At 42.1% G+C, this 59,125-nt stretch overlaps 1 protein-coding gene across 34 annotated transcripts; it reads right to left on the bottom strand.

Moving 5' to 3' along the window:
* Positions 1-20,694: 20,694 nt before the first annotated feature.
* ZNF331 (zinc finger protein 331) lies at positions 20,695-54,059 on the bottom strand. Of its 34 annotated transcripts, none has more exons than XR_014060669.1 (9): positions 53,358-54,059; positions 51,948-52,019; positions 48,614-48,698; positions 46,597-46,732; positions 42,681-44,152; positions 40,691-40,782; positions 35,964-36,029; positions 34,768-34,843; positions 34,116-34,434 (listed from the first exon to the last, which is right to left on the bottom strand). XR_014060669.1 is itself a non-coding variant. In XM_081514538.1 (7 exons), the coding sequence occupies exons 1-7, from the start codon at positions 53,416-53,418 to the stop codon at positions 26,808-26,810; spliced, it is 1,857 nt and encodes a 618-aa protein (XP_081370664.1). In that variant the 5' UTR covers positions 53,419-54,059; the 3' UTR covers positions 20,695-26,807. The 34 variants fall into 34 exon arrangements, 18 of the variants coding, with proteins under 18 accessions (XP_081370664.1, XP_081370668.1, XP_081370679.1 ...); XR_014060683.1 differs by lacking the exon at positions 34,768-34,843 and adding an exon at positions 49,240-49,560 and having other exon boundaries at positions 42,609-44,152; positions 48,526-48,698; positions 53,376-54,059; XR_014060668.1 differs by lacking the exon at positions 34,768-34,843 and having other exon boundaries at positions 42,609-44,152.
* Positions 54,060-59,125: the final 5,066 nt, after the last annotated feature.

Below are 59,125 nucleotides of genomic sequence, written 5' to 3'. Positions count from 1 at the left end.
CATTGTCGTTTATAACGTAACCACAGAAATGGCATACCGTTACTCCTGCCAGAATCTGTTGATACACGGATTGCCTCTGTTAATTGTTGCTGCTGCTGCTGCTGCTGAAGCGACTAATTGCCCTGCTTCTTCCAGGACGGAACAAGTTTCCAAGAAGCAGGACTTTTTGTGCTAAAACTGGGCACGAAACTAGGCAAATGGGGAGCGTGGATCACACCGACTGCTCTGCACTGAGCTTCCCAAACACCCTCCCCCACTGTTGGCTTTCTTTCCTAACCTCCTCCTCTTCACCCAGTCCTTGAAAGGATAATCTGGAGAAGAGCTAACACAAGACAGGAAAAACAGTGAGGGGCCCACAGACAATTGTATCCCAAGAGAGTACACCTTTCTCTTTAAATGTGACATTAGCAACCTCCCTGGTAGTCCAGTGGTTAAGACGCTGTGCTTCCACTGCAGGTTATGTGGGTTCAATCCCTGGTCGGGGAGCTAAGATCTCAGAGTTGAAGATTTAATCATTTCTTACACAGAAAGCATTAATCATTACAATATAAAGGAAAATGTATGTCAAGTTAATAAATTACTTATTAAAGAAAATGTGTTTAGGAGCTTCCCCAGCAGTCCAATGGTTAAGACCCCACCTTTCGATGAAGAATTGCGGTTCCTTCCCTAGCTGGGGCACTAAGATCCCTCATGCTTTGGGGTGTGAACAAAAATGAAAAGAAAATATGTTTCTTAAGTATCTGTGAGTGGGGACAAATTCTGAGTAGAGGATATTGATACTGATTTTCATGATAAAAGTATCAATGGGTCAAGTCTCACAGTTACCTGCTGGAACCTCTGGTTCTGAATATGACTTTGGTCACTAAGAACTAGGAGAATATTCTCTAGGGAGTTGGCACTAACGTGTACCTACTGTTGCAGACTACAGTGGAAATTATGTGGGAATTTCTATCAGACATTGAACCCTAACTGTATAAACAGGGGGTATTTGCCTCAAGATACTTTTTGAGAAGTTCTATGACATTTCAGAGAATGAGGTATGAAAATTTAACCTTTGTAAAATGACAGATGGAGAAATTCTTGAAAATCCCTCTCAGGTGCTTTGGCTCCATTTCTTTACTCATAATCTAAATGGAGGCACAGTTCAGTGGTCTCAAGAATAGGAAATAACTCGTTTTTGGTAGAAACACTTCTCATGGATACAAACTATACAAGCAGACACATGAAATTTCCTTCCCTTGTTAGACCTCAGTATTTACTACTGCTTCCCTGTGTGTCCCTGTCTGTACCCAGGGACCAAAGGGAATAGAACCTTCCTCAAGCATTTCAATAGTCCCTTTGGAGATGATCAGTACAAACTTTTAATTGTTGTTTTATCATTAGCAACTGAGCAATAAAGGTTTTCCCAAACAATCTCAGTTCCCCAAGCCTGTCACACATCACAGCTACAGGTGTAAAGATAATTGCAGTTCTGAGGGGACATGAGGTACAGAATCACAAACCCATATCTAGGGGTCTGGCTGCCTCCCTCCCTGTCACAGAAGCAGCTTGCCGTGACCAGCACCCTGAACCCAGTATCCGGGCAATGCGAGGACATCAAGTGAGTATTTTCTGTTTCAGCCTGTGGGCAAGAATCTGCAAGAAACAGGTGCTTCGGGGAGTCTGGGTTGGTGACTATACAGGATAAAGAGTCTTCTGGGTCAAAGTAATCCACAGCCAAAGCAACACAGGAAGGAGGAATAATTCAAAAATTAAATGGAGCTATTGAAGAGAGATCAGGTGCTACCAGACGTCAGTTCCCAATGCCTCCTAATGTATCTTAATGTAATTCTTTTTGGAAAATATTTATTTATTTGGTTGTACTGGATCTTACTTGTGGCATATGGGATCTAGTTCCTTGACCAGGGATCAAACCTAGGCATCTCCCCCCAACCCCGACCCCCACCCCACCCTTGCCCTCACTACAGCTAGCATTGAGAGCGAGGTGTCTTAGTCACTGGACCACCAAGGAAATCACAGTGTACTTTTTGTGACAGTGATTGTTATTGTAGAATCCAAGTGATATGAAACCTGATGTTTAATGTAACCAATGACTGAAATTGCAGAGATATATGTGAAATCATGGAGTACCTTACAGAAATCATACATTTTTAGGGTTACTATATGTGTGCCAATAGCACCTCCATGATTAATAAAAATAAATCTATAGGAATGATCTTTTAAAGAAACAGTGTATACAGTTGACAATTGTGTGCTTAGTCCATCAGTCGTGTCTGACTCTTTGCAACGGACTGTAGCCAGCCCGGCTCATCTATCCATGGAAGTCTCCAGGCAAGAATAGCGGAGTGGGTAGCCATTTCCTTCTCCAAGGGATCTTTCCGACCAAGGGATCAAACCCTGGTCTTCTGCATTGTAGGCAGGTTCTCTACCATCTGAGCTACCAGGAAGCAGTAGAAATACTTTCTCTAACTCTGGGATTTACAAAGTGCTTAACAAAGACATTGTTTCCTACTGAAAACATCCATAGTTGGTTGATTTGGGTCAGACCATTTTCCAAAAGTAACTTCAGAAATGGGTTTCAGGTGGCAGCTATCAGGCATAAAAGCATAGTGTGTCATATTCTCTGATTTGAAAATATTCTCAAAATTTATAATTGTATAACTTCATTTTACAAAATAAAAATCACTTTTTAAATGTTATTTTCTTTAAATGTGATATATTGATGTTTCAGAAATCTTGACTTCCACTTAATACTTTTAATGTCACATTAATTAACAGATCAGTTTATGATTTGGAATTAGTCGTGTTTCTTTTGTATGTCACACCAGTTTATCACACATTGTTGTTTCTAAGTATCATAGTTTAGGTTATAGTCTTCCATGACTGGTAGATGTTTATTCAATTCCTGTCAAAAAACCAATTAGTATTTCTGTCACCAAGCAAGTAAAGAACTTAGAGTGCATTTGAAAAACAAAATTTGTCAAAAAGTTTTTAAAATATTTTACAATTTTATTTTTTAATTGAAGGATAATTGATTTACAGAATTTTATTCTCTGTCAAACACAACATGAATCAGCCATAGGTATACATATATCCCCTCCCTCTTGAACATTCCTCCCATCTCCCTCCCCCATTGCACCCCTGTAAGTTGATATAGAGCCCCTATTTGAGTTTCCTGAGACATTCAGCAAATTCCCACTAGCTACCTATTTTACATGTGGTAATGTAAATTTCCATGTTACTCTCTCCATACACCTCACCCTCTCCTCCCCTCTCCTCATGTCCATAAGTCTATTCTCTATGTCTGTTTCTCCACTGCTGCCCTGCAAATAAATTCTTTCCTACCATCTTCCCAGATTCATGAATAGGGGTCAGGTATAATGTGAGCGATTTAGAGAGTAGGGAGAATCGATCATAAGAAACATCTAATTAGAACGATGCTTCCCAGTACGGTGAGATAACAGACAGCTAACCCCAGCTTCTGACCCAAATCCCAGTCCTGGGGTGCAACTGAAGCTAGTCCTGTATCGAGGAGCACAGCAATAATACCAATCAGGGATAGAGGCCAGGGTTGACAATAAAAATCCATTGATATGTTGATAGCCAGATCATCAAGCTTCCACCGTGCATTGAGCAGCCAGCTGCCAGAGTGTGGCTGGAGCAAGGCTGAGGAATCCTCAAGCTTCTGCTGTAAGTGGACTAATCAGCTTCCGGAGCGACTAGAGCGGGGATCAGCGTCTTTTGTGGGTGAGGGCCGTTGTTTTTGGAACCAGAATTTGATGAGATTTACGGAGTCCCTAACTGTGTCCTCATTACAGGAAGCCGCTGCCTTCCTGACTCTAGTGTGGTGGATCCAAGGCATGACGCCTGTAACTTTAAGAGCAGTAGGTTTTGCCAGGACAACTGTGTGAGGGCCTGTCCCAACTGGCTGACGTGGTTCTTTTTTCCAATCTTCAACCCATACCTCATCTCCTGGCTGATTGCCATGAACCCAATTGCCCAAAGGAATGGGTGTCCTTTCTAAGGTTTCTCAGGTGATATGGTGGAAGACTTTTCCCATGATCTGGAGGTGTCGGGACATCTCCAGGTCAGCTAGTTGTTGGGGGTTTCCCTTGAGTTTTCCTATTACTGGGGATATTCTCTCATTTAATATCTCAAAGGGAGAATAGCCTGAGGACTCAGGGTGCATTAGGCTCAGAGTAAGGCTGGGGGGTAACATGTTGACACAAGATAACTGGTCTCCTGACAGAGTTTAGCTAATGTCGTCCTGAGGGTACAATTCATGCGTTCAACTTTCCCTGAGCTCTGTGGCCTATAAGCGGTGTGAAGCTTCCATTTGATTCCCAGTGTCCAGGATAAAGTTTGGATTATCTGAGACACAACAGCTGGCCCATGGTCAGACCCTATGGAGAGAGGCAGCCCTTATCTCTGGATCATGTCTCTTCACAGGGCCTTGTTTACTTCTCGTGCCCGTTCAGTGCACGTGGGGTAGGCTTCAGCCCATCCCGAGTAGGTGCAGACTACCACAAGGAAATACTTAAAGCCCCTATAGGGCTTGACTTCAGTAAAGTCCACTTCTAGACCTTCAAAGGGCAGTGTCCCAACTGTCAGCACCCCTGGGTTGGGTCTCGGTCCTTGGCTGGCGTTGTTTTGCACACAAGTCACACAGCTAGCCCTCATCTGCGCGCACAGGGCTGGGAGCTTAAAAACGAAATAGTACCGGCTCAGTAAGCTCTCCAGCAGAGCTTTTCCTAAAGTTTTCTCATGATGTTGTTTTACCACCTGGATTTCTATATTGCTGGAGACAAAGAGTCTTTGGTCTGGGAACTTCCAGCAGCCCTCCTTTTCTTTTATTCCTCCCTCATTTAGAGTCCATTGATCTTCTTCCTTGGTATACCTTGGGGACGAAGGCAATTCTGGTGCCAAGAGGACCTTAAAGATTGACTCGGGGCCCACTGTGGGGCTCGGTGTGGAAACAGTGACAGACTTAATTTTGGGGGGCTCCAAAATCACAGCAGATGGTGACTGCAGCCATGAAATTAAAAGAGACTTGCTCCTTGGAGGAAAAGTTATGACAAACCTAGACAGCTTGTTAGAAAGCACAGATACCACTTTGCCAACAAGGATCCATCTAGTCAAAGCTATGGTTTCTCAAGTACTCATGTATGGATGTGAGAGTTGAACTATAAAGAAACCTGACTGCTGAAGAATTGATGCTTTTGAAATGTGGTGTTGGAGAAGACTCTTGAGAGTCTCTTGGACAGCAAGGAGATCCAACCAGTCCATTCTAAAGGAAATCAGTCCTGAATATTCATTGGAAGTAATGATGCTGAAGCTGAAGCTACAATACTTTGGCCACCTGATGCGAAGAACTAACTCATCGGAAAAGACCCTGATGCTGAGAAAGATTGAAGGCAGGAGGAGAAGGGGAGAACAGAGGATGATATGATTGGATGGCATCACCCACTCAATGGACATGACTGTGAGTAAACTCTGGGAGTTGGTAATGGACAGGGAGGCCTGGCGTGCTGCAGTCCATGGGGTCACAAAGAGTCAGACATGACTGAATGACTGAACTGAACTCTGTTCTAAAGATTTGAATTGCACCCAAATATTAAGTCATCACTGCATTTCCCAACTTCCCTAAAATCCCAACACGAAACTACATGCAATGAGAGTTAGGATAGGAATGATTCCCCTTGTTGGCTCTCACAAAGAGAATATTTTCAACAGTACAAAGTCACTAATTCATGGTGAGAATTCATCATACTCCATAGAAAGTCAGGGTGCAGACAATGGAGAAAAGGCTCTGGGACACAAGAAGTAGTCTAAAGGGCAGGTCTTCACTAGTATAAGAAGAAAAGGAATAAAATAAGATGATAACAAACACCCCAGGCAGAAAAATTACGAGCAGAGAGCTAAAGGCTTGCAGATTCTCATTCTAGGCATTTCAGGAGGAAAAGCAGACACAGCCCCCGACCGAGGACAGGACATTTACCTGAGAAGCTGCCATTTCCTCCTCTTCTTCCTCCTGCTCTACATCATGTCTGGGGATGTTACACTGCAAATGCACATCTGAGTTTTGAGAAAATACCTTTGAGGGCATCAACAAGCTCTTTAACCTGCAACCATTGCACCTACAGACAGAAAGACCTTAAAAAGCTGAGAAGAAAAGCTGTCCTCTGTCTCAGGAGAGATTCAGAAACAATCACATCGTACTGGGAGACCAACCTGTGAACTTACTTCTTGATTGTTCTCTTCTCAGAGAGAGCTCCTAACCCTCTACTCACACAGATGACGTGAGCTGACTGACTTCCCTGGTCCAAATCCAGCTAGACCAATGCTGCGGCCTCTCCTTGGACTGAAGCTGGGCCTCAGCTCTCACAAATGGACCAGGAGCCATGTCCTTAACCTGGGCTTCCCCTTAGAATCTCCTGGAGCACTTCCTACAAAGCACACTGATGCTCCCACACGACCAAGAGAGAACTCTGTGGGGAGGGACCGGTGAGGTCATTGCTTACCACCGGTCACGTGATCCTGGTGGACAGCACTTGGCTAAAGATTCTTTCTGAACCATTTCAGTGAATAGAAACCCCTGGAGTTCAGGTCCTCACTCTAAGAGGATATGAATCTGCAGGTCTACAGTGGGGCCATGAAATGACTCTTTAGCAAGTTCCCTGTTTTTTCTGATGTTTCTTCCCCCAAACCCACATTCAGGAGCCCTGAGGTCGAGTCTGCACACACCTACACCTGAGACCTCTCTGTAGGGGAAGATTTAGGGGGGAATTTCTGAGAGAGGTCAAAGCTAGAGTCAGGCAGAGATAGTACTTGGGGTTCAGCCTTTATACGTGACCCTGGGTGAAGTGCTTTGGGCTCCCCAGGCTGAGTGTGGATTTCTCCATTCAAACCAAGACAAGCAGGATTCTGGTGAGCTCTGTGCGGGTGTCATTGAAGGGGGCCTGTGAAGCTGAACCTGGGGTTCAGTAAGACTGATGATCTCAAGGAAGGTGGCCTTCTAGTACAGGTGCTCACAGGACTGGCTGGTGTGAGTTCAAGGACCTACAGGCTGGCTGCTCCCCAGACAGATGCTGAGGCAGCAGCATCAAGGAGCAGCTCAGGGAAACTTTCTGCAATACTCTGTATTGTATACAACAATACTCTGCATAATCTTTCCTTTTAGAATCATCACAGTGTCCGAGTAGTTACAAAATGGGAGAGGAGATATGACATAGAAATGATGGAAAATATATGAAGATATGAAAGGTTTAAAGCTAGCAAGTAAACTAATTTCCACATATGCCATCTCTCTGTGCTACCAAATACTTTTTTATGGTCTCTTCACTACAACCTTAAATAAGGTGGGAGAGGTTCATGTTGGTGGTAGGTTAAATACTTCATTCATTACAATCAACTGAAATACTAAAAACCATTCAATTTTATTAATAACCATGTATTAACTTCACACATAGTTGAAACAAAACCTTTTACAAATTACATACAGGTAAGAAGTACAAAGAAAGATATTTATTTTTCTCATATAATGATGTGAAGATTGTGATTTTCATTGCTTACAAAACAAAGCCTAGGAAACACTTAGTAAACATGATATACACTAATTACATGCCTTTTCCAGGAAGGGTTTCTAATACATTTCTTGGTTATCATGGAAGCTGTCTTTATTTCAACATTGTCAAGTAATATTCATGACTTGTGTTGATATTATAAAGATACGTCAATATTGCAGTGAACTGTCATTGTGTTCTTCTTACAAAGCAAGTTATATAACTATTGAAAATTTAGAACCAACTTCTGTCTTACTTTAATACATGGAAAGATTCCATGATCACTTACATCATGGTGACCTCCAGCGATATTTCACATCAACGACAAACACCCCCATTTAGATGTTCATTGCGCATTTTATACTACAGTATCCTTCGTCTTCTAATGGAAAATAGATAGAAATGGTTTCAACACAATATAAAAAGGCTAATCTTTGAAGCACAAGCCATCGAAAACTTATGTTTTCATTCACACTAGAAATGAAAAACATTATGCATTATTTGAGTACTGAATTACATTCATTTTGGTTTTCAAATAATCTCAAATCATGTGATTATAAACAAGGATACATTGCTAAAAATTGTAACTTTTGAATCCTCAACCTTCATCTCATGATGCATGCTAATATATCCATTTTCTATGTGTTTTAACTATGGATTACTCTCTACAGTCATTCTCCTTCAGAGAAACTTCAGAAAAGAGAATTGATGAAATGCTTTCTAGTATGCAGTCTCTGATATTTATTTTGATTTAACTTTTGATTAAATACCTTTCTACATATTTGTTACATCATTTCCATAGGTTTCCTGTATAAACTCTTGTGTTTCCTGATGCACGTTTAGGGCAAACCTCTTCCATCACTTGTTCCATTACTAGGGTTTCTCTCCGGTGTGTGTTCTCAGCTGTTTAGTGAGATGACCACTATGACTAAAGGCTTTGCCACATTCTGTACATTTATACAGTCTCTCCCCAGTATGGATTCGCTGATGTTTAGTAAGAGTAGAACTGTTAATAAAGGCCTTGCCACATTCTGTACATTTATAAAGTCTCTCTCCAGCATGAATTCGCTGATGTTGAATAAGATGTGAGCATTGGATAAAGGCTTTGCCACATTCTGTACATTATAAGGTTTCTCTCCAGTATGGATTTGCTGATGTTTAGTAAGATGTGAACTTGTAATCAAGGTTTTGTGACATTTTTTACATTTGTATGGTTTCTCCCCAGTATGGATTCGATGATGTTCAGTTAAATTTGAGCTCTGAATAAAGGTTTGGCCACATTCTGTACAATGATAAGCTCTCTCCCCAGTATGAATATGCTGATGTTGAGTAAGATCTGAGCGACGGATAAACGCTTTGCTACATTCTGTACATTTGAAAGGTTTCCTTCCTGTATGAATTTTCCTATGTTTACTTAGATTGGATGACTTACTAAAGACTTTCCCTCATTTATTACACTTTTTTTCTTTCTGTGGATTCTGAATAGTCTGCTGTTGAATAAGTTCTGCAGACTGATTAGAATTTTTACCATATTCACTACAGTTATAAGTCTTCATTCCAGTATGAGTACTCTTACATAGAGGAAGACCTGATATCTCATAAAAGGTATTTCTTCATTTATTACTATTAGAATCCTTCTGTGAAGATTCAGGTCCCTGATGTTTCATAAGGTTTGAGTCTCATTCAACCATATACCCAGTTTCATTGCCTGAATACCCTCTCACTCCACCATAAATACTCTTGTAATTATTGGGGCTGGGGCACTCACTTAAGGCCTGACTCATTTTATTACACATGGAAAGTTGTTCTGTATTAACCATATCATGGTACGTATTGAACAATGATGGTTGGATTATATCTCTTCCATTATTATCAACATTATACATCTTGGAATGGAGAGAAAATATCTGTTGGGGGAAGAATAATGACCCCCTGCTCACGGATCCCTCAAATTGATTATATTGTGAGTTTCCCCCCTCATTGTTAAATTTCTGGTGTTCAGACACGCTTGAATGTTTGTTTAATGTCAGCCTATATTGAGAATTTTTTGAACAAGTATTTGCAGTAGAGACTAGATTACCTTCCAAATTTTCCAAGTTTCCTTTCAGAGAAAATGTATGTTTCAAAAAATGATGTAAATCTTTTCTTAGAATCTTATACTTCTTGACAGATGTTGAAGACTGAAATTGATGTTTTTCCCAATTTGACTCATGTTTGACACATATGTTATTGCAGTAATGTTCGTATTATGTGTAACTGTCTCAATTTCTTTGTGTGCATATAAACATCCTCTCTGTCTTTCACATGCCCTCGTATATCCCCAGTTTTTCATTAAATGTAAGTTTCTGAGGTGAAATCTTTCATATATTTGTTGGTTTGCTTTTGGGAATAAATCTTCTAACCCTGGATTTTTTGGCATCAAATTCTGGGTATCTTGTGGAGACACAGCTGAAAGATACCAAATAATAAGTAATTTTACCTACTATTCTCAGTGAACATCCTTAAAGGTTTAGAGAAAATTGATGAATCCTTCACTTGTTTAGGGGGAAAAAAAATAGAACAACACCAACAACAAAGCATAGAATAAAAATAAAATAGAGATGGAAGGATCACGATGCCAGAAGACCAGGCAAACATGGAGTGCATCTCTCTCCACAATCACATCAAGAATACATCAGAAATGGAACAATACGCACAGAGCCCAGCGGAACACTAGCAGAGGCCCTTCGACATCTAAAAGAACAAGAATGGGAACAAGAACAATTTCTGCTTTGCCAGGTAGGCCAGGAGAAAACAAGGTAAAGGAGCAGGAAAGAAGTGGGATGGGACCTCCAACTCTGGGGGGATCAGAAGAGAGGAGAGGTCTCCACATCTGGGGAAGCTCCTCACTGGTGGGGAGCCCAGTTGGGACAGAAGGGGAGCCTCATCTTCTATGGGAGGAGAACATGGCAAGAGTCAGAGGCAGCAGGACAGAGTGAGACCTCTACACAGGGTACTGACCCCAGCCTGAGAGGGTGTCCACCACCGCAGACAAGGGCTGGCTGCTGGAATGCGGGGTTGAAGAGCAGACCCAGGCAGAGGACTGCTGTGGGCTGTGAGGAGACATCCTGAGGGGGTGTGAGGGAGGGAGGAGATCTACACATGGGAATGCATGTGGAGGCAGCCTGAACCACCATAAAGCAGAGCACCATTGTTGGGTGATGCCCAGGGAAGAAGCCCATTGCAGCCCCTCTCCCCCTGGGCTGGCCCCTGCTCACCAGGCATTAGGAAGGGCTCCCGCTGAGGTGGGCTCTATTGAGCCTCCAGCCACTAACTTCTACCATGTATTTCCTCCACGTATCATAGACTCCTGTGCTCTGGGACAGCCTTAGGAATAGCCACGTGTGAGTGGGCCAATTGCACAGATGGAGGGAAAGCACAGTTGAACCCCAGGGTAAGGGGAAAATGCTGAAATCTCTTGTATCAGCTACACAAACCATGCTTTTATACCCACAACTGGCTTTCTAACCTCAGCCCCTACAGAACATCTGAATGGACAACCAGGGATCCCCCAGTCATGGCAGGTGTAGCTTTAGCAGCCGTAGCCTTTGTACAGGTACACAAGGGGGCAGGGCCAGGCCAGAGTCTGAGCTGCCCGCATTGCACCACAGCGGGTCCAGCTCCATGATGAATGCAATTCTGGGACCTGAGTTCAGGGGATCTATGCTGGTGACCTGGTGAAAACAACACCTGAGAGACACCAGGGCCATGTGCCATCATGCCCATGGTTAAGGTGGGACCAAGGGCAGTGCCAACCAGGGTCACATGAGAGCTGGCACAATGCATGAAGGGGACACACGGAGCACACCCTGAGGTGAACATCCCCAGAGAAGCAACATTCAGCGGCTTCTCTCCTAGTGGGTGTGCTCCAATCCCACCTGCCTCCACCACAGATCAGAATCACAGACACAGATCGGGGGGCTCTATTCCACCCACCAGGGAGCAGACCCCACCACAGACAGGGCAGTGCCAGCCACAGAGCCACGGGGAAGCTCCCCGCAATATCCAGGGCAGGCTCGGGTCACAGTAACAGCAATCAAAAGTCCATCAAGGGGATAGGGGTGCAAGCCTCTGGACCAACCTCACCCCCAGGGGACACACACCAAGCAAGAGCAACTAGGATCCTGCAGCCTGCAGAACGGAGACCATGAACCCAGAAAATGTGACAAAATGAGAGGACAAAGAAGTATGGCATAGAGGAAGGAGCAAGACAAAAGGCTACAAGAACCATTAAATGAAGAGGAGACAGGCAGTCTAATGATTAGTTTTTGCTTTAAGTCATATTAAATGGAGACACCAAACATTTTCAGACATACTAGATTCCATTAATTCTTTAGGCCACTTCTTACCACATGTGTTTTTATTTGAGCATGTTTTATTAGATGTTTCAATCTAAAAATAAATGCTATTGATGTAGATCTAATCAGAAAGTGATGACACGAAGGAAATGGCAACCTATTCCAGCATTCTTGCCTGGAGAATCCCATGGACAGAGGAGCCTGTCGACCTACAGTCCATGGGGTTGCAAAGAGTTGCACGTGACTAAGTGACTAACACTTTCATTGCTGGTTCTTTGTCCTGGGTCTCTGACATTCTGGACTAATTCTGTTCTCAGTTGTCACCAAATGTAATACATGTACAGTAAATAATCTCTTTTGCTGTCTTAGTTGAAGAAAAAAAAAAGAAAGTGATGACATATAGGACGAAGTTTGGGGCAGCTCATAATAAACAGGGTAAACTTGATAAAGTAGTAGTTCTTAAGAAATTAAATAAGAAATGAATCTTAAAAATACGGTTGGAACTCTATTCAGTGGTCTGTGGAGATCTAACTGGGAAAGAAATCTAAAAAAGAGTGAAGATAAATATATATATATATATATATATATATATATATATATATGCAATTCTCTTTGCTGTATAGCAGCACAACATTGTAGAACAGCTATATCCCAATAAGACAGTTTTAAAAAGATTTCTTTATATAAGCTACAAATCATAATAGTTTGAAACAACCGTTAAAAATATGGTGGAAAATGTCTAAGTTCTTATCCCAATCTATTTGAAATTCTTTCAGTTAATTGAATATATTCAATTATTTTAGCATTGAGGAATTGTGGCAAATACACTTAACATATTTACCATGAGTTCATATAAAGAAAAGAGAGACTTTGAAGTAAGCCTGAGATTTGCATTCTTTCATTGTAGGGAGGTTTTGCTTCATGCAGTGAAATTATTTGAACTTAAATTTTATAAGGTTATATTTGTAGCTTTCAGTGTTTTAGAAATTATAAGTCAGAAACAAAATCTGTCCCCAATATTCCTAGAATTTTGGCAGTGTGTCTACAACTGCACTCACACACTTTTGTCTCAAAGAGTAGAAACAGACTTTCAAAGGAGTGTCATAGAATTATTCAGAAATGTGCAGTTTTCCTATGACCCCTAAGAAATCAAACAGCTGTCAACTCATGCAGATTGTCACAGACCAAGAAGAGAAGTTCAGTTCTCACTGTGAATGAGAAAACTAATCATTGGAGATGAATTCAGGAATGATTCAACAGACAGAATGGTGTAGGCAATATCCGTCTATCACAGCAACAGAAATAAACCCAGAATTCTCCGAATCATTTCCGCTGAAGCAGATCTTCCCAAACCACATGACAAAGGATGACTTCCTCACTGATCCTTGGACCTCTCACCTCAGTCATCGGCGCCATGTATTCACACGTACCTGTGTATATGGCTGTTGTCTCAATTCTCCTTATATTCCTGGGATCCTTCATTTGCTCCAGAAAGGTGACCAGGTCTGACTTAGAGACCACAAAACCTGCTGATCAGAAAAAGAAATATTTGTTTTGCTAGAAGATTCATCAGTTTCCAATATAATAAATATTGGTGAGAAGAGAAGGTGTGCTTAATACAGCCGAGAGAATGAGTTCCCCAAATTCTTTACTGAAAGCAGCTTTACAACACTAACAAATACATAAAGAACAGATCCTGAGATTCTGGTCAAGTACTACTAAGGCAAAAGTAAGTAGTGGACATGGGATTTGAAGAGGAGGGTATCACTATTTAATACTATGGAACTTATACAATTACCACTAAGCTAGAATGAAGGAGGCAGACTACATCAAGCAAGCAAAAGGTTGCAATCGCATTGAATCATCATAAAGCCTTTCTTTCTAAATTCACAAATTCCCATTTTTCCCTAGAAAGCAGGAATCTGAAACTATTGTGGGAAGGAGAAGATTTCAGAAGACATTTTAGAAATGACAGAACCAAAACCCAGTGGGTAGATAAGGGATTCTGGAAGGAAGTCATCCTCACCCAAGGAGGCCAGGTTCCCTTAGTTCTCTACCATCACGTTCCTGTACAATTCCCACTGACGGAGGTCCAGGCATTCCCACTCCTCTTGAGTGAAATCTATGGCCACATCCTGGAATGTCAGCTGTCCCTGAAAGACAAAGTACAGATGCCATGTGGCTGTGGGAAGACTTCCTAATGTGACCCAAGATGAAAACACCGAGTTTGGAGGACTGGTTTTGATCTAGGAGAGTGGCTGGTATAACACAATAATGTAATTTTTACACAGTAATATTTTCTACCATATTTCCAACCCCAAGAAAAGAGAATGAGATATGATCCACAAAACTTTTCAGAAACTATTCTGATCTGGAAGAGAAATCATAAAATCATTAGATCAACATTGGAAGATTTATTTTTGAGAGTTGCACTCGTGTGACCCAGGATAAATTGTCTATCAAGGGAACAAATACTTTTAAAAAGCAGATTCTGATCCAAGAGTTCTGGAGGAGGGGCCAATATGCCAGATTTTAACAAGCTTATTTTCACTAGTTATGTTGAAAATTCTGCTCCATGAATGACCATTTTGAACAGCAATGAGATAGAATAGTAAGGGAAGAATCCATACTTACCTTTGAACTTCAAGTGTTTTACAGATTTTACAGGTCTAATAGGATGGTAGCCTGAGCAATAACAATTTAGGATATACCATATATCTTTCTGACATCTTTTACAGAGTCTTCAAGATACAACAAAAGTCATTTAAAATCAATAATATTGCTCTTCCACCTTTCTGCAATATTTCTGTTAAATGGGAGAGCTTTAATCTACTTCAGTGTATGTACTCTAGACTTAATAAAACACAGACAAAAACACAAGGACAACTTTAATGGAAATTTATAGAAGTTTCTCTAACTGTGAAGAGTGTAAAACACAAGAAAAATAATTGATCAAATCATGTTAACATGTTCATGCATACAGACATACTCTAAAATGTGACTATATGCTTATTAAGAGTAAGAGAGAAAACTTTTCATGTCAATAAAATCAGGATAATTTTTAACTGGTTAACAAGATAACCTATCTATGAGGATGATATTCTTTTGATTTTTGTAAACACACTAGAGTACAGATATACATAATGATATAAAATAAAACAGAGCTCTGGTTCTGAATTTTTTAATTTACTGAACATCTGTATCATTTGCACAGTTTTATTTTAAAATTTAACACAGTTGAACATAGATTATCACTAATACGATTCTTGTAAACATTTTGGAAAGTACAAAAATGTGATGAGACTATGTTTGTGATGTGAACGTGGAGTGTACTGGAAACGATCAGACCTGGACTTGAGTGAGGAAAACCCCCACTCCCAAAACCCAGCATCTCTGCTAAACACGGGAGTGTTCATTTTCCAAAGCAAAGAGAAACTAAGAGCATAAGGGTTTTCTCCATTAACTGTGGTAGTTGAGGCACATTCCTCACTTCTTTGTTCTAAGGCCCTTGTTAAAGCCTGTCAAGTACAAATTGGCACTAGCAGGTGAACAACAATAAGGGTATTTGCCATCTGCCTGTGAGGATTCCCTGGTGGCTCAGAGGGTAAAGAGTCTGTCTGCAATGTGGGAGACCTGAGTTTGATCCCTGGGTTGGGCAGATCCCCTGGAGAAGAAAATGGCAACCCACTTCAGTATTCTTGCCTGGAAAATCCCATGGACGGAGGAGGAGCCTGGTGGTCTACAGTCCATAGGCTCTCAAAGAGGTGACACAACGGAGCGACTTCACTTTTACTTTCTTTTTGTGCTGCTGCAGCTGACAGTCGTGACAGTCTGTGCTCCTAGAAACTAGTGCAACAAGTCTTTAGAGAGTTAGATATTTTCAGGAACTGATCTCATGATGCCAGCCCTTGCTTCTCCTCTTATCTAGAAAAACATTAAAAACAATAAATTCCTTCATGCAGACAGCAGCTCCTGGTGACTAGCAGAAAATCTTTTGTAAAATAGGTGCTTGATTGAACTGTACTCCTCTATCAGCGCAATCTTCTGTATTTACTTTCCCCCACTGCCTCTTTGGAGTGGTCTCTCAGAGCTATTTCTGAGAGATAGCGGCACTCCTCATTTTGTCCCAAATAAAACTTAACTCGCAACTCACACACTGTGTGTCTTTTTGGTGGACAAGATCGGAAACAACATGAACTTCATAGCATGGGAATCTCACAGCAGCACCTGAACCAGTAAACCTCTGAGGTCACGGGGTAAGAAGTACATGGAAGAATGCCTTATAATTGCCGGGTATTTTGACAAAATTATGGAAACCATGATCTGAATCTATCATGAAAAAATGTCAGTTTTAAGCAAATTTCACTTCATATATACTTCCCCTGATCTGTAGCATAATAGTACATTTAATAGTACATTTAATTAGTATGTCTTTCTTATCGATATACAGGATGGTCTCTCCTACAGTTTTTATTTCTGAAAATTTTCTGAAAAATTCTGGACCGCTGAGTTCCAAGGGCATTTGCTTACTCCTGTTCTAAAGAGCTGAACTGTATTCACATGTAAACTCATCACAGCATTTTCCCTACTTCCCTAGGATCCCAACACCAAATCACACCCTAGTGGGAATCTCGGATACCAGTGCCTCCCCGTGTAGATCTCTCACAAAGGGAATATATTTGTTAGGTAGACAGAATAGGAAACAGGAGTCCAAAATGGCGGTGGCTAAAGGAAAGGAAGGGAAAAGCCCGCGAAAATGGAACAAAGGAAGGTCAAAGGAAGGTCCGAGGACCGGAGTGGGAACTTCAGGTAGAACAGCACTCCTGGCTAAGCCTAATTTACATAGGGCAGGCTCAGGGGGAAGAAAAAAAATATAAAAAGTGGAGCCAAAACACTCTCTCCCCCTTTTTCTCTCTCCCGCACGCTGGGGCGTTCTTCTCTTCGTGTCTTTGGGTTGACGGTCGGTAGGCCCTTATGCTTCAAGGATGGATTTTCCTGCTATTATCTAAATAAAATAGAGCTGTAACACTGATTTGTCTAAGAGCTATAACATGGGCTGTCCAAGACCCTAGAGCCGTGACCCGCCAGGGGCTCTAATGTCCGTCACTCCAAATCTTTGTTGTGACGTGACAAGAACAGAGGAGCATACACTCGCCTGACACATTCAACATTGGAAGTCACTAATTCATGTTGAGAATTCCTCATGCTCTATCGAAAGCCAAAATACAAACAATGGAGAACAAGCTCTGGGCCGTAAGGAAGAAGCAGCCTGAACAGCAGGTCTTCACTATTTTAAGAAAAGGAAAAAATAAGGTGATAACAAACCACCCAAGCAGAAAAATTAGAAGCAGAGAATAAAGGTTTGCAGGTTCTCAGTCCAGGCATTGCTGGAGGAAAAACAGACACAGCCCCAGACCCAGGACAGGACATTTACCTGTGAAGCTGCCATTTCATCTTTTTCCTCCTGTTCTGCCTCTTCTCTGGGGATGTTTTTCACAAAATCTTGGCTCTCTGCACCAACGCCAAACAGAAATACAGAGACAGAGTTATGGAGGAGAAATAAAGCGGCTGTGTTACCTTGCCAGGCAAAGGGGGAACACAGTAGGCTAGTGGTTTAAGAACTGAACCCTCCTCCCTGGTGAGGAAAGTCATATAGTCAGGCAGGAGTAGCTGATGAGGATGAAGGCAGTACAAGTCTTGAATTCATTCTTGGCAAAGTTTCAAAAGGGCGGGGTGGCTGACTAGATTAGGGTGTGTGCAGGGTCTTAGGGGATCTGGTCTTCTAATCTTGACCAGCCTTTGATCTTGTCTCAGGTGGTTTCATTACCTCCTCTGATTAGCAACTCTTTCAAACTGAGAAAAGGTCATGGGGGCTGGAGTCTTGCCTATAAGAAACTGGGGGAAAAAAACCTCCAGGCCCAGGAGTCTTACAGGGCCCCATTAGGCATCAGTTTGAAGTTGCAAAATCCCCATCCACATGTTGAGAAAATACCTTCAAAGGTAGCAACTCAGCTCTGCAACCTGCCACTGATGCAGTAAAAAAAAAAAAAAAAAGGAAGGAAAAGTTTCCTTGCTTCTCTCACCCTTTTCTGGGCTCTTTTTTTACTTTTTCTGTTTCTGACCTGTAGTTGATAATCGAGACTAACCGGATATGCTAATCACATCCTGTATTTGATGCTCACCTTTCAGGCATTCTCTTTGTAGAACACCCCTGTTAGTTCTTCTCCTTTCTTCCTGCATTACAGGGAGGAGTTTTTGTTGTTCAGACTCTCAGTCACATCTGACTCTTTGCAGCTCCATGGACTGCAACACTCCAGGCTCCCTGTCCTTCACTATCTCCGGGAGTTTGCTCACACTCACGTCCATCGCGTCGGTGATGCATCCATCGCGTCGGTGATGCCATCCAACCATGTCATCCTCTGTCATTCCCTTCTCCTCCCGCCTTCAGTCTTCCAGCATCAGGGTCTTTTCCAAGGAGTCAGCTCTTCCAATAAATATTCAGGGTTTATTTCCTTTAGGATTGACTGGTTTGATCTCCTTGCAGTCCAAGGGGCTCTCAAGAGTCTTCTCCAACACCACAGTTTGAAAGCATCAATTCTTCAGTGCTCAGCCTTCTTTACGCTTCAGCTCTCAACATGAATACTGGAAAAACCATAGCTTTGACTAGACGGACCTTTGTCAGGAAAGTAATGTCTGCCCACTTAACTGTGAAAAAGATTTTTGTTGGTGACATTAAATAAGACACTGGGGGACATCACCTAAGAGATGATTTTGAACAGTGTGGGAAAGCTGAAGTGATTGAAATCATGACTGACTGAGGCGGTGGCAAAACAAGAGGCTTTGCTTTCATAACCTGTGATGACCATGGCTCCATAGACAAGACTGTTGTTCAGAAATACCACACTGTGAATGGCCATGACTGCGCAGTAAGGAGAGCCCTGTCTAAAGCAACAGTGGGCTAGCGTGTCATCCAGCCAAAGAGGCTGAAGTGGTTCTGGGAACTTCAGTGGTGGCCGTGGAGGTGGCTTTGGTGGGAATGACAACTTCAGTCATGGAGGAAACTTTGGCAGTCGAGGTGGCTTTGGTGGCAGCTGTGGTGGTGGTGGGTACGGTGGCAGTGGGGGTGGCTATGATGATGGATTTGGTAATGATGGAAGCGATTTTGGAGGCGGCGGAAGCTACAGTGATTTTGGTAATGACAATTGATCTTCAAATTTCAGACCCATGGACGGAGGAAATCTTGAAGGCCCTCATGGTGGTGGAGGTCAATACTTTGCCAAACCACGAAGCCGAGGAAGTTATAGCAGTCCCAGCAGCAGCAGTAAATATAGCAGTGGCAGGAGGTTTTAATTACTGTCAGGAGACAAAGCTTAGCAGGAAAGGAGATTCAGAGTAGTGACAAGGAAGCTACAGATTACAACAGATTTGTGAACTCAGCCAAATACAATGCTGGCAGGGCCCACAAAGAAGACATGCTTTAGACAATATTCATGAGTATGGGCAAAAAACTCAAGGACCATGTTTGTGATCAGTTGTAAAACAGATTATTTTAGTTTCTGTTCTGTGGAAGGTGTAAGGTAATTCCAATAAAGGATTGTAAACGCTGATGTTTTCTCATCTGTTCACTGAGGTGAAGTGCACAGGTGAGCTTAGACCTGATGCAGCCTCAGGAGCAGCAGAGATTTGACAGTATAAATTAGGCCCTAACCTTCTTTTCTTTTCCTTTTTTCACACTATCATTTTAGAAAATATTTATTCTTATTTACTTAGTTGGCTGCGCTGAGTCTTAGTTGCAGCATACGGGGGATCTTTAGCTGTAGCATGTAGGACCTAGTTGCCTGACCAGGGATTGAACTCAGGTATCCTGCATTTGGAGTGCGGACTCAGCCACTGGACCAGCACGGAAGTCCCTGGTGGTCTTATTTCCTTGCCTCTGAAATACCTCCACATTGGCTTCCATAAGCCTGCCCAGAAAAGCTTAACTGGCAGAGTTTTATGATTCTGTTCTATTGAAACAATATCCCTTTTTCGGAGCATAAACTAAAAAGACAGCAAATGTTAATTTTTAAAGTTTTCTGGGCCAATTTACATTAGAAATTACTTTTAACAAGTTCAAAGACATTCAAATCATCTGCATCAGCGAGGACCCCCTGGTGGAGGGCAAGGCCAGAGGCAGGCAGAGAGAGTAGTGGTACATGCATTTATTAGCAAACATAGGTGAAGTGCTGTGGGTGATCTGGACTGAATGTGAATTGTTCAATTCGAACAAAAATGAGTGAGATCCAGGTGAACTCTGTGAGGTCTCGTTGAAAAGGTGCTTGAGACTAAGAACAACCTGGGATGCAGAAAGACAGCGGACCACAAGTACTGCTGCAGAAGGGCATCAGGAATTTCTATTTTCTTGCTATCTTGCAAGCTGTTAGCAAGTGCATGTGCTCACAGGAACAGCTGGTATCCGTTCAACATACCTGGAGGCTGCCTGGCTCCACAAAACTGATGCCAGTGTGGCAATATCATGGAGTGGTTTAAATAAACTCTCAACTATACTATGTATAATCCTTATTATGACCACCACAGTGTCCCAGTGGTTACAAAAAGGAGAAAATGACACAATATACAAATGATGGTGAACACAATCTCAAATTATTTGAGATTTAAAGCCAGTAAGAAAAGGGATTACTAGAGAGTCATCTCCCCATGTACCCAGATGCTGTCTTTTACCTACAACTTTAAATAAGGTGGGAGAGGTTAATGTTGGTTGCACGGTAAACGCTTGACTAATTACACAAGCTAAAGACATTAAAAACTGCTCAGTTTTATTAATTAACATATATTAAGAACACACATACTCTAAATTCAGCCTTTCAAAATCCACAGTATGATCCTAAATCAAAAGATGATGAGCTTTCAAAAACACTCTTGTTCTTCTGATAAAAGGAGCTGAGAATTAGGATCCCCATAGTTTACAAAATTCATGTAATCATTTAGTAAACAAGAATGTAAATTAATTTTATGAGCTTTAGTGAAAAGTTGCCTGTACTTTTCTTGAATATCCATGAAAATGTCTTAATTTCAATCATATCGAGTAATATTCATGACTTCTGGCTATTGCTGTTATTAAATATTTGACATTTTTAATGAACTACAATCTTTTTATCATTTTAAAAGACTAGCACAGCTGTTTAAAATTTAGAATGGTCCTCTGTCTTACTTTAAGAACAAGACTGTTTCCCGAAACACTTATCTATGGTGACACAGAAAAATGTTTTACTTTAATGACAAACAGCATCTCCATTTAGATTTTCATTGTACATTTTACATTTCAGTGTTCTTAGTCTTCAATGGAAAATTAGATATAAATAATTCCCACCTAATTTAGGGCTTCTCTTACCTTTGAGGCAGCAATAATCAAAACTTTGAGTTCACACTAGAAACTGTCATAGCATGTAATAAATTAAGAGTCAAATCATATTAAATTTCATTTTCATATAATAATATTATAAGGAACAATGATACTAATTATATTGTCAAACATCTCTCACCTTAATCCTGTGATCCATATTAACAAATAGTTTTTCTAAGTGTTTTAACTTTGGATTAGTCTCTATAATATCCTGATTTAAAGTAATACCAGAAAACGGTTATTTTTTTAATTAATTTTTTTATTGAAGGATAATTGATTTACAGAATTTTGTTGTTTTCTGTCAAACTTCAACATGAGTTAGCCATAGGTATACATACACCCCCTCCCTTTTGAAACTCCCTCCCATCTCCCTCCCATCCCACCCCTCTAGGTTGATACAGAGCCCCTGTTTGTGTTTCCTTAGCCATACAGAAAATTCCTGTTGGCTCTCTATTTTACATATGGTAATGTAAGTTTCCATGTTGCTCTTTCCATACACCTCACCCTCTCCTCCCCTCTCCCCATGTCCATAAGTCTATTCTTTATGTCTATTTCTCCACTGCTGCCCTTTAAATAGATTCTTCAGTACCATTTTTCTAGATTCCGTATACATATGTGTTAGAATACAATATTTATCTTTCTCTTTCTGACTTCATTCTGTATAATAGGTTCTGGGTTAATCCACCTCATTAAAACTGACTCAAAGGCGTTCTTTTTTAATGCTGAGAAATATTCCATTGTGTATATGTACCACAACTTCTTTATCCATTCATCTGTCGATGGACATCTAAGTTACTTCCATGTTCTAGCTATTGTAAATTGTGCTGCAGTGAACAATGGGATACATGAGTGTTTTTCAATTTTGGTTTCCTCAGAGTGTATGCCTAAGAGTGGGATTGCTGGGTCATATGGTGGTTTTATTCCTAGTTTTTTAAGGAATCTCCATACCGTCTTCCACAGTGGCCGTATCAATTTACATTCCCGCCAACAGTGCAAGAGCCTTCTGCACACCCTCTCCAGCGTTTGTTGTTTGTAGACTTTGATGATGGCCATTCTGACTGTGTGAGGTTAGGGTTAGGGTTAGTCTCATTGTAGTTTTGATTTCCATTTCTCTAGTAATGAGTGATGTTGAGCATCTTTTCATCTGTTTGTTAGCCATCTGTATGTCTTCTTTGGAGAAATGTGTGTTTAGGTCTTTTTCCTGCTTTTTTGATTGGGTTGTTTGTTTTTCTGGTATTGAGTTTTATGAGCTGCTTGTATATTTTGGAAATTAATCCTTTTTCAGTTGTTTCATTTACTATTATTTTCTTCCATTCTGAGGGTTGTCTTTTCACCTTGCTTATAGTTTCCTTTGCTATGGAAAAGTTTTTAAGTTTAATCAGGTCCCACTTGTTTACTTTTGTTTTTATTTCTGTTACTCTAGGAGGTGGGTCATAGAGGATCTTGCTTTGATTTACGTCATCAAGTGTTCTACCTATGTTTTCCTCTAAGAGTTTCATAATTTCTGGTCTTACATTTAGGTCTTTAATCCATCTTGAGTTTATCTTTGTGTATGGTGTTAGGAAGTGTTCTAATTTCATTCTTTTATGTGTAGCTGTCCAGTTTTCCCAGCACCATTTATTGAAGAGGCTGTCATTGCCCCATTGTATATTCTTGCCTCTTTTGTCAAAAATAAGGTACCCATAGATGCATGGGTTTATTTCTGGGATTTCTATCTTGTTCCATTGGTTTGTATTTCTGTTTTTGTGCCAGTACCATAGTATCTTGATGACTGTAGCTTTGTAGTATAAACTGAAGTCAGGAAGGTTGATTCCTTCAGATCCATTCTTCTTTCTCAAGACTGCTTTGGCTATTCAGGATCTTTTGTGTTTCCATATGAATTGTAAATTTTTTTGTTCTAGTTCTGTGAAAAATACCATTGCTAATTTGATAGGGATCACATTAAATCTGTAGATTGCATTTGGTAGTATAGTCATTTTCACAATATTGATTCTTCCTACCCAGGAACATGGAATATCTCTCCATCTGTTTACATCATCTTTGATTTCTTTCATTAGTGTCTTATGATTTTCTATGTACAGTTCTTTTGTCTCCTTAGATAAGTTTATTCCTAGATATTTCTTTTTGTTCCAATGGTGAATGGGCTTGATTTCTTAATTTCTCTTTCTGATTTTTCATTGTTAGTATACAGAAATACAAGTGATTTTTGTGTATTGATTTTGTATCCTGCAACTTTGCTAATTCACTGATTAGCTCTAGTAATTTTCTATCTTTAGGGTTTCTCACCTATAGTATCGTGTCATCTGCAAACAGTGAGAGCTTTAACTCTTTTCCAATCTGGATTCCTTTTCTTTTTTTTTAATTCTGATTGCTGTATCTAGGACTTCCAGAACTATGTGGAATAATGGTGGTGAAAGTGGACACCCTTGTCTTGTTCCTGATCTTAGGGGGAATGCTTTCAATTTTTCACCATTGAGAATAATGTTTGCTGTAGGCTTATCATATATGTTGATGTAGGTTCCTTCTACGCCCATTTTTTGAAGAATTTTAACCATAAATGGGTGCTGAATTTTGTCAAAGATCTTTTCTGCATCTATTGAGATGATCATATGGTTTTTATCTTTCAATTTGTTAATATGGTGTATCACACTGATTGATTTGCATATATTGAAGAATCCTTGCATCCCTGGAATAAACACAACTTGATCATGGTATATGAGCTTTTTGATGTGTTGCTGAATTCTGTTTGCTAAAATTTTGTTGAGGATTTTTGCATCTATGTTCATCAGTGATATTGGCCTATAGTTTTCTTTTTTTGTGTTGTCTTTTTCTGGTTTTGGTATCAGGGTGATGGTGGCCTTGTAGAATGAGTTTGGCAGTGTTCCTTCCTCTGCAATTTTTTGAAAGAGTTTTAGAAGGATAGGCATTAGCTCTTGTCTAAATGTTTGACAGAATTCTCCTGTGAAGTCCTCTGATCCTGGGCTTGTTTTTTGGGAGATTTTTGATCACAGCTTCAATATCAGTGCTTGTAACTGGGTTGTTCATAATTTCTATATCTTCCTGGTTCTGTCTTGGGAGATTGAACTTTTCCAATAATCTGTCCATTTCTTTTAGGTTATCCATTTTATTGCCATATAGTTGTTCATAATGGTCTCTTATAATTCTTTGTAATTCTGCATTGTCTGCTGTAACCTGTTCTTTTTCATTTCTAATTTTGTTGATTTGATTCTTCTTTTTTTCTTGATGAGTCTGGCCAAAGGTTTGTCAATTTTGTTTATCTTCTCAAGGAACCAGCGTTTAGTTTTATTAATCTTTACTATTGTTTCTTTCATTTCTTTTTCATTTATTTCTGTTCTGATCTTTATGATTTCTTTCCTTCTACTAATTTTTTGTTCTTCTTTTTCCAGTTGCTTTAGGTGTAAAGTTAGGTTGTCTGTTTGATGTTTTTCTTGTTTCTTGAGGTAGGACTGTGTTGCTATAAACTTCCCTCTTAGAACTGCTTTTGCTGCATCCCATAGGCTTTGAGTTGTCATGCTCTCATTGTCGTTTGTTTCTATAAATTTTTTGATTTCCTTTTTTATTTCTTCAGTAACCTGTTGGTTATTTAGAAACGTATTGTTTAATCTCCACGTGTTTATGTTTCTTACAGTTTTTTTCTTGTAATTGATATCTATCCTCATAGTGTTGTTGTCAGAGAAGATGCTTGATACAATTTCAATTTTCTTAAATTTACTGAGGTTTGACTTGTGACCCAAAATGTGGTCTATCCTGGAGAATATTCCATGTGCACTTGAGAAGAAGGTGTATTCTTCTGCATTTGGATGGGATGTCCTGAAGATATCAATGAGATTCATCTCATCTAATGTATCATTTAAGACTTGTGTTTCCTTATTTTCTGTTTTGATGATCTGTCCATTGGCGTGAATGGGGTGTTAAAGTCTCCTACTATTATTGTGTTATTGTCAGTTTCTCCTTTTATGTCTGTTAGTGTTTGTCTTATGTATTGAGGTGTTCCTATGTTGGGTGCGTAGACATTTACAATTAATTGTTGCCTTCCTCTTGGACTGATCCCTTGATCATTATGTAGTGTCCTTCCTTATCTCTTGTTCAATTCAGTTCAGTAACTCAGTCATGTCTTTGCGACCCCATGTCAACTTTTGCAACCCCATGAACTGCAGCAGGCCAGGCCTCCCTGTCCATCACCAACTCCCAGAGTCCACCCAAACCCATGTCCATTGAGTCAGTGATGCCATCCAACCATCTCATCCTCTGTCATCCCCTTCTCCTCCTGCTCGCAATCTTTCCCAACATCAGGGTCTTTTCAAATAAGTCAGCTCTTTACATCAGGTGGCCAAAGTATTGGAGTTTCAGCTTCGGCATCAGTCCTTTCAATGAATATTCAGGACTGATTTCCTTTAGGATGGACTGGTTGGATCTCCTTGCAGTTCACGGGACTCTCAAGAGTCTTCTCCAACGCCACAGTTGAAAAGCATCAATTCTTCTGCGCTCAGCTTTCTTTATAGTCCAAATCTCACATCCATACATGACCACTGGAAAAACCATCGCCTTGACTAGATGGGCTTTTGTTGACAAAGTAATGTCTCTGCTTTTCAATATGCTGTCTAGGTTGGTCATAACTTTCCTTCCAAGGAGTAAGCATCTTTTAATTTCATGGCTGCAATCACCATCTGCAGTGATTTTGGAGCCCAGAGAAATAAAGTCAGCCACTGTTTTCACTGTTTACTCGTCTATTTGCCATGAAGTGATGGGACTGGATGCCATGATCTTAGTTTTCTGAATGTTGAGCTTTAAACCAACTTTTTCACTCTCCTCTTTCACTTTCTTCAAGAGACTCTTTAGTTCTTCTTCACTTTCTGCCATAAGGGTGGTGTCATCTGCATATCTGAAGTTATTGATATTTCTCCCGGCAATCTTATTTCCAGTTTATCTCTTGTAATATTCTTTATTTTAAATTCTATTTTGTCTGATATAAGGATTGCTACTCCAGCTTTATTTTGCTTCACATTAGCATGAAATATATTTTTCCATCCTCTCACTTTCATTCTAAATGTGTCTTCAGGTCTGGAGTGGGTTTTTTGTAGACAGCATATGTATGTGTCTTATTTTTGAATCCATTCAGCCAGTCTGTGTCTTTTGGTTGGAGCATTTAATCTATTTACATTTAAAGTAATTATTGATATATACGTTCCTATACTGATATATATGTTCCTATTTATTTCTTATATCGTCAAGAAATAGAAGAGAAGAAAAAAGGTCTACAAAATCAACCCCAAACAATTAAGAAAATGGCAATAGGAACATATATATCAATACCAGAAAAGGGTTATTGACTGAATGCTATCTACTATGAATTTTCTGATATTTATTTATGCCTTATTTTCTTAAATTAAATACTTTCCTATATTTTTCAGATCATTAATTGTTCTTCCCAGTATGAACTATCTAGCGTTTCCTGATGTGTATATTTAGGACAAAACTCTTTCATCACTCATTACATTTGTAGGGTCTCTCCCCAGCATACACTCTCTGATGCTGAGTGAGGTGATGGCTCACTTCAAGTCTTTGTCACATTATTTACATTTGTATGAATTCACTTATGTCGAGTAAGGTTTGAGTGGCAATTAAAGGCCTTCCACATTCTGTACATTTGTAAGGCTCCTTTCCAGTGTGAATTCATTGATGAACAAGATACGAATGCCTGTTAAAGGCTTTGCCACATTTTGTACATTTGTAAGGCTTCTCTCCAGTATGAATTCTCTGATGTTTAGTAATATTTGAGTAACAGTTGAAGGCTTTGTCACATTCTTTACATTTGTAAGGCTTCTCTCCAGTATGAATTCGCTGATGCTGCACAAGAGAGGAACACCAGTTAAAGGCTTTGCCACATTCTGTACATTTGTAAGGTTTCCCTTCAGTATGAATTTTCTAATATCTCTTTAGACTTGATGATTTATTAAAGACTTTCCCACATGTATTACACTTGTAATGTTCTTTCCTAGTATGACTTTCCTGATGCTAAGTTTTGAAGACAGGTCGAGAACTCCACCGCATTCACTAAATGTGCAATTCTTCTCTCCAATGTGGATGGTCTCCTGTGTAATAAGATTTGAACTTTGATAAAGTATATTACTACATTAATTCCTTTTACCATGGTTCTCTGAACACTGAGTTCTCTGATACTTCATGAGACCTGAGTCTTGGTCAAAGTGATTCCCAGGTTCAAGACTTGGGTAGATTCTGGCTCCATCATAAATACTGTTGTAATGATAGAAGATGGAGCTGTTGCTTAAGGCCTCATTTGTTGGATTATACAGGGAAGGCTGTTCCATGTAATAATACCCATTGAATGATGGTGGTTGGATAAAGTCTCTCTCATTATTATCAACATTACAGATATTGGAATAGGGAGAAAATGTTTGTTGGTGAGAAAATAATGAGCCCTCACTAAAGGATCTCTCAAATGGATCATAGTGAGATTTTCTTCCTTCATTTTCAAATCTCTGGCTTCCAGACATGTATGACTGACTGTTTAATGCACACCTATATTCATACTGGTCTGGGTAATTATTTGTAGCATAGGCTAGATGATTTTCCATGTTTTCTAAAATTCATTCAGAGAATATACTTATATTTTTTAATCATGTGGGTCTTCCAAAAACTTATTTTTCTGCCCAAATTACTGACTTCCAATGAAATTTTTCCCAATTTGATGTATATCCTCAGTTTCTTTTGGAAATCATGTTTTCATTATGAGTAATTGTCCCAACTTGGTTACATCCAAAATAACATCCTTTTGGCCCTTCACAGGCCCCCTTACATTCCTAGCCTTTCATTAAGTGTAAATTTCCAAGCCAAGAGCTCTCAGAATTTCCCAGCACATTACACATGAATTTCTATGCATGGCTTCTTTGGAAACAAACATTGGATGTCATGAGAAGATATCACTGAAAGATAACAAATAACCAAGATCCTATTTAGTACTTTGAGTGAATACGCTTTACAATTGTATGCAATATTGACAAACTCTTAGCCAGATTAAGAAGAGATGAGATGCAACTAAAATGAGAAATAAAAATAGAGACATAATAATTGATACCATAGAGCTAAAAATAATTATATCATGCTACTCTGAACAAAACTACAAAAAAATTTGAAGATCTCAAAAAAAAAAAAAAGATTGAATTTCTGGAAACAGAACCCCTTAGATATTAGTGTGAGTGAAATAAAAATCCTACAACTATTAAGTAGACTAAAAGAGTAATTTAAAAAAAACCTCGAGTAGATGAATTAACTGGATTACTCCAGCAACACTAAGAAAAATTAACATCAATTCTCCATAAGGGAACAATATGTACACATGGCTATTTTTAAACTGGATAACCAGCAAGGACCTACTGCATAGCACAGGGAACTTTGCTCAACATTGTGTGACAGCCTGGATGGGATGGAATTTTGGGGGAGAATTCATACATACATATGTTGGCTGAGTCCCTTTGTTGTTCAGCTTAAATTATCTCATTTTTGTTAGTTGGCTACATTCTAGTATAAAATAAAAAGTTAAAGAGAAGTTTAAAAAAGTGAATTCTATGAGTTAATAGATACATTAAATGGTTTTACAATTGGGGCAAATACACTTAAAATGTCTAGTGTTCATTAGTACTATTTCTCTCAATTCCATACATATGCATTAATATACGATATTTGTTTTTCTTTTTCTGACTTACTTTACTCTGTGACAATCTCAAGGAGTAGAATGGGCATGGGAGGGAGGCTCAAGTGGGAGTGAAGATATATATATATATATATATATATATATATATATATATATATATATATATATAAAACTATGATTGATTTGTGTTGATGTATGACAGAGATCATCACAACATTGTAAAGCAATTTCCTCCAATCTAAAAAAAAGGGGGGGGGGAATGGAATTTTTTAAAATGTCTATTGTTCATTCATATGAAGTAAAAGAAAATTGGGAGGTAGAAATTGAGGATAACACTTTATGACTTTAGGGAGGTGCTTTACATTCTGATGAAATGAGTCTGAACTTTGGAGACTCATGTTTGAAATTTCGATCAGAAATTAGAATGCAGGAAGCATATATCTGTTCCCAGTATTTCTGGAATTTTTGTCAACTAATCTCAGTATCTCCAGGACTCTCCTCACACCTGACTGACTTGAGGCAGACACAGAACTTTAAAAGGGTTTAACACAGAGTTTGTCAGAACTGTTGGCAGCGTTTCTTAGGTCCTCCAAAGCAGTGGAAGAGCAGCCAGATCCTGCAGGTCCTCACAGACCAGGAGGAAGGTTTTGGCTTTCAGTGAATGTGAGGGAAAACCACTGGAGCTGAAGAACACAGGGAGGTTTAAGAGCCCAAGAACTAGGCAGGAGAACTCCCTCTATGACAACAACAGAAATAAATTCAGGTTTCTCAAAGATCATTCTAATGAAGCAGATTTTCCCAAACCAAATTTTTAGTCTGGCTTCCTCTGTAATCTTTAGACCTCTCACTTGTGTCATCTGCTTCATTCATTCACACCTAGCCCAGGGAGTCTTCCTTTACTCCACAAAGAGGACCTGTTCATTAGAAAAACAAACATAATTGCCGGAGTCCTGGACCAATAACGCTAATCTTAGTAATCAGGAAAATGGACAGAGGGGCCAGCCCCTGGCCCCAACAATGAAAGGGGCATCTTCCCTCAACCCATTCATCCCCTTCATTCCATCACGGAACTCTGCAGAGCAACCCCAGGGAATGCAGGATTGGACCTCAGTTCCACCACCTCAACAATATTAACCCCAGATTCCCCAACAGTAAAAATACCAACTGGAATAAAGGGGCCTTTACCCAAAGGATTAGTGGGGATTATTTTAGGAAGAAGCTCACTTTCCCTGTAAGGGATAACTGTCATACCTGGAGTTATTGATTCAGATTATACTGGGGAAATTCAAGTGATGATAACACCTCCTACAAAAACCTGACAAATATATAAAAACCAAAGAAGAGCTCAACTCCTGTTATTACCTTATCACTCTATGGGGGATTCTGCAACAACAGCAAAAAGAAGGGATAAGGGTTTTGGCTCTAGTGATATGGTGTTTTGGGTTCAAAATATAACTCATAATAGGCCTATGAAAGAATTAAAGGTCAATGGAAAAAAGATTAAAGGGCTCCGAGACACTGGAGCAGATGTTTCTTGTATAGCAGGGAAAGACTGGCCTAATGCCTGGCCCACAAAAACCACAACAAATGAATTAATTGGCCTAGGTAAAGCACCTTTAGTGGTTAAGAGTTCACAAATATTGTCATGGGTAGAGGAAGAAGGTCAGACAGGAACCTTTCAACCTTATGTAATACCTACTCCTCCTTTCACCTTGTGGGGAAGAGATATTTTGTCTCAGATGGGAATGTTGCTATATAGTCCTGATGATAAGGTTACAGCTCAAATGTTGCAAATGAAGTATGACTCCTCCAAGGGTTTGGGTAAATATCAGCAGGGAATGCAATCCCCTATTCAACTTCAGCCACCTCCTCATAGACAAGGTTTAGGATATCCAAATTTATAGGAGAGGCCATTGTTCATACTGCTGACCCCATAACTTGGAAATCAGATATCCCTGTGTGGTTTGAGCAATGGCCTTTAACTTCAGAAAAGTTGTCAGCAGCAAGAGAATTAATATACACACAACTGGAGGCTGGTCCAAGTGCAGTGGTGTTTACAATTAATTGATCACAGCCAGTTACAGATTTCTTTGTTCCTTCTCCACTCCCACTGCTTCACTTGACTAGTTGTGGCAAAAACAAATCTTTCACAGTCTACCCTGAAACCACCTGCAATATGACTCACATATTTCCTTTTGTCTGTGTTCAGGTTCTGGGGGCGGGGGGAGGAACAAATATCTCTAGCGTCCCAATCTTTATGAGAAAAGGCAATTGGCTTAGTTTCTGTAATTTTTCTTAATACATGATCCAAGTTTTCAGTCATCAATAATAATCTCCTCATGAGGCCAAATCACAATAGGCTTAGGGCTTGTTTTTTAAATGAACATGGCCTTACTCCCTGGCTGAGTGTTAGGGACCCATCAGCCAAGGGCCTCAGTAGGTTTAATCATTTGGGGAATATTTCTTTGGGACAGAGGATCATTTTTCTTTTCCCTAAACTCTCGTGAAATCACTACAGAAGCCCCTTTAAATCCTGCCAACAAGGAAAGAAACACAGCTAGCCACAACAAAGGCATAGAAACAGGAAGGAGTGAAGCTTCTGATCCTGGAGAGAAACCGCTTTGCAGTTTCTTCTTGAGTGGTGCCGTGACTTTGTCATCCGGCAGTAGATCCAGAACTGCTCCCAACACATAATTAGGAGTTTGGGGTTAACATATACACTGTGCATGTGCGTGCAAGGTTGCTTCAGTCTTGTTCGACCATGGCCCACCAGGCTCTTTTGTCCATAGGATTCTCCAGGCAAGAATACTGGAGTGGGTTGCCATGCCCTCCCCCAGGGGATCGTCCCAACCCAGGGATCGAACCCGCCTTTCATGTCTCCCTGCACTGGCAGGTATGTTCTTTACCGCTAGTGCCACCTGGGAAGCCCAGATATACTGTAGTATATATAAAATAGATAATCAATGAATGCCAACGGATAGCACAGGGAACTATACTCAATATCTCGCAATAACATGTAAGGGAAAAGAATCTGATTTGACTGATGAAAATGTCTGGTTACAAAACTGGGTATCTCTACTGAATACAGTTGCCTGTTCATATTTCAAAGCCAACTAAAAACAAAGAGAAACTGGAAGAAATGAGCTTCCAGATTAACTGGATTGGCTTATGCACATTCCTCACGAAATCTTTCCAAGACCTTTATTTAAAGACAAAGAGGGAATTACAGGCTTCCCTGGTGGCTCAGTGGTGAAGAATTCACCTGCCAACACAAGAGACATGAGTTCATTCCCTGGTCCGGGAAGATCCCACATGCCATGGAGCAACGGAACCCATGCGCCACAACTACTGAGCCTGCAAGCTGGAGCCTGGGAACCGCAACTACTGAGCCCACGTGCTACAACTACTGAGCCTGCAAGCCCTAGAGCTGGCGCTCTGCAATAAGGAGCCTATGCACCACAGCTAGAGAGTAGCGCCCCCCCCACCCCCTCACCCCGCCGCACCACAATTAGAGAAAAGCCCTAGCAGGAACAAAGAGCCAGCACAGCCACACACACATAAATAAGAAGATAAAGGGTAAATTAGGAACTTCATAGTATGTGAATCTGGTATCAAACAACTGAATCAGCGAATATCAAGTGTAACTGGATAAATCAGTATCTGGTGACCGAAACACTAAGGACGACTCTGTCATTGGATGGATGTTTTGGGGGAAAATGAGGAAATCTGAATCTTGAAAAAAATATCAGTTTCATGCAAATTTCAGTCCATACGTATACCTCCCTTATTCTGCATCCTTAATAGTGCGTTTAAACAGTAAGTCTTTCTTTTTTCTTAACCAATGTAGAGAATAGACTGATTTTTTTTCAGAATTTTTTAAGGAATTCTGGACCACTAAGGTCATTCTGTTAATATGTGCCTTTTCTTTCTTAATCCTATTCTAAGAGCTGATCTTGTATCCAGATTTAAGGTTAACTCCTCCACTTTCACTGTATTCACTAAGATCCCAACACTCACCTCCAACCCAATGGAAATCCTGCATACCAATGCCTTCCCGTGTTGATCGCTCACAAAGGGAATCTTTTCAATAACTGAAAGTTATTGATTCATGGTGAGAATGGTTCATGCACTATAGGAAGTCTGAATGCAGACAATGGCAAAGAAACTCAGGGAGAGATAAGACAGCTGATTGTGACTCATAAGAACAAAAAAAAAAATAAAGTAAGTAGCTGAAAATAACCTTGCTAGGCAAGAATATCATAAGTAGAGATTTAAATATTTGTATGTTTTCAATTCAGGGCATTTCAGGAGGAAAAGCAGACACAGTCTTTAACCTGGATCAGGTCATTTACCTGAGAAGCTGGCATTTGCTCCTCTCTCTTCCTCCTGCCCTGAGTCGTTTTCTCACCAAGGTTACATGGAGGAATCACATCAGCATCATGAGAATATACCTTCAAAGGCATCAGCCAGCTCCTTTGCCTACACCCAACACTCCCACAGGCAGAAGGACCTTGAAAATCTGAGAAGACCAACCTCTCTTGTCCTTTGTCTCAGAAAAGATTCAGGAACAATCAGCTCCTACGTGGACTCCCCCTGTGAGTTGTTCTTTGTCTACATCTCTCCTCCCCTATAGAGGTCCCCAAGTTCTGCTCCCCCAGGGAACGTGAGCTGCCTGACTTGCCCTTCAAACCCATTTTGAACAGAACCTACTGCCTCTCCTTGGACTAAATGGTCTGAACTCCCTCAGAAGCTCAAGGATTTCACGCTGGTCACACCTCAGAATCATCTGGAGCACTTCATTTAAAGAACACTGCCGCTCCCTCAGGACCAACTGATGGACTCTGTGAGGAGGCACATGTGATATTACTTATTAATGCTGGTCATGTGATCCTAATGAGAAACCAATAGGAACCACCTAGCCAAATGTTACCCCCAACCCCCGCCCTTGAGGCTTTACAAAGTCTGCCTCAGTCGTGTCCAGCTCTTTGCGACCCCATGGATTATAGCCTGTCAGGCTCCTCTGTCCATGGGATTCTCCAGGCAGGAATACTGGAGTGGGTTGCCATGCCCTCCTCCAGGGGATCTTCCCCAGCCAGGAATCAAACCCGCGTCTCCCACAGTGCAGGCGGATTCTGAGCCCCCAGGGAGACTATAAAGTCCCCTGGGACTGGTTCTTTACTCGAAGAAGTTAGTCAGCAGGAAAAGTGGGGCCACGAAATGACTCTTTAACAAGTTCCCTCTTAGTGCTGATGTTGCTCCCTCAAGACCTGTCTCCTTTGCAGAACTTCTTGAACCGCCACTGCACTGTATGCTCATTAGCAGTTCCTGGGCCAAACTGTTGTCGATGTTGTCTGTTGTCTTCACTGCCTTAAGACCCATTTTGAACTCCAATAAAGATGTTGCTCGAATTTGCTTTTTGTCTAACATCATTTCCATAGTCTAAAATAAACAGCAAGTGATGTCATTAGCAAAAAAACATGAAGTGTGAAATGCACATTGAAATGATGTATAACATAACCACATTTCAGAATGTATTTCAATATCAAATCCCAAAGTTCAACAATGAAAAACGGCAGTTACTTTGCACTTCATCTAGAGAAAGCCCCAATCAGCAATGAAGACCCAACATAAGCAAAATGAATAAATAAATAAGTAAACTATTAAAAACAAGGATACTATGTCTTCTCTATATGCTAGTTAGAACTCTTCTCTAGAACAGTCCAGTCATGGACTTTTTTTTTTTGGCTATATTTATTACAAATTTAATCTCACCATTAGTGATGGGTCTGTTCAGATTTCCCTTTCTTCCTCAGTCAGTCCTGGCAGGTTGTTTTCTTGCTTTCTCTTTCTGAGAGTTTCAAAATTATATGTAGGTAATTAGGTATCCTGAAAATTTCCTGCAGTCATTGATTAGCTCTCATAGATTTCTGGTGACGTCTTCAGGGGTTTCTATATACAGCATTTTGTCATCTGTAAGTAGTGACAGTTTGACTTCTTCCCTTCTCATTAGGATTCCATTTATTGTGCTGGCTGATTGCTATGCTCGGTCTTTTAACACTGTGTTAATAGAGATGGTGAGGGTGGGCATCCTTAGTCTTGTTATTGATCTTAGAGAAAAGTCTCTCAGCAGGTCCTGGATCCATGGAAATGAGGACAGGGTGCTGGACTGGATGCTTATGAGGGCACAGGTATTAATAAAAACGCAAGAAATGAAGGCATCAAAACACACCTTCCATTTATCTACTTTTGGGTTTGGGGAAATTTTGAACACCAGCTGTGGAGAACTGCCCAAAGGAGCCAAACTAAACTCTGATGTTTTCTCATCTGTTCAGTGAGGTGAGGTCCACAGGTGGGCTTAGACCTGACACAGCCGCAGGTGTGGTGGAGATTTGTGTAATGTCTGTTTGTAGGCAGTAAAGGAAAACTAAGAGGTAAAAAGTGGGAATTACATTTTATGATTTTAAGAAGGGGCTTTACGCTCTGATGAAATGCCCAAGTCTGAACTTTGGAGACTTATGTTTGAAGTTTCTCTTGAAACTTAGAAAGCAGGAAGCATACATCCTTCCCCAGTATTTCTGGAATCTTGTCAACTAGTCCCAGGATCTCCTCGACTCTCCTCACACTTTTCTGACTTGAGGCAGACACAAAAATTTTAAAAGGGTTTAACACAGAGTTTGTCAGAATTGTTAGCAGCTTTTACTAGGCCCCCCAAAGCAGGGGAAGAGCAGCCAGATCCTGCAGGTCCTCACAGACCAGGAGGACGGTTTTGGCTTTCAGTGACTGTGAGGGAAAACCACTGGAGCGGAAGAACACAGGGAGGTTTAAGAGCACAGAGTGGGGTAAGTCATGTCCCTCTTTGACAGAAATAAACCCAGGCCTCTCAAAAACCCTTCTAGGAAGGATTCCAGCCAATCTCCGCAAACGATCTGAATAAATCTGGCTTCCTCTGTGATCTTTGGACCGCTCACCTGTGTCATCTGCTTCATTCATTCACACCTAGCCCAGGGATTCTTCCTTTACTCCAAAATGGGGACCTGTTCGTTAGAAAAATACATGTAATTAGGAGTTTGGGACTAACATATACACTCTAATATATATAAAATAGATAACCAACAAGGATCTGCTGCCTAGCACAGGAAATTATGCTCAATATTTATAATAACCTATAAGGGAAAAGAACCTGACTAGACTCATGAAAAGCTCTGCTTACAAAACTCAGTATGTCTACTAATCACAGTTGCCTGTTCATATTTCAAAGCCAACTAGGAGCAAAGAGAAACTAGAAGAAATGGAGTTTCCATAGTAACCAGGATGGCTTATGCACATCCCTCACTGAATCTTTCCAAGATCTGTATTAAAGATAATGGGGGAAAATAGGAACTTTGTAAGTGTGGGAATCTGACAGAAAACACTTGAATCATGAACTTCGGGTGCAACGGGATAAACTGGTGTCGGGTGACTGGAACACTCAAGAGGACTCATTGTCACCGCTCAGGTATTTTTGACAAAAATAAGGAAATATGTTGAGAGCCATTCTGAACTACTGCCAGATGACAAAGTCATGGCACCACTCAAGAAGAAACTGCAAAGTGGTTTCTCTCCTGGATCGAACCTTCACTCCTTCCTGTTTCTGTGCTTTTGTTGTGGCTAACTCTGTTTCATTCCTTGATGGCTGGAGTTGTAGGGGCTTCCGTGATGAGATCATGAGAGTCCAGGAAAAAGAAAAATGATCCCTTGCCCCAGAGAAACATTCCAAAAATGATTAAACCTACTGAGGCCCCTGCCTGGTGGGTCCCTAACATTCAGCCAGGGAATAAGGCCATGATCATTTGGAAAACAAGCCCTAAGCCTATTGTGACCTGGCCTCATGAGGAGATTGTTATTGATGACTGGAAAACTTGGGTCATGTATCAGGGAAAATTACAGAAACTAAGCCAATTGCCTTTTCCCCTCAGAATCTAAGCATAAATGGAAAAGAACTATATGAATTGTATTGTAAATGGTTTCTAGGTAAACTGCAAAAGACTTGTCCCTGCCAGAAATAGTCTTGTGGTATGTGGGTAGATGGTAAACAAACCACCACTGACAATGGCTGTACTATGAGAAACTGTGGCCCTTAGACACCACTACAATACTTATTCACTGAAGCAAGACGCTGTATTTGCTGTAGTAGCAGGCTGTACAGAAAAAGTAGATGGAATGATATGATTCATAGACTATGTTCTAGTAAAATAAAAATAGGTTTCAAAATGTGACAATAGACTAGGAAAAAAACTTAACACTTCTTAGAATCAGGGGATGTTGATCTGAGTGGAAAAATATTGTAAGAATCATTACGTAGAAGAACATGTGCTATATAAATAGAGACTAAAGCAATAAAGATTATGGTCTTTGGGCCATCAAAAACTCTCTGTCTCCTTTCTTTTCCTTTCGCTGACGCTGTTCATGCCTTGGGGACCCCTGGACCAGCTGGAGCGGGACTCCGGCAGAAATATCAATCTATCTTTAAAAAAATGTTTTATGCAAATTTCAATCCATGGATAACTTTTCTTTTTCTGTATCCCTAACCATGCATTTAAATAGTTAAGTCTCTTACTAGTGTGGAGAATAGTCTCTAATTTTTTTCAGAACTTTCTAAGGAATCCTGGACCACTAAGGTCATCCTGTTTATATGTGCATTTTCTTATTCCAGCTCTAAAGAGTTGATATTGTATCCAGATGTAAGGAAATGACTCCACTTTCCCCTTATTCACTAAGATACCAATATCCCACTCCATCCCAATGGGTATCTTAGATATTGACCCCTTCCTGTGTTGATCTCTCACAAAGGCCGTATTTTCAATACTTGAAATTCACTAATTCATACTGAGAATTCATCGTGCTTTACAGGAAGCCTGGATGCAAACAGTGGAGATGTAAGAAGAAGTAGTCTAAAGGGCTGGGTCTTCATTATCATAATAAATAAAAGTTTAAAAATACACTTTCAAAACAACCTACCTAGGCAAGAACACCAAAAGTAGATATAGGTTTGCAGGTTCCCAAACCATGACATTTCAGGAGGAAAAGCAAGCCCAGCCTCTAACCACAGGCAGGACGTTTACCTGAGAAGCTGCCATTTCTTCCTCTTCTTTCTCCTGCCCTGGATCATTTTCTCATCAAGGTTTTGTGGAAGAATCACATTAGAATCTTGAGATTACGCCTTCAAAGTTGTCAGCATAGCTCCTTGCCTGCTCCCAACACAACCACAGGCAGAAGGACCTTGAAAAGCTGAAAAGGCTACACTCTCCTGTCCTTTGTCTCAGGAGAGATTTGGGAACAATCAGCTCCTACGTGGAGACCCATCTACGAGCTTTTCTTTGTTGTCAACACTTCTTCTCTCTTCATATAAATACCCCCAAATTCTGCTAACATGGGGTGTGTGGGCTGCACTGACTTGGCCCTTCAAAGCCCATGGAGAGAACTTGTTGCCTGTCCTCAGACTAAAGCATGGTCTGAACTCACAATCATACCCAGAAAACCGTGTGCTTACCCCGGGCCTCCCCTCAGAACCCCCTAGAGCCACTTCCTACAAGCCACACTGATGTTCCCACAGGACCAATTGAGAAGTCTGTGAGGAGGGCACCGGTGAGGTCATTTCTTAACACCTGTCACGTGATCCTGAGGGGCAACCACTTGGCTGAATCTTTTTTTTCTGAATCTTGAAAATGAAGAAAATCTTTGGGATCATGGCCCCACTCTAAGAAGTTATGAATCTGGAGGTTTGAGGTGGAACCCATGAAATGAGTTTTTAACCAAAGTTTCCTGCTGGTGCTGATGCTGCTTTTCAAAGATCCATTTTCAGTAGCCCTGAGCTAGAGATACCACACCCAGCACACCTGAGACCTCTAAGCAGTGTGAGCATTTGGGGTTGGAACTTCTAGAAACACAAGGTCTGTCAGATTGATAACCCGAGGAGAAGGTTTAAACATGGGAAGGTTGCTTAAATAGTTCAATAAATCTTTTTTTTTTCTATAATTTATTGGCTACAGTGGGTCTTTGTTGTTGTGTGTGGGCTCATTGCAGTGGTTTCTCTTCTTGTGGAGCACAGGTTCTAAGGCACCTGGACTTCAGCAGTTGCAGCTCCTAGGTTCTAGAGCACAGACTCAGTAGTTGTGGTGCATGGGCTTAGTTGCCCCAAGGCATGTGGGATCTTCCCAGACCAGGGACTGAACCAGTGTCCCTTGCACTGCAAGATGTATTCTTAACCACTAGACCACCAGGGAAGCCACCAATAAGCCTTAATTGGTAAACAGGACTCTCAACTTTTCTGTTTCCCACTGGCAGAAACGTGTTCACAGTTTCTCATAGAGAAGTTGAGGTTCAAGCCATCCAAATTGCCAACAAAGGCACTCAGGCTACATTCTATCCTGTCATGCCCCCTACTGGCAGACAGTGGAGGAGCTCGTCTCACTAACACTCTTCCTGTACTTTTCCTGACAGGGATGTTGTTCAGTCCCTCAGTTCTATCAGACTCTTTGCCACCCCGTGAAAAACCCTATGCAGCACGCCAGGCTTCCCTGTCCTTCACCATCTTCCCGAGTTTGCTCAAACTCATGTCCATTGAGTCGGTGAGGCCATCCAACCATCTCATCCTCTATGTCCCCTTCTCCTCCTGCCTTCAATCGTTCCCAGCATCAGGATCTTTTCCAATGAGTCGGCCATCAGATGGCCAAAGTATTGGAGTTTCAGCTTCAGTCCCTCCTATGAATATTCATTGATTTCCTTTAGGATTGATTGGTTTGATCTCCATGCTGTTCAAGGGACTCCCAAGAGTCTTCTCCAGCACCACAATTTGAAATCACCAATTCTTTAGCACTCAGTCTTTTTTATGGTCAACACAAAGTCAGGGAAGTATTCAATACATCACAGAACACATCAGTTTTTGCTATAACTTCTGAAGCAGCAAAGAGAAATAATAGGATGTTGAATTTGTCCAAAAGGTTCTGTTTTGTTATGGTAACTTCCTTCCCTGGTATGCACGCAGGCTAAGTTGGCTAAGTCGCTTCAGTCAGGCGACGCTGTGGACTGTAGCCCGCCAGGTTCCTCTGTCTATGGAATTCTCCAGGCAAGAATACTGGAGTGGGTTGCCAGTCCCTTCTCCAGCGGATCTTTTCCCACCTAGAGACGGAACCTACGTCTCTTTGCTATGCTATGCTATGCTAAGTCGCTTCAGTCGTGTCCGACTCTGTGCGACCCCATCTCTTTAAGTCTCCTGTTTTGGCAGGCGGGTTCTTTACCACTAGCGCCACCTGGCATAAACCGTTTCCAAAAACAGTAAGTTGAATAGAGAGAGAGACACAGAGAGAGAGAGAGTGAGTCACTCGGGATTTTAACATCTGAAAATATCAGATGCTCTAGCAATATTACAATCGACAGGTGTTTGAAAGAATTCAAAGGGTAGTTATGAAGGGCTACCATGAAGGGCTGTCTGGGTCCCAGGGACATTTCATTTTCCTTTGGCTCTTCACCCTGATATCTCTGTTGCCTATTTCTTTGTAGCTGCCACCATCTAGAAAGTGACCAGGATAAGAGGTTTCCCTCTATCTGCCTGTGAATGCAGCTATGCTTAACCCCACTGTCCTCGGGGCTTCCAGGCTCTCCTGTTGAGTCCCCTCCACTCATGACATCACGGAAAATAGGATGGTGATACATGTACCTGTGGGGCTTCCCTGGTGGCTCAGATGGTAAAGAATCCGCCTGGTGTGCTGCAGTCCATGGGGTTGCAAAGAGTCGGACACGACTGGGTGACTGAACAACAACAAAAGACAAATACTGTATGATATCACTTATATGTGGAACCTAAAATATACTACAAACTAGAAAAAAAAAGAGAAAAAAAAAAAGAGAATCCGCCTGCAATGCAGGAGAGATGCGTCTGACCCTTTGATCTGTCAGGAAGATCCCCTGGAGAAGAGACTGACTTATCCACTCCAGCATTCTTTCCTGGAAAATCCCATGGACAGAGGAGGCTGTCATTCTGTCCATGTGGTCACAAAGAGTTGGACATGACTGAAGCGATTTAGCACGCATGCACACACATACACACCGACTTACAGCAAACAAACCTAAATTAAACTAATTCATGAACAATATAAAACGGCATGATACACAGAGAACACACAAACATACTTCATGGCTTTCTTTATTGCAAACAATCCCTGTACCATAACTGAAGGAAACCAGGTACATCATCCTAAAATATACCTGACACAAAATTTATTTTGAGCTGAAGACAATTAAGCAGTAAACACACAAAAAGATCACTCTGTCCAAAGGCAGGAAATCAATTCTTTTGATGGAGATACTCTAACCAGCCTATAGATGGCGCCAGAGGAATTTGCAAATAAACCTCATTAAACGAAGATAAGGATTTTTTGTTTACTTGCTCAGTCATGTCCGACTCTTTTGCAACCCCATGTACTGTAGCCCCCGTGGCTCCTCTGTCCATGGGATCCCCCAAGCCAGAACACTGGAGTGGGCTGCCATTTCCTTCTGCAGGGGACCTTCCTGACCCAGGGATCAAGCCCATGTCTCTTACATCTATAGGACACTGGCTCATATGCAATTTCAGTGTCAGCCATTCTGGTGTCTAGTGACTCCCAGGGCAATCTGACTTTGCATATCCCTGGAGTGATGACATTTAACTCCTCTCCACTTACTTGACATTTGGTGATCTTACGTGTTTGCCTAAGTCTCCTTCCACCTTGTATTTATTATTTTTATTGGGCCGCACTGTGCAGCTTGTGGGATCTTAGTTCCCTGACGAGGGGCTGAACCCACGCCCTCGGCAGTGAAAGCGTGGAGTCCTAACCACTGGACTGCCAGGGAAGCCGCTCCCTTCCCCTTTTAATTGACTTGCTGTTCTATTATTGAAGAATTCTTTTTATCCTTTGTGAACCCTTCATCAGATTTGGGTAAGTGTCTCCCAGGCTGCTTCTTGCTTTTTCATCACCTTCATGATGCCACTCGATGATCGGAACTTTGAACTTTCGATCAAGTCCAACTTAATAACCTTTCATTTTCCATTGAGAGTCTTCTGTGTACTAAGAAATGTTGCCTGCCCCACGGTTATGACAACCTCTTCTATTTTCTCCTTTTCTTTGGCTGCACCACGTGGCTTGTGGGATCTTAGTTCCCTGACCAGGGGCTGAACCTGCATCCTCCGCAGTGGAAGCGCAGAGTCCTAACCACTGGACCTCTAGGGCAGTCCCTATATTTTCTTACAGAACTCTGATAGACTTTTCTCAACTCACTGCTCCTACAGGATGTCTTCCTGTAATAACTAATAGCAATGCTAATGCTAATGAGAACAACAGCAGCTAATATTTATTGAGCTTACACAATATTTCAGATACATGTTCAGGGAGTTCACATGTACCGAACTCATCTAATCACCACAACAGCAGTAGTAGGTAGGTGTGATTATCCCCACTTCATGAATAAAGCACATTGGGGTAAGAGCGCCTTTTCCCAGTGTCTCTCAGGCAGTGAGAGGTGGGAGGGTGGTAGTAACAGGTTGGGGTAGGTGCCACAAGAAAAGCTCTCCCACATACATTCCACTAGCAGAGTTTTACCTTAGAACACATCTGAAATATGACAGAGATGAAGCGGTACTGGCAGGCTTCTATGCGTTCCTTGAAACTAACCTAATCCAGGAGACAACCGCTGACAGCTGAGTATGCTGTGATCAATAAGAAAAAGCGATTTCTCCAAATTCACCGCTCACATGACTTCTGATAGTCTATAAGCAGAAGAGCGACCAGTGAAGGCTTTCTTGCATTCACTCTCATCACGAATCTTCCTCATGTCGTGGAAGAAACGAATGTTGAAGGGAGGCCTTTGTACACAAAAGGCTTTTCAATGGCAGGAACCCTCTCATGGTATTGAAGGTGGTTTCCATGGGTACATGTGGCCTTTCCACATTCCTTACATTCAGAGGGCTTCTCACCAGTGTGGGTTTTCTGATGCTGCGTCAGCTGGTGGCCGTGACTGAAGGCCTTCCCACACTCCTGACACCCATAGGGCTTAAAGCCTGTATGAATGCGCTCGTGCTTGACGAGGCTTGAGCCGTAGATGAAGGCCTTCCCGCACTCCTTGCATTTGTAAGGCGTTTCACCGGTGTGGATCCTCTCGTGCTGAGTGAGGTGGTAGCCGCAGTTAAAGGCCTTCCCGCATTCTGTGCATTTATACGGCTTCTCCCCAGTATGGATTCTCTCGTGTTTCACGAGACTCGAGCCCCAACGGAAGGCCTTCCCACACTCCTTACACTCGTGAGGCTTCTCCCCCGTGTGGATTTTCTGATGCTGGGTGAGATAGTTGACGCGGGTGAAGGCCTTGCCGCACTCCTGGCACTCGTAAGGCTTCTCCCCCGTGTGGATTCTCTTATGTTGCACGAGGCTCGAGCCGCAGATGAAGGCCTTCCCGCAGTCCTTACACTCAAAGGGCTTCTCGCCACTGTGGATCCGCTTGTGCTGAATGAGTTTGTACACCCGGCTGAAGGTCTTGCCACAGTCCTTGCACTCGTAGTCCTTCTCGCCTGTGTGGAACCTCTGATGCTGGGTCAGCTCATCGCCGCGCCGGAAGGCCTTCCCACAGTCCTTACACTCGTAGGGTTTCTCCCCCGTGTGGATTCTCCTATGGATCACGAGGCTCGAGCCCCATCGGAAGGCCTTCCCGCAGTCTTTACATTCGTAAGGTTTCTCGCCGGTGTGAATTTTCTGATGCTGAGTAAGCTGATTGCCCCAACGGAAGGCCTTTTTACATTCTTTACATTGATAGGGTTTCTCGCCGGTGTGAATCTTCTGATGCTGAGTCAGCTGATAGCCTCGGCTAAAGGCCTTCCCACATTCCTTACATTCATAGGAATTTTCCCTGTTAGGGAGTCTCTGCTGTGGCCGAACAGGGGTGCTTTCTCTGTAAGTGGGGGTATCCCCACAGCTGATTATCCTTTGACTGGCACGTCCCTCTTGAGGGGCCCGTGATCTGTCCAGCTCACTTTCACACGTCCAGTCAAGGCCACGGGATTTACTTTTTCTATTTGAGGTCCGTTTGGAAAAATTCATCCCATGAGTGTTCTTTTGTGAAGGTAAACTCTTGGTCTCATATGGTGATTCCAAATCTGGAAAAAACAAAAACACACACAAAAACAAAAAAAATCCAACATATTGTTATTTTTTAAGGACACAAAACCAAAACTAATCACAAATCAAAACCTTCTCTAACAGAAATAAAACTTCTCCAGTGGGAAAAATATCAATCACCTAGAGCTCTTATTAAGATGCAGATTACATGTCTAGCATCACAATACTTAATAAGGAAGCACTGGAGATATTCCTGCTAAAATCAAACCCAAATGGCACTGACTATTATTAATAGCTCTACTATTTCCTATCAGGTATAACAACTAAGCAAAAAAAAAACCCAAAAAAAAACCCCAAAACAAAAAAACATGGAGGGACAAATCTCAAAAATGAAGATGAAAAAGATCACAATTTGTAGATGTGATGACAAGCCTGGAAAACCAAGAAAATTAAATATACTACTACTGCAAAAAACAAAAAGATAGAGTTGAATGGTTGTATACATATGTACACACACATATGTACTATCATTAAAAGTAATTCCAGATACAAAGATTCAACATTCAAAAGATGATGTGTAGAACTAAATTTAATAATAAAACTGTGAAACACTTAAAAGCAATGCTTAGAAAAATCTGAGCATCGATAAAGATGCTAATTCAAGGGACTACAAAACATCAAACATTTAAATTCATGAATTCATAAAGACACCAGAAAAATGTTAAATGGCCAACTTAGAGCAGGCTAGGACACCAACCCTTTGTTATTAAAAGCTAATACTTTTTTTCCTTAAAAGAACAAAAATTTACCTCTCAATGTGAGCAGTTCCACCACACCACCAATAAGCAGGTGGATCATGGTTTCTCTTTAAAGAATTATTACAGTGAACAAATGAAGAGGCAATGATAGAATATCATCATTTTGAACCCCAATGAAATACTGAATCTCGGTACTGAGTGTCAGCAACTGCTAATGACACAAAAAGAGACACAAGCAGATGTTGCTTCATGATGGAAGAAGAGAGCACCCAAGAAGCAGTATCACCAAAAAAATAATAATAATTTTATATACATATATATAAAGAAAAGAAAGGAAACACGTGAAGCTAGGAAAATAACCACATTTCGGACACTACTGATGGCACAGGGTGCTGTTTCCTACCCCCTGTCTCTCAATAGGGGTGAAACATGAGCAGGAAAACAAGCTGGGAGGGAATCAGGGTGAAGAGAAAGTTCAAGGTGGCAACTTCTTCCTCAGAGGCCCTGGGCCTCAGACCTTTGTGGGGAGCCCCTCAAACACCTCGGGGGGCAGCTGCTCCCCGCCTGAGGTCTGCACTGCACTGTTTTGGCGTCTTTTCCCCTCAACCACCGAAGCTCTCTCCCTTGCTCCCATGTGCACTGTGTCTGGCACAGCAATGAGATGTCTTGCTTTCAAAAGAAGAGAAACGCCACAAGAGGCAGAACTTGGGAAAAAACTTGTTGGCTCGAGATTTTTTTGATTTGAGTTTCAGTCAGATGTGTCACAATCTACATGTCAAAATGATAAAAGACTTCAGGAAACAGAAAGGATTGGAGGACAAAGAGGAAACAAGGTGGGTAGAGAAAGGGTCTCGTTTTAAGCTTATGGAGGCAAGTAGAACATGGTGGTTGAGCGTATGGATTTGGGGGCCAGGAACCTTAGGTTCCATTTTTGCTTCTGCCTCCTTGACTGACCAAGTCACCCTGTGCCCCAGTATACTGCTCTATAGTAATATAATAACTGCTCCTATCTCATAAACTAGTGAGAATGGGATGAAATATATTAATATACACACACACCATGCTCAGGATGCTTCCTGGTATATAGTAAGCACAGTATTAGCCATGCATATTACGGCTGTTATTTCACTAACAGAAAAATAAGAAATTTCCTTAGATGTTTATAAGATGATATCATCTGGTGTTTAACTCAGAATTCACAGATTATAACTTTCAACCTCACTTCAGGTCCAGTGTGTAGGGAGTGGAATATGCTCAGTGTGGTTTTACACAGATCCTGTTTGTTCAGTCTGCGTCTACACAAAGGCTGGTATGTCACATGTCAGGCCATCTTCCCTAAAGGTGGGTCCCCACAGTACCACCAACAGCAATCTGGGTAAACATGGGCTCATAGTGTGAAGCTTGGTTTCTCTGAAGATGGTCATGAAATAAAATAAATAAATACATTTATTTTCATAAGTTAAATAACCCTTAGCAACCCTTTGGTCATTAAGGAAGAGAAGTAATTACATGAGGGCCAGACAGCGGTGGGAAGATTGCTGATGAGTGAGGAGCTAGAGGTGTACACATGATGCCCATTTCCGACTGGACAAAGCTCAAAATGTCCCTTGGGAGCAGGAAGAAAGAAATTCAACGAGGCTCTTGAAAGGTGGTCCTGAAGCTCACCATGGAGGGAGCTAATGGTGCGGGCACAGAGTCCGGGTCGTCCGAGGCAGGGAACTTACCCAGTGAGACCAGGTTACTGTAGTTCTCCAGCATCACATCCCAGTACAAGTCCCTCTGCCTGGAGTCCAGACATGCCCACTCCTCCTGAGAGAAGTCGATGGCCACATCTGAGAAGGTCACCAAACCCACGCGTCCCTGATGGAGCAGAAGGACATGACTTCAAGATGAAGGAGGGGGAGGGAGGCCCACACTCTGCAGGGGTGGACAGAGTGAGCAGATTAAAGGCCTGGGATCTGGGTGGGGGCCAGGGAGGTCACCGCTGCGACTAACGCTTAGCCCCTCCTGCTGCAAGGAAGACCATTGACACCCTGTGAAATTCTAACCATGCCATTCTGCCAGGAAATGGCTAAAAAAAGTACAGGTTTCTCTTGTTCACAGGTACTGAGACTGCTACACACCTGTCTCATAAACTCTCAGCAAGCGTGGATTCCTACAGCATTTCTGTTCTCTTTAAGGAGAAAGGAAAAAAAAAATGCCAGGGGTTTGCTTCCTGAATGTAAAGTCTTTTATCTTAGAAAATCAGGCTTGCAGGTTTGAATGTTTTCAGACCTCAGGTTCATCATTTTGCCAGGTTATCTTTTACGTGGTCTGCCTTTGTAATGACCAAAGCAGTTTTCTTTCTTTTTTTTTTTATTGAGAGGGTAACAGGCAGGAAGGCCAGGGGTCTCCAAACGAGGAAATAGGCTGCAAGTGTCAGACATTTTTTATCTCTCCCTGAAGCGGCAGAAGGAAACAAACTACAAGGGTCAGGTTTTTTTTTTCCTTCTCTATACAAAATTAAAAGGAGGTTTTTCTTACGATTCTGTTGCCATGACGACACCTGGTTCCACCTGAACCTAACTTTTCTCAAACCTTGAGCTAACCAATGTGCTTTTCTATGGAAATGCTTTTCTTTAAACTATGTATTTGCTTTGGAATTTGCCTTTCTTCAAAATGATTCCACCTAAGACTAACTTTTTTTCTTTTCTCAAACCTTGGGCTGATAACGGCTCAACAAACCAGTATTCTATCAATTGTTTTATGGCTGGGGGATGACACACCTCGTTCCACCCTATCTCAAAAATGCATATTGTGGGAGGGGGGCCTGGGGAAGCTCCCTCAGCCCTGAGGTGTTGCTCTTATCGGATTAACAGGTTTCTAACAGACAAAAAACAGCCCGCTACAAACTAACAAGGGGGGCCCTCTCCACCCCCTTCTGATGTCTATGTCAGAAGCTTCTCTGTCTCTTAATAAAACTCTGCTACACAAAAGTTCTTGAGTGATCAAGCCTGGTCCCTGATCCCGAAGCTAAATCTTCTTCAGAGATCAGGAATCTGACACCGTTCACTGTAAGCTGTCAATGTGAACAGATTAGACTGAATTATTACAGTCACACATTTAGGTTGAGTAAAATGCCTTAAGTTCCCTGATTCCAGGAGTATACGATCATCTATTATTTTATCTGACATGACCTTCTTACCTGTTAACCATCCACTAACCCTGCCTTTTCTTTTTTCCTGAGTTAGAGGAAATAGGTATCAAATGGTTTGGGAACACACAGACAGATCTGTTAAAAACAAAATTCATCTCCTGGGTCCCCTGACAGGAACATGATCTCTGAGCCAGGGCTTCGTCACACTCCAATTCTTCGTAAAGCATGAGCCTGGGAAGATCAGCGGAGGTGAGAGAGGAATCTCGTGGTTAAATGGGACCAACGTCTCAAACTCATCAAATCGTGGACCTGACTCAAATATTTCTCCTGAGGTAGTTTCTGCTTCCATTGTTGCAATTACTCTTGACAAAAAAAAAGTGAGCAGGGGAGAGACACTGAGTAACTAGCTCAAGGGTTCAGTGAAAAACTTTAGCCATAGAGGTGGGCACAGGGCTACATGACATCATTATTTGCTGGAGCAGGAAGAGCAGGGGAGCAGGTCTTTGGTGGGACTCACTTGGGCAGGAGGCTTCACAGCATTTCACAGAAGTATGCACAGGACCCAAACATCACAGCTCAAGATGGAAAGAGAAACACACACTCACGTGGGCCATAGTTCTAGAATTCAAGGACTGATCAGTGCTCCTGGGGTCTCCTTTATTGAAGACACAAAATCCAGAGATGCCAGATCTACAAGAGGAAAATGAGGCATGAAAATAAGTGCACCCTGGTCCCCAGATGACTTAGTGCAGCCTTCTCACTCATCCACCTTCGCTATCAAAGAACCCCATCTTCTTCCTACAAGCTCCCCCACAAAAACACACCTGGAGAAGATTAAAAGGATTCTGGAAAAATCAAGTTCTACCCGAAACTCCAGGAAACCCAGCTGCACAGATGGGGCAGAGGAGCTCTTATTTATCTTTTGAAATTAGATCTGACACTGGAGTGGGAAGATTCCTGGCCAGCTCCCTGGTGGGGAATACGGCTGAGAATCCGGCCTTGACCAAAGCGAGGTGTGGCCTCTGCCCTCAGCCTCTGAGAGGTAATGGACATCGCACATAACAGGGATGTCTTTGCTTTGGGTAGGGGCAGGCCACACTGCACCTTAGGGTGGGAGCTGGCCACACCAGGAAGACCACTCAGGTGATGGGAGGGGATGGGGAGACCATGAGTCATGGGCTATGAGTTGACTTGGGGACTGAGATCAACATCTGGACAACAAATCAATCACCTGTGTCCACAGGACCAGTCAATTATGTCCACATGACGAAGCCGCCGTGAAAACTCCAAACACTGAAGTTCAGGTGTGCTTCCCTGGCTGGTAGTACTCTGAGCACACTGTCGCTCACTGATGTTGGCAGGATAGCTGGCGTCCTGACTTCACCAGAAGACACCGGGAAGCCCCAGGGTGGGAACTTGCTGGGCCTCACCCTGCGCACCTGCCTCCTTGGCTGCTGTTAGTCTGCACCCTTGCCCTGTCATTCACAGCAACCAGGAATGAAGCAGCGTTCAGTGGGTTCCAGGAGTCCCTTCTAGTCCTGAGTTATGAAACCTGAGGGCGGTTTAGGGAAACTCCTGAACTTGCCTTTGGTGTGACGGCTGAGGGGGGTCTTGTGTGGAGGCCGGGCCCTCACATTTCACTGATGGAGGCTGGGGGACTCTGGGCAGAGAGCCTGTTATGGTCATTCACACCGTCCAGGGTGGGAGGGGCTGCACCATGCAAACTCGAGCTCTTCCGGCCTCTGGACAGGGTGAAGTCACCAAGACTTGGCAGGCGGACAAGGCAGAGAGAGAACTACCCAGATAGGGTCTGGCATTCTGAATCCAGCAAAGCTGGTTGCATAAATACATGCAGAATATCAAAGTGAAAATGTACTAGACGGCTATTCAATGCTAAGTCAGAAGAAATACTTGAAGACATGAAAAATTTTTCAGGTATATTGTCAGTAGGAAAATCAGGCTATTGAAACAAGACGTTTCTCGATATGCATATATACATACACACATACTTATATACAATATACACCATGATTCAGATATCTGTATCTATATAAACACACATACATGTTAAGAGAGATTCTCAAAAGATAAAGTTCCACTCTCTTTTTCAAAGGGGACCTCCTGAACTTGCAGAAAAATCTCTGAATAACTTATTTGGGGGATTTTTTTTTTTTTTTACTGAATAACAACTCTTTATTTCTTTTTACTTCCTAATACCTAAACCAATTCTTTGATGTCTACATCCGCCCACATATGTTGGAGGACTGACTGGGAAAAAAATGGCAAAATGCCAACTGATGCCCCACAGATACTGATAGGTATCTTGATGCTGCTTGGTCTTAGTCTTGAAGGGAGGGTGAGCTCTGCTTTTGAACCTGTCCTTCAGCCGCAGTGTCCTGTAGATACACACTAAATTACCTGACCCTGCTAGCGCTCTCGCTGCATGCAACGCTATCAGAAGAAAATATATAAGGTATAAAACGTAGAAAATAAATTCACTTATCGACACATAGAGCCCGTCATTTGGAAGTACTTCGGTCAGGATCTGACATCATGAGAATGAAGCCCTCTTCCTAGCACCTCTCAGGGTACATCACCCGGAATTCTCCAAACCCATAAATCCATAAACTCATGAGGAAAACCTCCAATTTCAACAGAGGGGCAGCCTACAGAATACCTAACCAGTTCCTCTTAAAACCACCAAGGTTGTCAGAAACGAGGGAAGTGTGAGAAATCAGCACAGCCTAGAGGAGCTTAGGGAGACATGACAATGAAATGTAATGTATCCTGGATGGGATCCTGGAACAGATGAAAACCACTGTGTAAAAACTAGGGAAACCTGTGGGACTTCCCTGGTGGTCCAGCGGTTAAGATGTTGCCACTTCCATTGCAGGGGGTGAGGGTTCGATCCCTGGTTGGGGAACTAAGATTCCACGTGTCTCGCAGCCAGATAATAACAAAAAAATAAATAAATAAACATAGTCAAACAGTTAAAAAAAAAAAAAACACTAAGGAAAACTGAATAAAGCATGGATTTCAGTTAACAGTAAGGTTTCGAAATTGGCTCATTAATTGTAACTAATATCCCATACTAATATGAGTTATAAATAATAGGAGAAACTAGGTGCAAGGTACCTGGGAATTCTGTGTACTATCTTTGCAATTTTTCTGTAAAACTAACCTTTCTAATTGGGAAAAAAAAAAAAGTAAAAGGGTTCTAAAAAATACAATCTATTAAAAAGAACAATTTGCAACCACATGTGGCCCACAAAGCACAAAATATTTCATATGTGACCCTTTAGAGAAAAAGTTTGCCAAACCCTGCTCGAGATCCAGAACTCACACGCAGCATCAAACTGTACTGCCTCTCACTGTTCGTAAAAAGATGTAACTGAAACTGTCAGACCTCAAATAAGACCTGGCTGATAAAACAAATTTCTATTTACTGATTACTAGAAAAAAAAAAAACTTTTCTTCAATGACAAAGACCTTTGCTCATACCCCATTCTTTTAAAGCCTCACAAAGCTGAACACTTTGTCATTAACTGACTAAAATGATCAAACCCTTCTCCTTTCTTACTGTGCTCTGAAAGTCAGTCCTGAGCAAAAGACCAAAGATAAGTAGCCTTTGATTCCACCTAAAAATTAATATCATAATGATATTATATTACCATATCACATGCTAAAACTGCTAACATTAACCTCCCCGTAGTATCCCTCGATCCTATCGGTTTCTTAGAAGATCACACGGGAGGATGTGGACAATTTGCCTCCTGAATAGGTGAGCACTCACGGGGGAGGGCTGGTCAGTGGGGAAGACGTCTGCACAGTTGCTTGGGAAGTGATTACTGAGTTAACATGGAGGACATTTCAGGTCAAGGAAAGCAAATATTCTTAAATGTTACAGATTCAGATCATTTACTGAGCAAAAAAGTTCACCTGGAACTTGATGTGAAGATCTGTGATAATCTGTCTTCTTTCTCAGGATGCTTTTTCTGGAGGAAAGCTGGCCTGGAGGAAAGAAAGGACAGAATGAGACACTGGGCCTTTCCGGAGCACATCAGGAAATACCCTCCAATTTCCAGTCTGAAAATGAGGTAATCGCTTTCCTCAAAGACTAAATTGGCAAAGCAAAAACTATACTCCCTGATACATAACTGTACTTTTTTGTTGCCTGCCTAAGTACAGCTATTTCACACCAGTATTTTTGAACCAAACCCTTTCAGGGAAAGCTGTGTCAGTCGTGAAAAATCAAAGTTACATAGTTAAAGGCCATAAAGAGATGTTTTCATTCTTCCTAGTTTAAAGAGAGTAGACTTTAAGTAGTGAGCTTTGAAGAGAAAAATATAATTAAAGAGCTAAAATTAATTTTAAGGACAGCATGGGCCCAACCCTGAGTAACAGCATAAGTCTTTATAAAGCTAAAAAGAGAGAAAATACCCTCCAAGACCACACCTAAGATGTGGTACATATGTACAATGGAATATTACTCAGTCATAAAAAGGAACGAAACTGGATCATTTATAGAGATGTGGATGGACCTAGAGTCTCTCATACAGAGTGAAGTTAGAAAAACAAATATCATATATTAATGCATATGTGTGGAATCTGGAAAAATGGTACAGATGAACCTAGTTCCAGGGCAGGAATATAAACACAGACCTATGGAACGGACATGTGGACACAGGTCTGGGGCAGGGAGAGGTGGGTGGGATGAACTGGGAGATTAGGACTGACATATGCCCACTACCAGGTGTAAAACAGCCAGTGGGGAGCTGCTGTATCGCACAGGAGCTCAGCTTGGTGCTCTGTGATGACCTAGAGGGGGTAATGGCAGGGGGTGCTGGGAGGGAGGGCCAAGAGGGAGGGGATGTAAGTATACTTACAGCCGATCCGCTTCGTTGTACAGCAGAAACTAACATAACATTGTGAAGCAATTACACTAAAAAAAAAACCCACCAAAAACAAGAAGGGCGCACCCAGATGTGTTTCAGAGATTCCGGGAGACTAGGCTCTAATTGGGGGTACCCCGCCCCCCCCCACACCTCCCAGGTCGGGGACCTCTCCCTTTCAAAACAGAATCTTTTCTCCCCGAGACCCTTCCGTCTTGTCACTCAGGTAGCCTGGACTTTGGAAGGACGGCACCTCTAGCTCTAAAGTCGCCATCTCATGACGACACCTGTGCCAATTCCTGTCATTTTCATTACAGGGTTCGGGCTCCCACGTCCCTTGGGGGCCGCTGTGCCCCCGCAAGGACTGCACGGTGGGACCGTGGGGGCGGAGGGACCAGCGGAGACACCGGAGCCACAGGTGATACGGTCACACACCCCCTGCCCCGTGCCCACGCACCCGGGCGCCATCCTGCACCTGTCACAGCTGAACAAACGCACACAGCGCGGCTGCGACGCATCGACCGACGCCCCCGCCAGAGGCACGGCGCCCGGCTCCGCCGACCCCACAGACACGTCAGCGCGGCTCTCACAGCCCCGCCGCCCCCGCCAGAGCCCACGCGCGTGCAAGCCACGCGGAGCGGAGCGGAGGCGTCCGAGCCCGAGGCTCACACGCCCCGGGGGTCCGGGGGGCACAGCCGCGGGGATGGGGCCGCGTCGCCTCCCCCCTTCACACACTCACGCGCAAGTGCGTCACAACCGCAGGGACCCGGCCCGCGTCCCTCACCGACGCCCACGCGCACCTTCGTCTGTAGACAAGGCCGAGCCCCCTCACACACACGCACACACACGCACACGCTCGCACTCCCTCCGCAGCGGCTCCCGAAGCCACAGGCCGACGTTCCGTTTCGGGCCTCTTGGCCTTTTCCCTCACCGCCACCGCCCGCCGCCTTCCACAGCAGGTTTCCTCCCGGGATGCTAATTACTCACCACTCGGGGCCCAGCAACTAACAGGGTGTCGGGAGGGAGCGAGCGCAGGCGTGCAAGTTAACTCCGGACAGCGTCGCCAGGAAACCAGAGCTTGAAAAAATAAAAAAACTGACGCGCAGAAAGCGCATCTCCCAGGATACAACTCCCGGCGAGGCTAGTGGGCTCGTGCCCCAGAGCCCTCTGGGAAATGTAGTCCAAAAAGCGGGGAATTTGCGGAGCTGAAAGCTCATGGGCTCTCTTTCCCAGCATGCAACTCCGCAACGGCCCTTCTAGAGCGGTGCCACAGAGCCTTCTGGGAAGTGTAGTTCTCATCTCAGGTAATACACACGGTTCCTCAGAAGGCATCTCTCTCTGCGTATAAAGGGTCTGTGGCCCCCAGACTCGGGACGGAGTGTATTGCAGAGTCGCAGAGTTTCTAAATGCTAGGAGCCCTGCCAGCCGTTCAGAATTCTTTTCTTTTACTACTCATTTTAGTATTAGTATCATTACTACTACTACTTAAAAAAAGAAAAAACTTTTTATTTTATACTGGAGTATAAATGGCAACCCACTCTAGTATTATTTGCCTGGAAAATTCTAAGGACAGAGGAGCCTGGCGAGCTGCAGTTTATGAGTATGCAAAGAGTCAGACAGGGCTGAGCACACACAATTACACTTATAGCTGATTAATAATGTGGTGATAGTTTCAGGTAGACAGCAAAGGGACTCAGCCATGCATATATATGTATCCGTTCTCCCCCAAACTCCACTCCCTTCCAGGCTGCCACATGACTTTGAGCAGCGTTCCCTGTGTTATACAGGAGGACCTTGTTGATTAATCATCTTAAATATAGCAGCGTGTGCATGTCCATGCCAAACTTCCTAACTATCCCTTTCCTCCTCTTTCTAACGGGAAAAAAAGCTTTATTAAGTTCTTATATGTACATCTTGGACTTCCCAGATGGCGCTAATAGTAAAGAACCCCCCTGCAAATGCAAGAGATTTAAGAGATCAGGGTTTGATCCCTGGGTCAGGAAGATCACCTGGAGGAGGGTATGGCAACCCACTCCAGTATTCTTACCTGGAGGATCCCGTGGACAGAGGAGGCTGGAGGGCTACAGTCCATCAGGTCGCACAGAGTCAGACACGGCTGAAGCGACTTAGCTTGCACACATGTACGTGAGAGCTTTCAGAAGAGAATGAAGACCTGAAGAATTGACCAGAGCAGGAAGCTTTTATACCTTTTAGACAAAGAAAGGATAAATTTGTTAAGTATTGACAGTGCAACGGGCAAGTGAGAGTCCAGTTAGGGCTTGGTAATCCTTATCTTTGGACTTCCCTGGTGGGTCAGTGGTAAAGAACCCGCCTGCCAATGCAGGAGACACAGGAGACTCAGGTTTGATCCCTGGAAGCACCGAGGATGGTGGAGTTAAGCATGGCTGCTTTCACAGGCAGATAGAGGAAAGCCTCTTATCCTGGTCACTTTGGAAAGAATTCACACCAGGTGGCGCTAGTGTTAAAGAACCGCCTGTGAAAGCAGGAGCCGTAAGAGACAGGTTTGATCCCTGGATTGAGATGATCCCCTGGAGGGCATGGCAACCCACTCCAGTATTCTTGCCTGGAGAATCCCATGGACAGAGGAGGCTGGAAGGCTACAGTCCACACGGTTGCAAAGAGTTGAATATGACTGAAGTGACTTAGCACACACTCACAAACAGGGAAGGAAGTTACCATAAAAAAACAGACAGAACCTTTTGGACGAATTCAATATCCTGTTATTTTTCTTTGCTGCTTCAGAATTTATAGCAGGAATTGATGTGCTCCATGAGATATTGAATACTTCCCTGTCTTTGTGTTCACCATAAAGAAGGCTGAGTGCCGAAGAATTGATGCTTTTGCACTGTGGTGCTGGAGAAGACTCTTGAGAGTCCCTTGGACAGCATGGAGAGCCAACCAGTCCATCCTAAAGGAAATTAGTCCTGAATATTCATCGGAAGGACTGATGCTGAAGCTGAAGCTCCAATCCTTTGGCCACCTGATGCGAAGAGCCGACTCACTGGAAAAGACCTTGATGCTGGGAAAGATGGAAGGCAGGAGAAGGGGATGACAGAGGATGAGATGGTTGGATGGCCTCACCGACTCGATGGACGTGAGTTTGAGCAAACTCTGGAAGATGGTGAAGGACAGGGAAGCCTGGCGTGCTGCAGTCCATGGGGTTGCAAAGAGTTAGCCACCCTGACTCTTTGACTGAGTGACTAAACAACAACAAAACAAAACACCGTGTCAGCCAGGCCTGTGGGGTTCCAGGTGGGGTAAATCTGTCCATGACAGAATCAGGTGCTCTTTCCTTATTGAGAAGCAGAAAATGATCGTGAAGTGTTGAGAGCACAAGCACAAAGTCAGAGCTAGGAGGAAAAAAATGAAGCTCTTTTGAGTAATAAAAAAATCAAGAAGCCAAAAAAATTTCAAAAAGAAAAAACCTCAAGTCGATGAAGTAAACTAAAAACAAAAAAAGTAAAAAAAAAAGCAAACAACCAAAAACAGAAGGCAGAAAATAATAGGGATTAAAGTGGGGAAAAGTGAAGTAGATGGGAATTCCCTGGCAGTCCAGTGGTTAGAACTCTGCTCTTTAACAGCTGAGGTCTCAGGTTTGATCCCTGGTCGGGGAACAAAGATCCTGCAAGCCAAGGGACACGGAAAAAAAAAAAAGAAATTTTTAAAGTGATACAAGGAATCAACGGAGCTAGAAATTGGTTCTTTGAAAATGGGAAAATCTTTAGCTAGATTGACCGGGGCAGGGGGAGAAAAATTGATTATGTAAGAAGTCAAAGATCACTAGAGATGCTTCTAGTCTCATCTAGGTATGTGTGTGGCTAAGGTGAAGCATCACGTGAACACACTGACACTGCAAATAAACAAACCTGAGTTACCCCAGACCAGAGTTTGCTAAAGTGTTTCTCTTGAGAGCCGAATAGTCAATATTTTAGGTTGTGCAGGCCGCATATGCTCTGGACCACATATTCCTCCGTATTTTTATTAACAACTTTTTGAAAATAAAAACCACTCAGCCTCTAGTCCACAGGCCAGATTTGAGCTATGGACCAGAGTTTACCTGACTGCTCCCCTAAATGAATAGGTAAGGATGGGAAAGAAAAATTCTAGATCGGCGTTATCCAGTATGGTAACAAAGGCACAGTCTGAGCACTTGAAATGTGGCTAAGTGGGAAATAAGTGTAAAATGTACACTGAGATTTGAAGACTGTTCAGAAATAAAAAGATAAAATATCTTATTAGTGATTTTTACATTATACGTTTAAACGATAAAATTTATATATTTTGAGCGAAATACGTTATTAAAATTAGTTGTATCTGTTTTTTTTTCCTTTTCTAATGTGATACTAAGAAAATTTTAATTATGTACATGGATGTCATATTCGCTTAGACAGCACTATTCTCTTCTGCAATTTGTCAAATTTGACAGCATTGGTCAAAATTTTTAAATGTGCCTGTCTTTGACTCAACAGTCCCACATAAGATATACACTATTTTATACATTAATTTAAAGCTTTCCCGTACCATATACATGGACACTTACCACCTTTCCCAAAGAACCTCCTCTTATCCTCGGGAGCTCACATTGACCCAGGGATCAACAATCGTTGACTTTCTGTGGAGTTTGGGATTTTTTTGTTTTGTTTCGGAGAGTTTTGTTTTTGTTTTGCTGTGTTTCGATTTTGTGGAGCAGGGGTTGTTTTGTTTTCTTGTTGGGGCGGGGTTTGGTTTTGGTTGTTTGCACAGTGTGGGGAATATTGCAGTCTTTATATGAAGCAGAAAGTGTGTATGTTAGTCACTCAGTCATGTCTGACTCTTAGTGACCCCATCGACTGCCGGGCTCCTCTGTCCTTGGGATTCTCCAGGCAAGAATACTGGAATGGGTTGCCATTTCCTTCTCCAGGGATCTTCCCAGGGATCGAACTTGGTCTCCCACATTCCAGGCAGATTCTTTGCCATCTGAGCCACTGGGGAAGGAGAACTCATGCTCAAATCTACTAGGTTATCCATGGTTCTTCTGGAGGAAGAGGCTGTCTTTTTCTAGACAGAATTTGCTATTTTTTAGGGCTTCCCAGGTGGCGCTAGTAGTAAAGAATCCACCTGCCAATGCAGGAGACACAGGAATGAAGGGTCAATCCCTGAGTTGAGAAGATCCCTTGGAGGAGGAAATGGCAACCCACTCCAGGATTCTTTTTTTTTTAATTAATTTATTTATTTTAGTTGGAGGCTAAGTACTTTACAATATTGTAGTGGTTTTTGCCATACATTGACATGAATCAGCCATGGGTTTACATGTGTTCCCCATTCTGAACCCCCCCTCCCATCTCCCTCCCCATCCCATCCCTGTGGGTCATCCCATTGCACCAGCCCTGAGCACTTGTCTCATGGATTGAACCCCACTCCAGGATTCTTGCCTGGAAAATCCCATGGATGGAGGAGCCTGGCAGGCTGCCGTCCATGGGGTTGGAAAGAGTCAGGCATGACTCACATTCTTTAAACTTTTATGTAATGAATGACCTAGCCAATTGTGAAATTTCAAATAAGGTGGAAAGTTACAGTATTTGAATTAACTGAAATACTCAGCTGAAATTAACTAAACTGGCCCACAGGTGGGATCTTTGTGGACATGGAAAACAGAGTACATTTGTCCTTCAGGACTGCAGGCAAACAGATGAGGTGAGGTGAGAAGTTGGTTTGCAGACACTATGGAAAACAGTATGGAGGTTCCTCAGAAAACCAAAATAACTACCACACAACAATTCCACTCCAGGTTATATATCTGAGAGAAAAAAAAATAACTTGAAAAGATACATACAGCCCAATATTCTTAGCATTATTTACAATAGTCAAAATACAGAAGCAACTCAAATGCCCACCAAAAGACAAACGGATTAAAAAAAGATGTATATGTATGCAATAGAATACTACGAAGGCATAAGAAAGAATAAAGTTCTCCATTTGCAACATAGATGTACCTGAAGGTTACTATAGTTGGTGAAATAAAGTAAGACAAATTACTTACATGTGAAATCTAAAAAATAAATGACTGTATTAACAAAAGAGAAGCAGAATCACTGATGGAATAAACTAGTTGGTGGTTACTAGCCAGATGAGAGAAGGGTTAGGGACAAACGTGGTAGGGGATTAAGAGATACAGACTGCTATGTATAAAATAAGCTACAGGGATATGGTACAGCACAGGAAAAT

This window comes from Giraffa tippelskirchi, chromosome 7 (genome assembly GCF_054371585.1).
Source record: "Giraffa tippelskirchi isolate mGirTip1 chromosome 7, T2T-mGirTip1v1.2.pri, whole genome shotgun sequence".
NCBI classification, from domain to species: domain Eukaryota; kingdom Metazoa; phylum Chordata; class Mammalia; order Artiodactyla; family Giraffidae; genus Giraffa; species Giraffa tippelskirchi.
Note: the sequence above shows the minus strand (reverse complement) of the source record. Positions and strands in the feature narration are given on the sequence as shown.

Excerpts from the sequence above, each read along its gene's own strand:
- ZNF331 (XM_081514538.1), bottom strand. The coding sequence starts at position 53,418 with ATGCGTCGCAGCCGCGCTGT. Across the intron at positions 44,153-46,596 it reads CAGTAACCTGGTCTCACTGG|ATTTGGAATCACCATATGAG; the intron begins GTAAGTTCCCTG and ends TGTTTTTTCCAG. Across the intron at positions 27,249-42,905 it reads ACCTTCAATACCATGAGAGG|AAAATTCATACTGAAGGGAA; the intron begins GTTCCTGCCATT and ends AAGAGATATTAG.